The sequence below is a fragment of the Oncorhynchus gorbuscha genome, linkage group LG23, assembly GCF_021184085.1.
Source record: "Oncorhynchus gorbuscha isolate QuinsamMale2020 ecotype Even-year linkage group LG23, OgorEven_v1.0, whole genome shotgun sequence".
NCBI lineage: Eukaryota > Metazoa > Chordata > Actinopteri > Salmoniformes > Salmonidae > Oncorhynchus > Oncorhynchus gorbuscha.
The window spans coordinates 60,465,430-60,536,821 of record NC_060195.1 but is presented as its reverse complement, the minus strand read 5'-3'; the positions used below and the strand labels follow the sequence as shown (position 1 = coordinate 60,536,821).

Below are 71,392 nucleotides of genomic sequence, written 5' to 3'. Positions count from 1 at the left end.
CTGTGTACCATACCAGCGGTGTGTGTCTGTGTACCATACCAGCGGTGTGTGTCTGTGTACCATACCAGCGGTGTGTGTCTGTGTACCATACCAGCGGTGTGTGTCTGTGTACCATACCAGCGGTGTGTGTCTGTGTACCATACCAGCGGTGTGTGTCTGTGTACCATACCAGCGGTGTGTGTCTGTGTACCATACCAGCGGTGTGTGTCTGTGTACCATACCAGCGGTGTGTGTCTGTGTACCATACCAGCGGTGTGTGTCTGTGTACCATACCAGCGGTGTGTGTCTGTGTACCATACCAGCGGTGTGTGTCTGTGTACCATACCAGCGGTGTGTGTCTGTGTACCATACCAGCGGTGTGTGTCTGTGTACCATACCAGCGGTGTGTGTCTGTGTACCATACCAGCGGTGTGTGTCTGTGTACCATACCAGCGGTGTGTGTCTGTGTACCATACCAGCGGTGTGTGTCTGTGTACCATACCAGCGGTGTGTGTCTGTGTACCATACCAGCGGTGTGTGTCTGTGTACCATACCAGCGGTGTGTGTCTGTGTACCATACCAGCGGTGTGTGTCTGTGTACCATACCAGCGGTGTGTGTCTGTGTACCATACCAGCGGTGTGTGTCTGTGTACCATACCAGCGGTGTGTGTCTGTGTACCATACCAGCGGTGTGTGTCTGTGTACCATACCAGCGGTGTGTGTCTGTGTACCATACCAGCGGTGTGTGTCTGTGTACCATACCAGCGGTGTGTGTCTGTGTACCATACCAGCGGTGTGTCTGTGTACCATACCAGCGGTGTGTGTCTGTGTACCATACCAGCGGTGTGTCTGTGTACCATACCAGCGGTGTGTCTGTGTACCATACCAGCGGGGTGTCTGTGTCTGTGTACCATACCAGCGGTGTGTCTGTGTACCATACCAGCGGTGTGTCTGTGTACCATACCAGCGGTGTGTCTGTGTACCATACCAGCGGTGTGTCTGTGTACCATACCAGTGGGGTGTCTGTGTACCATACCAGTGGGGTGTCTGTGTACCATACCAGCTGTGTGCCTCTGTCTGTCTGTCTGTGTACCATACCAGCAGTGTGTCTCTGTCTGTCTGTGTACCATACCAGCGGTGTCTCTGTCTGTCTGTGTACCATACCAGCAGGGTGTCTCTGTCTGTGTACCATACCAGTGGGGTGTCTCTGTCTGTCTGTGTACCATACCAGTGGGGTGTCTCTGTCTGTCTGTGTACCATACCAGTGGTGTGTCTGTGTACCATACCAGCGGTGTGTCTGTCTGTGTACCATACCAGTGGTGTCTCTGTCTGTCTGTGTACCATACCAGCGGTGTGTCTGTGTACCATACCAGCGGTGTGTCTGTGTACCATACCAGCGGTGTGTCTGTGTACCATACCAGCGGTGTCTCTGTCTGTGTACCATACCAGCGGTGTCTCTGTCTGTGTACCATACCAGCGGTGTCTCTGTCTGTGTACCATACCAGCGGTGTCTCTGTCTGTGTACCATACCAGCGGTGTCTCTGTCTGTGTACCATACCAGCGGTGTCTCTGTCTGTGTACCATACCAGCGGTGTCTCTGTCTGTGTACCATACCAGCGGTGTCTCTGTCTGTGTACCCTACCAGTGGTGTCTGTGTACCCTACCAGTGGTGTCTGTCTGTGTACCATACCAGCAATATGTTTTTACATCCAGGTATTTGACATTGTAGTTGTGGGTTTGGGAACCCACCTGCCTCCTCCATATGTTCACATTCACTAACACTCTTCATCCTGCTGTGGTCGTTTTCTCTGTATCAGTCTTAAGGGATATCCAGCACCACTCTGAGATGAATCCCAGGCTGTAATTCCTCTATACAGGACACATAGCTGCTGCTAACCTCTACAATACACCCTGCAGTGGTAAAGCTGGTTTATAACATACAGTGGGGCAAAAAAGTATTTAGTCAGCCACCAATTGTGCAAGTTCTCCCACTTAAAAAGATGAGAGAGGCCTGTAATTTTAATCATAGGTACACTTCAACTATGACAGACAAAATGAGGGAAAAAAATCCAGAAAATCACATTGTAGGATTTTATATGAATTTATTTGCAAATAATGGTGGAAAATAAGTATTTGGTCAATAACAAAAGTTTTTTTCAATACTTTGTTATATACCCTTTTTTTGGCAATAACAGAGGTCAAACGTTTTCTGTAAGTCTTCACAAGGTTTTCACACACTTGCTGGTATTTTGGCCCATTCCTCCATGCAGATCTCCTCTAGAGCAGTGATGTTTTGGGGCTGTTGCTGGGCAACACGGACTTTCAACTCCCTCCAAAGATTTTCTATGGGGTTGAGATCTGGAGACTGGCAAGCCACTCCAGGACCATGAAATGCTTCTTACGAAGCCACTCCTTCGTTGCCCGGTGTGTTTGGGATCATTGTCGTGCTGAAAGACCCATCCACGTTTCATCTTCAATGCCCTTGCTGATAGGTTTTCACTCAAAATGTGTGTCTGTTTGAGGTTGTGGACAGGTGTCTTTTATACTGATAACAACTTCAAACAGGTGCCATTAATACAGGTAACGAGTGGAGGACAGAGGAGCCTCTTAAAGAAGAAGTTACAGGTCTGTGAGAGCCAGAAGTCTTTCTTGTTTGTAGGTGACCAAATACTTATTTTCCACCATAATTTGCAAATAAATTCATTAAAAATCCTACAATGTGATTTGCTGGATTTTTTTCCCCCTCATTTTGTCTGTTATAGTTGAAGTGTACTTATGATGAAAATTACAGGCCTCATCTTCTTAAGTGGGAGAACTTGCACAATTGGTGGCTGACTAAATACTTTTTTGCCCCACTATACATACATACATACATACATACACACATACATACATACATACATACATACATACATACATACATACATACATACATACATACATACATACATACATACATACATACATACATACATACATACATACATACATACATACATACATACATACATACACACATACACACATACACACATACACACATACATACATACATACATACATACATACATACATACATACATACATACATACATACATACATACATACATACATACATACATACATACATACTGTGGCAAAGAAGGGGGTCGAGTGATAAGTGGCAGATATGTGAGAGCAGAGCTAGTAAACGGGCTCTGCCCGATCACTAAAATGGCCACCCCTGTCAGAACTACAGATCACAAAATGGCCGACCGCCAAAACTACAAGTCCCAGAAGCAAGGGAACCCTCAGAAGGTGGAGCCGACTCACAGACAAAGGGTCAAGAGAAACCAGGAAGAGGAAGAGAGAGGGCTGGAAGGAGCTATGAACAATAGAGAAAGAGACTATAGAGATTGGCTGGATTTACCGTGTATGAGCTGGATTGTTTGGACTTACCTGTTGGCGTTTGGACCTGGACCTACCGAGAACCCGATTCGTGTGCAGAACCCTGCTATCCTTGACCTCGCCTAAGGCCTGGGTGGACCAGGACGGAGAAACAAACACACAGGTACTGTCCTGTTCGAAAGAACTCTCATTCTTGGGTGATTTGGTGACAGTTTACCACTTAGTTTGTGACAAACGCTCCTAACCTTGAAGAGGTTTGCCACACGTGGTGGAGGATGCAGGCATGGACTAACATACCACTGGTTAGATAGAAGGAAAAAATAAATAAATGTTCAGTTAGCACTCCAAGGGGAGTCAGGTTTTTTTTTGTTTTGGCTTTGTTTGGTTAGGACAGTTTTCAGGAAAATGAGTATGGAGGGAGCCATACAGGCCCTGTTACAAGCGGCGGCAGCCCAACAAGAGGCAACTAGAGCTCAACAAATAGTTCATCAGGATGCAATGCGAATGTATCAGGACACGTTACAGATCCAGCATCGCACCAACCAGCTGCTCATAGAAGAGCAAGAGAGAAACACCCGGGAGTTAAGAGAAGGCCTAAAGGGGCTAACGGACCAAATTGGGACTCAATTACCAGCTGCAAATACCCAGAGGAGGGCCAATCATTTTCTTCAAAAAATGACAGCGCAGGATGATGTGGAAGCATATCTTACCACCTTCGAAAGGACGGCAGAGAGGGAGAAGTGGCCGAAAGAAGAATGGGCAGGGCTTCTGGCACCATACCTGGCAGGGGACGCTCAAAAAGCGTATTTCGACCTGGAGTTGAAAGAAGCACAGGATTACGATAAACTAAAGGGGGAGATCCTGACTAGACTGGGAGTGACAGATACCGTGAGGGCACACCGCTTCCACCAGTGGTCCTACCGACCGGGACAACCCCCACGAACACAGATGTTCGACTTGATTCACCTGGCACGGAAATGGTTGCGACCAGAGACCCGGTCATCCGCCGAGATTGTCGAGACCATCGTACTCAACCAGTTTCAGCGAGTCTACCCCAAGAAGTGAGACGATGGGTTGGCCAGAACGAGGTATTTTCCGCCGACCATCTCGTGGGCCTGGTTGAACGGTATTGTACGGCAAGAACAGCTGAGCATGCACAGGAGGAAAGATTCCCGTTCCCCAGGCATGGGCGAACCAGCGGACAGGGTAAGGCTGTCCCAACATATAGAGGGGAAGAGAGCAGCGTGTGGCCATGAGGAAAGAATCAGATTCAGGCCAAGACACTAAGGGAAAAAACGGAAACCGGGACTGGGTGTCGAGGGGTCTCCCCCGAACCCCTATTATCTGTTACAATTGTAATCAACCAGGACATATTGCAGCTTATTGCCCTATTAAAGAAGAGCCAATGCAATGTAACTTTCTTGTTTGTAGTGAAAATGAAGATGATATACGGTATGCATGTCCTGTTGTAACCACTGTACTTGAAAGATCAAGAAACAAACATATGTGCAGGGTGAAGATTGAAGGGAAAGAGGTTGAAGCACTGCTGGATTCCGGCAGTATGCTAACCCTGGTTTGCAGGCCTAGTGCCGAATCATAAACTGGATACAAGACAGGATATCAGTGTTACATGCATTCATGGGGATACCCGTCTGTACCCCACGGCCTTAGTGAGCATACAAACAGAGGACGGTCTGCTGGATTATGAGGTCGGCGTGGTCCCAAAGATGCCATATGATGTAATATTGGGTAGAGACTTTCCTAACTGCGAAGTTAGGCCACAAGAATTATTTGAGAATCCAACAACCCTGACCAAGCAGGAAGAAGCATGGGGGCTTCAACCAAAGCCAAGAAAAGAGGTCTCCCAGGGGACAACATCACAGGTGCTAGTAGGGGAGGAGGAGGATGAAGTGACAAACCTCGCTGATGACGAACAGCCCGGTACTAGTGGGGCTGGGGTTGATCTGAATCCAGAGGACGATGATATAGAACCAGCAGACCTGGCAGAGTCCTTGACTAATTTTGGGACGAAAACCAGGATCCAACCCTGCAACAAGCCAGAGCAGATGTGCAGGTCGAAGATGGTACTCCCATAAATGGTGGGATGATGCCTAATAGTTTTCCCCACTTCATCTGAAAAAGGGTTTGGTGTACAGAGTCTCGAAAATAGGGGTTGATGTGGTGGAACAGTTGTTGGTTCCCACTGCACCGGAGGACAGTACTGGATCTAGCTCATGGGCACATTCTGGGTGGACACCTTGGTATCGATAAAACCCGAGACCGGATTGTAAGGAGGTTTTACTGGCCAGGAATTCAAGCTGAAGTGGCTCGGCATTGTGGAGAGTGCCCGGAGTGCCAGTTAACAGCTCCCCGACCAGCTTTTAGAAGCCCGTTAGTGCCACTCCCCATAATCGAAACGCCATTTGAGAGGATAGCGATGGATTTAGTGGGCCCACTACCCAAATCCGCCAGAGGGCACCAATACATTCTGGTCATTCTAGATTATGCCACTCGCTACCCAGAAGCCATTCCCCTTCGGACGATGACTTCCAAAAATATCGCAAAGGAATTAGTGCTCTTGTTCACCAGGGTAGGGGTTCCAAAGAGATCCTTACCGACCAGGGGACCCCCTTTATGTCCCGCCTTATGGCGGACCTTTGTAAACTGTGGCAGGTGAAACAGTTGAGGACATCGGTTTACCATCCTCAGACGGACGGGCTGGTTGAGAGATTCAACCGAACCCTGAAGTCAATGCTCAGGAAGGTAATCGATAAGGATGGGAAAAACTGGGATTGCATGTTGCCGTATCTGATGTTTGCCATTAGAGAGGTTCCTCAAGCCTCGCTGGGGTTTTCTCCCTTTGAGCTGGTATATGGGAGGCATCCCGGGGAATCTTAGACATCGCCCGGGAAACCTGGGAGCACCAATCCACCCCGTATACTAGTGTCATAGAGCACGTCACGGCAATGCAAGACAGGATAGCCACAGTCATGCCCATCGTCAGAGAGCACATGAGACAAACACAAGAACACCAGCGGCACACTTATAACCGGCAGGCTACCCTGAGGAATTTCAACCGGGAGATAAGGTGTTAGTGCTGATCCCCACAGTAGAGTGTAAACTACTAGCCACATGGAAAGGGCCATATGAAGTACTGGAGAGAATAGGAGAAGTCAATTATCGGATCCGACAGCCAGGTCGACGGCCCCAGGAACAGATTTATCACATAAACCTGTTAAAAGCATGGAGAGAGAGAGAAACACTAATGGTCACATACCCTACACACATTCAGGAGACAGCCGAGTAAATATTTCACCCACTCTGTCCCCAGCGCAAGTACAGGAAGTAAAGACCCTGATCCAGAAAAACAGAGATGTGTTTTCAGAGGTACCTGGCCGAACTGAGGTTACGGCTCATGATATCGTTTCCCTACCAGGGAGAAAAGTGAGTATGAGGCCATATCGGGTACCCGAGGCTCGACGGGCCGCGATTAGAGCAGAGACTGAGAAAATGTTGACAGCTGGAGTGGTTGAAGAGTCACATAGTGAGTGGTCTAGCCCAATTGTGATGGTCTCCAAGCCCGATGGGTCATTGCGGTTCTGTAACGACTTTCGGAAGGTAAATGAAATCTCGAAGTTTGATGCCTACCCCATGCCCCGAGTAGATGAACTACTGGAGAAAATTGGTCATGCTCGGTACATTACGACCCTTGATCTGACAAAAGGGTACTGGCAAATTCCTCTGACCCCCAGGGCCAAAGAAAAGACAGCCTTTGCAACACCTGACGGTTTGTTTCAATACACCGTCATGCCATTCGGCTTACACGGGGCCCCAGCAACCTTTCAACGGCTCATGGACAAAGTCCTAAAACCGCACAAGGCATACGCCGCAGCTTATTTAGATGACGTGGGGATCTACAGCCCAGATTGAATCCCACTTACCCCGGGTACAGGCAGTGTTAGATGCCCTTAGAAAGGCAGGGCTCACGGCAAACCCTGCCAAGTGTTATGTGGGGTTAGAGGAAACAGAGTATCTGGGATACACTGTGGGAAGAGGGTTAATCAAACCCCAACATAAGAAGGTGAAGGCAATTAGAGAATGGCGAAACCAGTAAATAAGAAGCAGGTCCGAGCCTTCCTAGGGCTGACCGGTTACTACCGGAAGTTCATCCCAAGTTATGCCACAGTGGCCGCCCCACTTACCGACATGACTAGAGCCAGAGGGCCAAACATGGTCAAATGGGATGAAAGGGCCACCAAAGCATTTAGGACATTACAGGAGGCTCTCTGTTGTAACCCAGTGCTGGTGGTACCAGACTTTGAGAGAGAGTTTGTGTTTCAGACGGATGCCTCAGAGGTCGGCTTGGGAGCAGTGCTATCCCAAGAGGTAGAAGGGTGGAACACCCCATCCTGTTTTTCAGGAAGCTGGAACCACGGGAAACCAACTACTCAGTCGTTGAGAAAGAGGCGCTGGCAGTAAAGTGGGCTCTAGAAAGCCTGAAGTACTACCTGCTGGGGTGCCACTTCACCCTCATCAGTGACCATGCCCCACTCACCTGGATGCATAGGGCTAAAGAGAAGAACGCTCGGGTGATGCGGTGGTTTTAGTCTCCAACCGTTTCATTTTGACTTGAAACACAGAGCAGGGAAGGAAATGGGAAACGTGGATGGGTTATCCCGCATGCACGCATATTTTGCTGCGGTAGCCCGACCTAGGGGGTCGGATCTAGGGGGAGAGATATGTGGCAAAGAAGGGGGTCGAGTGATAAGTGGCAGATATGTGAGAGCAGAGCTAGTAAACGGGCTCTGCCCGATCACTAAAATGGCCACCCCTGTCAGAACTACAGATCACAAAATGGCCGACCGCCAAAACTACAAGTCCCAGAAGCAAGGGGAACCCTCAGAAGGTGGAGCCGACTCACAGATAAAGGGTCAAGAGAAACCAGGAAGAGGAAGAGAGGGTGCTGGAAGGATCTATGAACAATAGAGAAAGAGACTATAGAGATTGGCTGGATTTACCGTGTATGAGCTGGATTGTTTGGACTTACCTGTTGGCGTTTGGACCTGGACCTACCGAGAACCCGATTCGTGTACCGAACCCTGCTATCCTTGACCTCGCCTAAGGCCTGGGTGGACCAGGACGGAGAAACAAACACACAGGTACTGTCCTGTTCGAAAGAACTCTCATTCTTGGGTGATTTGGTGACAGTTTACCACTTAGTTTGTGACAAACGCTCCTAACCTTGAAGAGGTTTGCCACAATACATACACACATACATACATATATACACACATACATATACACATACATACACACATACATACATACATACATACATACATACATACATACATACATACATACATACATACATACATACATACATACATACATACATACATACATACATACATACATACATACATACATACATACATACATACATACATACATACATACATACATACATACAGTGCCTTCAGAAAGTGTTCACATGCCTTGACATTTTCTACCTTTTTTGTTACAATTGAGATTTGTCTTTTCTTTTATCTATACAAAATACTCATGTCAAAGTGGAAGAAAAATCTACGCTTTAAAAAAAAAAGATGAATGAAAAATAAAACATGAACTTGATTACGTAAGTATTCACGCCATTGAGTCAATACCTTTGGCATCGATTACAGCTGTGAGTCTTTCTGGGTAAGTCTCTAAGAGCTTTCCACACCTGGATTGTACAATATTTGCCCATGTTTATTATTTTTGAAACTCTTCAAGCTCTGTCAAGTTGGTTGATGATCATTGCTCGACAGCCATTTTCAAGTCTTGCCATAGATTTTCAAGTAGATTTAAGTCAACTGTAACAAAGCCACTCAGGAACATTCAATGCAACTCCAGTGTATATTTGGCCTTGAGTTTTAGGTTTATTGTCCTGCTGAAAGGTGAATTTGTCTCGGTGTCTGTTGGGAATGCAGACTGAACCAGGTTTTCCGCTAGGACATTGTATGTGTTTAGCTCTATTATGTTTCTTTTTATCCTGAAAAAGACCCCCTAGTCCTTGCTGATGACAAGCATATCCATAACATGATGCAGCCATCACCATGCTTGAAAATATGATGTGGTAATCAGTGAGTGGTGTTTTCTGTTGGATTTGCCCCAAACATAACACTTTGTATTCATTTATTTCATTTCTTTGCTACGTTTCTTGCAGTATTACTTTAGTGCCTTATTGGAAACCGGAAGCATGTTTTGGAATATTTTTTTATTCTGTACAGACTTCCTCCTTTTCACTCTCTCATTTGGGTTAGTATTGTGGAGTAACTACATTGTTGTTGGTCCATCCTCCGTTTTCTCGTCTCACAGCCATTAAACTCAGTAGCTGTTTTAAAATCACCATTTGCCGCATGGTAAAATCCCTGAGCAGTTTCCTTCATCTACAGCAACTGATTTAGGAAGGACGCATGTATCATTGTAGTGACAGGGTGTATTGATACACCATTCAAAGCATAATTAATAACTTCACCATGCTCAAAGGGATATTTTTGTTTTGTAGGGACCTTACAGATAATTGTATGTGTGGTACAGATATGGGGTAAACGTAAAAAAAATCTGTAATTTTGGAAACTTTTATAAAACAAAATTCCAATTTGACATTGTGGGATTTTGTGTGTAGATCAGTGGCACACAATTTAAAATTGTATCCATTTTAAATTCAGGCTGTGACACAACAAAATGTGGAAAAAGGTTCTAAATACTTTGAGGTAACTGTGTGTGTGTGTGTGTGTATACAGTTGAAGTCGGAAGTTTACATACACCTAGGTTGATAGGACATCTAAGGACATCTACTGTGTGCATGACTCAAGTCATTTTTCCAACAATTGTTTACAGACAGATTATTTCACTTATAATTCACTGTATCACAATTCCAGTGGGTCAGAAGTTTACATACACTAAATTGACTGTGCCTTTAAACAGCTTGGAATATTCCCAAAAATTGTCATGGCTTTAGAAGCTTCTGATAAGCTAATGGACATAATTTGAGTCAATTGGAGGTGTACCTGTGGATGTATTTCAAGGCCTACCTTCAAACTCAGTGCCTCTTTGCTTGACATCATGGGAAAATGAAAAGAAATCAGCCAAGACCTCAGAAAAACAATTGTAGACCTCCACAAGTCTGGTTCATCCTTGGAAGCAATTTCCAAATGCCTGAAGGTACCACGTTCATCTGTACAAACAATAGTAAGCAAGTATAAACACCATGGGACCACGCAGCTGTCATACCACTCAGGAAGGAGACGCGTTCTGTCTCCTAGAGATGAACGTACTTTGGTGCAAATCAATCCCAGAACAACAGCAAAGAATCTTGTGACGATGCTGGAGGAAACGTATCGATATCCACAGTAAAACGAGTCCTATATCCTGAAAGGCCGCTCAGCAAGGAAGAAGCCACTGCTCCAAAACCGCCATTAAAAAAAGCGAGACTACGGTTTGCAACTGCACATGTGGACAAAGATTGTGCTTTTTGTAGAAATGTCCTCTAGTCTGATGAAACAAAAAATAGAACTGTTTGGTCATAATGACCATCGTTATGTTTGGAGGAAAAAGGGGGATGCTTTCAAGTTGAAGAACAGCATCCCATCTGTGAAGCACGGGGGTGGCAGTGTCATGTTGTGGGGGTGCTTTGCTGCAGGAGGGACTGGTGCACTTCACAAAATAGATGGCATCATGAGGGAGGGAAATGATGTGGATATATTGAAGCAACATCTCAGGACATCAGTCAGGAAGTTAAAGCTTGGTCGCAAATGGTTCTTCCAAATGGACAATGACCCCAAGCATGCTAAATGGCATATATTATTATTATTATTATTATTACTTCCAAAGTTGTGGCAAAATGGCTTAAGGACAACAAATTCAAGGTATTGGAGTGGCCATCCACAACGTCCTGACCTTAATCCTATAGAAAATGTGTGGGCAGAACTGAAAAAGTGTGTGTGAGCACGGAGGCCTACAAACCTGACTCAGTTACACAAGCTCTGTCAGGAGGAATGGGCCAAAATTCACCCAACTTATTGTGGGAAGCTTGTGGAAGGCTACCCGAAACGTTTGACCCAAGTTAAACAATTGAAAGGCAATGCTACCAAATACCAATCGAGTGCATGTAAACTTCTGATCCAAATATAGATTGTGTGTGTGTGTGTGTGTGTGTGTGTGTGTGTGTGTGTGTGTGTGTGTGTGTGTGTGTGTGTGTGTGTGTGTGTGTGTGTGTGTGTGTGTGTGTGTGTGTGTGTGTGTGTGTGTGTGTATATATATGTATATGTGTATGTATATATATATATACTGCACTGCGATGAGGGAGAGTGTATATATCCATAATGTCCTGTCCCCTGACATTTCCCCTGTCAGCACTAGGTGTGTAAAGTTGCATACCTCCCCCTCCATGTCACTGCTGTCAGGACGTCCCATGTGATGACTATTTCTTTCTCTGTCTCCTCACTCTCTCTCTCCTACTTACTCTTCCATGTGGAACGGTACACAGCAGTAGACCTTTCTCATGGTGTAGTATCAATAGGGGAATAAGGAGGAGGAGAGGTTAGTAGAGAGGACTGTGTCTGTCTACAGAGGGGGACAGTAGCCTCCGTGTGCTTCCTGGTTTCCCCGGGGGGAAATAGGAAGCACGTGGTACTCCCTCCCACTCGGACTCAGTCTGCAACAGTTAAGTTAGCACCCTGCTCTTCTTAACAAGTGACACGAGACACGGGGAGGAGGAGAGGGGAAGGGGTGGAGAGAGCCCTTTGAATTGAATAGCTTTGAGACAGGATGCAGTGTTAAATAAGAGGAGGCGGGTGATAGTGTTTCTAGAGCGAGGGAACTGTAGACTAGTCAGTTGAGCTGTGAGGAATGACCCTGTACTGCTGTAGGCCTGTGAAAAGCTGCTTGCATCTGCCGCTGCTCTCAGTAGGCCGAATGCAGTGACAACGCAGAGGAACTGGGGTCTGACTGTGTCTCAGCAGCGTACTAACAGGGCTTGATTGGATCAGTAGGCTCCAATAAGCTACAGCAGAAAATTATCCCTGGCATTTCTAGATCAAAACCCTAACGGTCAACCTGGACCTGTGTAAAGGCACGTAAACAAAATGGATTTTGTGTAGCTGGCGAATCAGCACTGGTACATTGATCACTTGACGATATGTCTGCATTGCCAATGGCTTAGAGATGGGTTTAGGCCATACTCAGTTGTTACGTAATGAATTGCTGAAGCACAGGAATAGAACGCATATAAAAAGTCTCAACTGGTGAAATACTGCTGTCTTTGAGAGGTAAGACATGGCATGTTGTGCCGGGACATGGCGTCCATGCTGCAGCAGCAATAGGAAGTAGTCTCTCTCTACCGCAGCGCCTCTCTCCCAGCAGCGCTGTGAGGTTCTGTTCTGTGTTTATTTGCAGAGCCTAGGCAGCAGGGATATGGCCCTGTGTTCAGGGGGGCGGGTAATGATAACACGATGGTTCAAAGTAACATTCTCTCACACACACACATTTTTTCAGGACCTTGTCTTTCAAAGATAATTTGTAAAAATCCAAGTAACTTCACAGATCTTCATTTGTAAAGGGTTTAAACACGGTTTTCCATGCTTGTTCAATGAACCATAAACAATTAATGAACATGCACCTGTGGAATGGTCATTAAGACACTAACATCTTACAGACAATTAAGTTATGAATCACAGTTAGGACACTAAAGAGGCTTTTCTACTGACTGAAAAACACCAAAAGAAAGATGCCCAGGTTCCCTGCTCATCTGCGTGAACGTGCCTCAGGCATGCAGCAAGGAGGCATGAGAACTGCAGATATGGCCAGGGCAATAAATTGCTATGTCCGTACTGTGAGATGCCTAAGACGGCGCTACAGGGAGACAGGACGGACCGCTGATCGTCCTCAGTGGCAGACCACGTGTAACAACACCTACACAGGATCGGTACATCCGACCATCACACCTGCGGGACAGATACAGGATGGCAACAACAACTGCCCAGGTTACACCAGGAACACACAATCCCCCCATCAGTGTTCAAACTGTCTGCAATAGGCTGAGAGAGGCTTGACTGAGGGCTTGTAGGCCTGTTGTAAAGCAGGTCCTCACCAGACATCACCGGCAGCAACATCACCTATGGGCACAAACCCACTGTCGCTGGACAAGACAGGACTGGCAAAACGTGCTCTTCACTGACTAGGCACGGTTTTGTATCACCAGGGGTGGTGTTTGGATTTGCGTTTATCGTTGAAGGAATGAGCGTTACACCGAGACCTGTGCTCTGGAGTGGGATCAATTTGATTTGGAGGTGAAGGGTCCGTCATGGTCTGGGGCGTTGTCACAGACTGAGCTTGTTGTCATTGCAGGCAATCTCAACGCTGTGCGTTTACAGGGAAGACATCCTCCTCCCTCATGTGGTACCCTTCCTGCAGGCTCATCCTGACATGACCCTCCAGCATGACAATGCCACCAGCCATACTGCTCGTTCTGTGTGTGATTTCCTGCAAGTCAGGAATGTCCGTGTTCTGCCATGGCCGGCGAGGAGCCTGGATCTCAATCCAATTGCGCACATCTGGGACCTGTTGGATTGGAGGGTGAGGGCTAGGGCCATTCCCCCCCCAGAAATGTCTGGGAACTTGCAGGTGCCTTGGTGGAAGAGTGGGGTAACATCTAACAGCTGGCAACACCAAATACTGACTGTTACTTTTGATTTTGATCCTCCCTTTGTTCAGGGACACATTATTCCATTTCTGTTAGTCACATGTCTGTGGAACTTGTTCAGTTTGTCTCAGTTGTTGAATCTTGTAATATTTATACACATTTTTACACATGTTACGTTTGCTGAAAATAAACGCAGTTGACAGTGAGAGGACGTTTCTTTTTTTGCTGAGTTTGTGTGTGTGTGTGTGTGTGTGTGTGTGTGTGTGTGTGTGTGTGTGTGTGTGTGTGTGTGTGTGTGTGTGTGTGTGTGTGTGTGTGTGTGTGTGTGTGTGTGTGTGTGTGTGTGTGTGTGTGTGTGTGTGTGTGTGTGTGTCACCCCCATCTTCTCCCCTCAGTGTCAGACGTTGCAGCGTCTGGTTTTCCTGTTTTTATCGATTGTGTATATTTTTTTCACGGTTTATTTAACTGAGATATGCATTATTCATTTTATGTTATTGATATTATTTTAAAAAACAACTTCTATGTCCAGGTTCCAAGTAAATCTCAAATTCTCCTTATTCTTTGTCTGTGTGTGTGCGCAGTATTCATCATAGAGAACGAGACTTCTCTGCAGCCCTGCTCATTGGCCATCACCCCCGTCTTCTCCCCTCAGTGTCAGAAGCTATCGATTGTGTATATTTTTTTCAGGTTTATTTAACTGAGATATGCTTATTCATTTTATGTTATTGATATTATTTTTAAAAACAACTTCTATGTCCAGGTTCCAAGTAAATCTCAAATTCTCCTTATTCTTTGTCTGTGTGTGTGCGCAGTATTCAGCGGGCAGCATTGCCCATCATAGAGAACTACTACAGAGACTTCTCTGTCCACAACCCGGCCCTGCTCACCGCCTCGAAATCCCGGGCCGCTAAGCACCTGGCCGGCCTCAAGGTGTATAATGTGGATGGTGAGTTCCCCACAACCCCCGCTACCGGTAAGTGCATGGAGACTCCTTGGGTTTATCTATACATGTTCTCTTATCTGTCCTTTGGGCTTGATGTTTGACTCTCTCCTCTCCTCGGTTTCTCTCTAACACCCAGAGGCCTTTAAAGCCAAACTGAAAGCTTACCTTTTGGACAGTAAGTTCAGTAGTTCTATAGAATAACTCTCTCACTAAAACCCTGCATCTCTGAGCACTGGCTGGACTCACTGATGAACCCGCCTCTCTCTCACTGGAGCTGCACACCAAACCAATCCCCTTGCACACCACTTTAATCGGCATGCCTCATTGGTTTAGAGACACCGCTGTGAAATGATTTAACTCACTTGTGTAGGCCACACCCAAAGCATGTGATGTCACTTTCGACGATGACCTAGTGGCTGCTTATCGCTGCATCTATTTACTAATGTTATACATTTTCACTTTGAGCTGAACATCTGCTTTGACTGTTTCTGATATGGAATAATAATTTTTTAAATTTGTAAAGTCAGCTCTGGGCAAGAGTGAAATCTAATAGGATATCTGGAGAGAGGGAAACTAAATAAATGCGTTTGTTTGAACATGTTTAGTTTTGAAGTGACGATGCATCATGACTACTTCATGAGTACTCACAAGAAATCTCCTGTGTTCCCCAAAAGTGTACCCCACCTCCACCCCCCTTGTTCTCTCGCTCATTGTTTTTTTTCTCTCTCTCGCTCTGGCTCTCTTCCTCTGTCTGGCTCTGGCTCTCTTCCTCTCTTGCTCTCTTCTGGCTCTCTTCCTCCCTCTGGCTCTTGCTCTCTTCCTCACTCTTGCTCTCTTCCTCCCTCTGGCTCTCTTCCTCACTCTTGCTCTCTTCCTCCCTCTGGCTCTTGCTCTCTTCCTCACTCTTGCTCTCTTCCTCCCTCTGGCTCTGGCTCTCTTCCTCTCTCTCGCTCTGGCTCTCTTCCTCACTCTTGCTCTCTTCCTCCTCTGGCTCTGTCTGGCTCTTCCTCTCTCTCTGCTCTGGCTCTCTTCCTCTGTCTGGCTCTTGCTCTCTTCCTCACTCTTGCTCTCTTCCTCCCTCTGGCTCTCTTCCTCCCTCTGGCTCTCTTCCTCACTCTTGCTCTCTTCCTCCCTCTGGCTCTTGCTCTCTTCCTCTCTCTCGCTCTGGCTCTCTTCCTCACTCTTGCTCTCTTCCTCCCTCTGGCTCTGGCTCTCTTCCTCTCTCTCGCTCTGGCTCTCTTCCTCTGTCTGGCTCTTGCTCTCTTCCTCACTCTTGCTCTCTTCCTCCCTCTGGCTCTGGCTCTCTTCCTCACTCTTGCTCTCTTCCTCTCTCTCGCTCTGGCTCTCTTCCTCTGTCTGGCTCTGGCTCTCTTCCTCACTCTTGCTCTCTTCCTCTGTCTGGCTCTTGCTCTCTTCCTCTGTCTGGCTCTTGCTCTCTTCCTCACTCTTGCTCTCTTCCTCTGTCTGGCTCTTGCTCTCTTCCTCACTCTTGCTCTCTTCCTCCCTCTGGCTCTGGCTCTCTTCCTCTCTCTGGCTCTGGCTCTCTTCCTCTGTCTGGCTCTTGCTCTCTTCCTCACTCTTGCTCTCTTCCTCCCTCTGGCTCTCTTCCTCCCTCTGGCTCTCTTCCTCACTCTTGCTCTCTTCCTCCCTCTGGCTCTTGCTCTCTTCCTCACTCTTGCTCTCTTCCTCTGTCTGGCTCTTGCTCTCTTCCTCTCTCTCGCTCTGGCTCTCTTCCTCTGTCTGGCTCTTGCTCTCTTCCTCACTCTTGCTCTCTTCCTCCCTCTGGCTCTCTTCCTCTCTCTCGCTCTGGCTCTCTTCCTCTGTCTGGCTCTTGCTCTCTTCCTCACTCTTGCTCTCTTCCTCCCTCTGGCTCTCTTCCTCCCTCTGGCTCTCTTCCTCACTCTTGCTCTCTTCCTCCCTCTGGCTCTTGCTCTCTTCCTCACTCTTGCTCTCTTCCTCTGTCTGGCTCTTGCTCTCTTCCTCACTCTTGCTCTCTTCCTCCCTCTGGCTCTTGCTCTCTTCCTCACTCTTGCTCTCTTCCTCCCTCTGGCTCTGGCTCTCTTCCTCTCTCTCGCTCTGGCTCTCTTCCTCTGTCTGGCTCTTGCTCTCTTCCTCTCTCTCGCTCTGGCTCTCTTCCTCTGTCTGGCTCTTGCTCTCTTCCTCACTCTTGCTCTCTTCCTCCCTCTGGCTCTTGCTCTCTTCCTCACTCTTGCTCTCTTCCTCCCTCTCTTGCTCTCTTCCTCACTCTTGCTCTCTTCCTCCCTCTGGCTCTTGCTCTCTTCCTCCCTCTATTCTATCTCTGCCTTCCTCCTCTCCATAATCCCTCCAGTAGAGCTCAGAGATGAGACAGCCAGCAGTGTTAAATCAATAGCTATACTGCCCACTCTGTCACTCTCCTCTCGTTCTCCTCATTGAGGAGCTGGTCTCTGGGGAGTGTCATCACAGTAACTGCGGCAGGGACAGTAACATGGGGAAGTCTGGGAGAGAGACTGTCCTCCCTCCATTATCCATGACCAAGGTCCATCACCTAACCACTAAGCATGGTAGAGGCTGTTAGAACACACACTTCAGATGAGTTGGCAGGAGACATGGCTTTGCTGAAATGAGTCATGATACTCATAGACAGCCACCCTGAATTCCCAATGTTTAGCTTTTCAGTACTATATGTTATACTGAAATGCACATGTACAGACCCCCAGGGCTCTCTCCTTTATATCAAGCAAGAGGTGTTCTTTTGATCACCAGGTGATTCTTCTTCATGGTATTAACCCCCCAACAAAAACTCTCTCTTTCAGGTTGGTAAGTTGACAGGTTCGTGACCTGACTGGCTGTGCAAACATGGCTGCCGTTTCTCAGACTGGAGAAATAGGGCCTGGATATGTAATGGAATTCCCCCGTCCTGAACCCCCAGCCTACCCTACATGAATACTGCAGCAGCTCCCTCTCTTAGCCCCTATTAACATGAGCCGTCGCTCTCTTGCATATTAACACTCTCATAATGACATGCGCCTGACATTCAACTTTTGAAGTTGGCCTGGGAAGTTTATTAAGACGGACACTCGGCACCGCCCAAAGACACAGAGAGGCAGAGTAGCAGAGAACCCGGAATAACTGAATGTTAAACAGTGGATGCGGGGGTGTGGTGGTTTGAACTTGGAACATGCTTTTTCAGCGATACAGATTTTTGTTGATGACTACAGTGTTCCGTCCTTTATGATTTTAGGTTTTTACTACTATTCAAAGATGCAAAGAAGTGTTTTTTAAATATATATATTTTTTAGAAGTGTCTATATGTCTGTCTTACGCTGAGTATAGGGCATGTTTGTTAGTGTGTGAGATACCTTGACACTCTGACTTTGCAAGATTCTGTATCAATGAAAATAATGAACACCTGTATTAAGTTAACATCCCTCTGTTGTCTGCCTCCCTAGGCCCTGGGAACAACGCAGCGACCGGATTGGCCCACTCCCAGTCTCGGGCTATGATTGCCGCCGCCGCCCGCCGCCGAGACACCAATCACAACGAGCTGTACTACGAGGAGGCGGAGCACGAGAGGCGCGTCCGTAAACGCAAGGCCCGGTGAGAGACAGGTTTGGGGGGTTTTTTCCGTCTTATTTGACAAATGAATGGAAGGACATATGGGGATTGTTTTTGTACTTATTGTGTAGGAAAGGAGCCGTTTGGATACGGATACTAAAGTACGTCTCCTCTCTTTGGTTTGATATTAGATTACATTTACATTTGAATCACTAAACAGACACTCTTATCCAGAGCAACTTGTAATTCGTGCATTCATCTTAAGATAGCTGGTGGAGAGACAGTTGTAGTAAGAAGGTTTACCCTAAATAAAGTACCAGTAAAAAGGTTGGACACACCTACTCATTCAATGGGTTTTTCTTTATTTGTACTATTTTCTACATTGTATAATAGTAGTGAAGACATCTAAACTATGAAATAACACACATGGAATAAAAATAAAATAAAAAATAAATAAATAAATAAACAAATAAACATTTATTCTAGATTCTTCAAAGTAGCAACCTATGCCTTGATGACAGCTTTGCACATTCTTGGCATTCTCTCAACCAGCTTCAGCTGGAATGCTTTTTGAACAGTCTTGAAGGAGTTCCCACATATGCTGAGCACTTGTTGATTTTCCTTCACTCTGCGGTCCAACTCATCCCAAACCATCTCAATTAGGTTGAGGTCAGGTGATTGTGGAGTCCAGGTCATCTGATGCAGCACTCTATCACTCTCCTTGATCAAATAGTCCTTACACAGCCTGGAGGTGTGTTGGGTCATTGTCCTGTTGAAAACAAATTATAGTCCCACTAAGCGCTAACCAGATGGGATTGCATATCGCTGCAGAATTCTGTGGTAGCCATGCTGGTTAAGTGTGCCTTGAATTCTAAATAAATCACAGACAGTGTCACCAGCAAAGCACCATCACAACACCACATCCATGCTTTATGGTCGGAACCACACATGCGGAGTTCACCTACACTGCGTTTCACAAAGACACAGAGGTTTGAACCAAAAATCTCAAATTTGGACTCATCAGACCAAAGGACAGATTTCCACCGGTCTAATATCTATTGCTTGTGTTTCTTGACCCAAGCAAGTCTCGTCTTCTTATTGGTGTCCTTTAGTAGTGGTCTCTTTGCAGCAATTTGACCACGAAGGCCTGTTCACGCAGTCTCCTCTGAATAGTGGATGTTGAGAAGCATCTGTTACTTGAACTCTGTGAAGCATTTATTTGGGCTGCAATTTCTGAGACTTGTAACTTTATAATGAACTTATCCTCTGCAGCAGAGGTAACTCTGGGTCTTCCTTTCCTGTGGCGGTCCTCATGAGAGCCAGTTTTATTGTAGTGCTTGATGGTTTTTGCGACTGCATGTGATGAAACTTTCAAAGTTCTTGACATTTTCCAGATTGACTGACCTTCATGTCTGAAAGAAATGATGGACTGTCGTTTCTCTTTGCTTATTGGAGTCGTTCTTGTCATAATATGGACTCGGTCTTTTACCAAATAGGGCTGTCTTCTATATACCACCCCTACCTTGTCACAACACAACTGATTGGATCAAACACATTAAGAAGGAAAGAAATTCCACAAATTAACTTCCAACAAGGAAACACCTGTTAATTGAAATGCATTCCAGGTACCTCATGAAGCTGGTTGAGAGAATGCCAAGAGTGTGCAAAGCTGTCAATAAGGCGACGGGTTGCTACTTTGAAGAATCTAAAATATATTTTGATTTGTTTAACACTTTTTTGGTTACTACATGATTCCATGTGTTATTTCATAGTTTTGATGTCTTTACTATTATTCTACAATGTTGAAAATAGTCTAAATAAATAAAAACCCTTGAATGAGTAGGTGTGTCCAAACTTTAGACTGGTACTGTAGTTATCAGCTAATTCAGTGCTGGTAGGAAAAGACATGTGCAGGTATTTTTTAAATTTCTATATTATTTTTGATTTATTACTACTATGCCATGTAAAGCCCTTTTAGATGTTTCCAAAGCCACGGTAGTAGAAGTAAACACTCCATATGTGCTAAACACTCCATATGTGCTGAACAACCACATTGTGCTGAACAACCACATTGTGCTGAACAACCACATTGTGCTGAACAACCACATTGTGCTGAACAACCACATTGTGCTGAACAACCACATTGTGCCCTCCTAGACTGGTGGTGGCGGTAGAGGAGGCCTTCACACACATCAAGCGCATGCAGGAGGAGGAGCAGAAGAAAGCCCCCGGGGACGTGATGGACCCCCGCGAGGCCGCCCAGGCCATCTTCCCATCCATGGCCCGCTCCCTGCAGAAGTACCTCCGCACCACCAGGCAGCAGCACTGCCACAGCATGGAGAGCATCCAGCAGCACCTGGCCTTCTGCATCACCAACAACATGACGCCCAAGGTGACCAAGTGTTCTCATCAGTGGAGGCTGGTAGGAGGAGAAATCGGAGGACGAGCGGATTGTAGTGGCTGGAATGGAATAGTTTGGTATTCCATTCCAGCCATTACAATGAGCCCATCCACCAACTTAAGGTGACATCACCCACTGGTTTTGACCAACTCCTTTGAGTGGCACCTTAATTGTACAGTAGTAACAAATAATGATGTTATCAAGAAAGTGCTAACTCCTCTCCTCATAGGCCTTCCTGGAGAGTTACCTGAACCCCGGGCCCACCCTGCAGTACGGCCGCGAACGCTGGCTGGCCCGGCAGTGGACTCTGGTCAGCGAGGCGTCGGTCACCAGCGGCCTCAAGGAGGGCGCCATCTTCCTCCTCAAGTGCATAGACTTCAGCCTGGTGGTGACTACGAAAAGGATCCCCTACATCCAGCTTTCAGAGGAGTTCATCGACCCCAAGTCGCACAAGTTTGTCCTGCGGCTACAGTCAGAGACCTCTGTGTAGAACTGGATAACTGTTTTTACCACCACGCACCTTTTTTTTGTTTTCAAAATGGTTTTATTTTAGGTTTGCGGTTTTATTTGAGGATTTTTTTATATATTATATATGAATATATGTTACACACACGTTGGAAAATATTGTCCTTTTTATCTATGTTTTATCTGGTTTGAGTTAATATAAAAAAAGATCTATACACCGGTGATGAATTTGACTTGTCTTGCATGCACACACATACAGAAGATTGAACTGAACTCTGTGGAGATGGCTCTATAGATGAACACTGTGTGCAGCACACAACTGCAGATGTGTCAATGTCTATGAACACCGTTGTTCCACCTCTGAAAGACTGATGCAGAGCTCAAGATGAGGAATTGTTTTAATTCCATGGCTCAAGACGGGGACATCTCACCGAGGAGTCAAATGACACTACTGTTACTATGGACATTGCTTCATTCCCCCCTCAGCTAAACCACTACAGATGGTGAACTGACACTATTTAACTTCTGGACAAAATGTATCTTTTAACACAAACCGTCTCAGGCCTGTCTGCTGTTCTGAAACTATAGCTACTTAATTTACTTTTTTTGCGTTACCTGCACATGTTCTCTACATCTGTATATTGATTATGTATAAACACATTGTGATATAATGTTGTTTAAGTCTGTGTACTGGGTCAATCTCCATCCCATTTCCTTATATCCCGATCTGTGGATGTACAGAGTAAGACATGAATATCAGTAGCATTCGTTGTTAATCAAAACCCTTGTTTTAGCTGTTTTATAGGTGATTGTTAAATAGATATTCAAATTCAATGCCAATTTATATGATTAACCCCAAGGCTGAAGACCTTAAATCTCCAAGGGATCTTGCTAAAATATTTTTAGGCCTGCCAAGTGTGTACTGTAGTACGGCTTATGCGTACCTCAGCACGTTCCCAGGTGCAATGTCGCAATACAACAGCATGTTTTACTGCAGTACATCTTGTCCACAAGCCAGCTCTCTCTCTCTCTGTAACGAAAGGTTATTCTGTACTATGTTATGTTATAAGTACTGCTGTCAACATGGGGGCTCAGAATGGTCCATCCATATCCCAAATGAACAGATACCAATATACACTCATGGCTGGTTTGTAAAGCAGAGCTCTTCAAATGTTTAAAACCCATAGTCGCCCATATTAGGAATCCCCTAGGATCCTGATTGCTGATGAAACTCAATATTTCCAGCTTCTGTAATGGATTTTGGAGATGTGCTGCTGTCTCGTTCCACTTTTCAATTTTAAATGGGACGTTCACACCTCCCAGCTTAGTCGTATTTTGATAATGAGTACATTTAGGACTTTATATTTGCTGAAATTTGACAGCTACTTTTTTTTATAAAGCAACACGTTCATGCCCCGCATATATCTCTTCTCAGGGTTCAGGCTTTTACATCTAATCACACTTACTTTGCATGATCGAGCACTCCGGGAGAGAAGATACACAGATACAACTAATGTATGACACTGATTTGGACCACAGCCTCAATCTGCCTGTGTACCTTGTACACGGTACGCAGAACTCTATTGTGCAGCTATTACCATTTAAGGTCTAAGCGGTTAATTAAGCTAATCGCCTCTTGAGATGGTGAGTACGGTACTAGGGGGTGAAGAGGAGCCTCCCTTGTAACTCACCCGTCTGGTTAGTCTTCTATTACAATGTCATCAAGCGAGATGTCATGTTGAGCTGTGAATCTGGGGACCTGATAGCTTTGAGTCTGTTCCTTATTTAAAAGGATGAACATAAAAATCACTCATGACATCAGAATCCTATATTCTCCCCAAGTGAATGTGGGTGGCAGATTGAGATCCATCCAGGATGAGTTGTTTCAGAGGTGATCAGGATCCTATCTACGTAAAACCTCATAAATCCCCATGTAGAATGGACTTCTGGCTTGTAGAGGTCCTCCACGGTATTACAGCTCTGCGTGTCATTCCTAAATAAATAAATAAAAACTGCCCGTCAGCGCCACCTAGCAGACAAACCAGAAGATGTCAGACTTTGGTCTGGCAAGAGGTTACTGTTGATGGGTGCCGACACATTTTCACACATTCACAAACAAACGCATGATACCCGTGTCCAGTTATAGACAAACCATTTTTAACGATTAGCATGTGGCTCATAAAAGCCACTTGGAAATGCAACTCTCTTTGTTTTCTCGTCATGAAAACAAACATATTTTTATACTTATAGCACGGAGTCTTTTGTACCCATAATTGATGGACTTTGTATGAACCCCAACTCCTGTGACTGTGCCTCTTGTCTTTACACTGTATGTATTTATGTAGCTAAGCGTGTGCATATGCCATTCCCTTATCACATGCTCAGCCTTCCCTGTATTGACTGCAGGTTGACGTTTATTGGGATTAGTCTTGCCTTGGAGGCAGAACTGAGCGATTTCCACTAGATGTGCCAGCGGAAAAGTCCAAATTTGCAGTATGGCAAAAATTCATGAAAACAAAAATGTGCTTTTTGCTCTTAATTAAAGGTTAGTGTTCGCGGTGTGGTTACGAGCAGGACTTTGTGGCTGTGCCAGGTTGTGACCACTGTAGAGCCGCCTCCAGTACACGAGTCTTCCCAATAAATGCTAACCTGCGTATTGACCTCTGTCATGTTTTGCTGGCCTGGTCACAGATCTGTTTGTGCTGTTACTGCCAGGTTCTGCTAACCTGGCAGTAACTGATCTGCGACCAGGCTAAAGGTTAGCCAGGTTGCACCCATACTGTAGAACTCTGCTTGTTACTGACCTGACATCGCATTGTAACCAATGTGTCAATTTCACTATACAACAGGCATTTGTGTAAAATAAACATTTGTATGAACATTCGTTAACTGGCTCTAAGAAAGACATTTTCAAGCATTCCATTGAAATGATATTTTTTGAGGACCATACAACTGTATCCTAAGCATATCTGTGGTCCTGTGGTGGTTATAGGTAACACATTGAGTGCCATTGGTACTAAGAAATCACTTGCATTGACTGTCACCCAGGCATAGAAAGTGAAATGACCATGACTTGTTGCCTCTTCTGTGAAGGCTCAATGAGGAGCTGTCAGTGTGTGTAATTGTCTAGACTCGAGTTCCACTACTTTATAAATGAATACAGTGCAGCCAGACTAACCACAAGTACCACATCGTGTTGTTATGACCTATTAACATGTCAAAACCCAATTTTAAACATTCTGCTCTGTCATCGCCTATTAACAGTTTGATCCTGCTATATGAGCCAAATGTCAGCTTTTTGGCTTATTTTGGGGCTGGCTGGTTGTTGTCATGGTGCCCATAGTAATTGGCTTGCTGTCAGGCTCTCAGTGGGGCGCCACACAGCCTTGTGGGTAAATGAATGTGTGCAGCGGCGACGCACGCAACCTCATCTCCCGAAAACTAGCTGCGGGCCCACCTGTCACTACTCATCTATCACCGGTTTAATCCTCGTTTCTCCTTCGCTCTCCAGAAGAGCCACAGAAAGACATTGTTAGAATGTGGAGAGGAAATGAGAATCATTTGCATCTAAATGGAATGTTTTTTTTTCTCATACTTTCCCTCGTTTGGTTTTGTAATGACTTGGTGATGTGTGCTGGCCTGGCTGTGTGCAGACCGACTGAAGCAGAGGGGAGAGATCAGTGGTGTTTTGTTCTCACAGCCTGCTCTGAGTCGGGCCTTTTGGGCTTTGGGCTCTGCTGAACGAGATCAGTTCTGGGTAGGGCAGATCTATAGTACTACCCTGTGCTCACAGAGTCTGACAAAGCTCTCCTGACCAAGGAGCTTGACTCTGAAACACATCAGGAATACGTACCGAAAGGTCCAATGCATCTGTTATTATCACAATATCAAATCATTTCTGGGTAACAATTAAGTACCTTACTTTGATTGTTTGTTTTCAATTTAAATGGTCTGAAAGAAACAAAAATAGCTTCTTAGCAAAGGGCAATTTCTCAAGCAATAATTTAGCTGGGACTGTCTGGGAATAGTCTGAGAGGGGAGGGGAAAACGGAAAATGTGCTGTTATTGACAGAGGTTGGAAACTCTTATTGGTCTCTTAAATGAGAATTTTGCTTTTTCACAACCAAATCTGTTTTTTTTTTAAATGTAAATTCCATGTTATCGAAGGGTCCAGACACTTTTTTGCGATTTCACTTGTTTTTGAGAAACGTACACCAAGCAGCGATTCACTTCCTCATTGCGCTATGGGGCTCTGAAAAAACCTGAACAAATATTTGGGTGTTTTTGGAGCATTTGTTGCAGGTTTTTTTAGAGGCCCCACACTGCACAACGAAGATGAGGAAGTGAATCGTTGCTTGGGGTAAGTTTCTGAAAATACTAGTGAAATCATCCAAAACATTCTGGAACATTACAATTACATGAATTGAGATTTGGTTGTTAAAAGGCCAACTTCTTCTTTAACTATATAATTTAGCGCATCCCACCAAAACAGACTGAAATTTCAATGTCTTTTCAAGTAGCGCTTACACTAAAATAGCATCATTTTCACAATTTCATGGTATTATTCCAACCTCAACGTGTGGAAATATATAATAAAGACAGGAAATCACGTTTTTTTAATGCACTGGGCTTTTAAATGTGCACTAATAGTGGCAGGTGCATATACAGTGCCTTTGGAAAGTATTCAGACCCCTTGACTTTTTCCACATCTTGTTACATTACAGCCTTATTCTAAAATTGATTAAATTGTGAGAAAGCAAGAACAGGTTAAGACATTTTTGCTAATTTCTTAAAAATAAAAAAAAACTTGTCACATTTACATAAGTATTCAAACCTTTTACTCAGTACTTGGCTTAAGCACCTTTGGCAGCAATTACAGCCTCAAGTCTTTTTGGGTATGACGCTACAAGCTTGGCACGCCTGTATTTGTGGAGTTTTTCCCATTCTCTGCAGATCCTCTCAAGCTCTGTCAGGTTGGGTGGGGAGTGTTGCTGCACAGCTATTTTCAGGTCTCTCTAGAGATGTTTGATCGGGTTCAAGTCTGGGCTCTGACTGGGCCACTCAAGGACATTCAGAGACTTGTCCCGAAGCCACTCCTGCATTGCCTTGGCTGTGTGCTTAGGGTCACTGTCCTGTTGGAAGGTGAACCTTTTCCCCAAATCTGAGGTCCTGAGCGCTCTGGAGCAGGTTTTCATCAAGGATCTCTGTACTTTGCTCCGTTCATCTTTGCCTCGATCCTGACTAGTCTCCCAGTCCCTGCCGCTGAAAAACATCCCCACAGCATGATGCTACCACCACCATGCTTCACCGTAGGGATGTTGCCAGGTTTCCTCCAGACGTGATGCTTGGCGTTCTCCCATCTCCACAGAGGAACTCTGTCAAAGTGACCATCAGGTTCTTGGTTACCTCCCTGACCAAGGCCCTTCTCCCATGTTTGCTCAGTTTGGCCGAGTGGCCAGCTCTAGGAAGATTCTTGGCGGTTCCAAACATCTTCCATTTAAGAATGATGGAGGACACTGTGTTCTTGGGGACCTTCAATGCTGCATAAATGTGTTGGTACCCTTTCCCAGAACTGTGCCTTGACACAATCCTGTCTCAGAGCTCTGCGGACAATTTCTTCGACCTCATGGCTTGGTTTTTGCTCTGACATGCACTGTCAACAGGGGTGTGCTTTTCCAAATCATGTCCAATCAATTGAATTTGCCCCAGGTGGACTCCAATCAAGTTGTAGAAACATCTCAAGGATGATCAATAGAAATAGGATGCACCTGAGCTCAATTTCGAATCTCATAGCAAATGGGCTGAATACTAATGTAAATAAGCTATTTCTTATGCAGGTGCTTCTACACCTGCAGGTGCTTTCTGTTTGGGGTTTTAGGCTGAGTTTCTGTGCAGCACTTTGTGACATCAGCTGATTTAAGAAGGGCTTTATAAATACATTTGAATGAAATTTGCTAAAATATCTAAAAACTGCACTGCATCTAAGGCACTGCATCTAAGGCACTGCATCAGTGCAAGAGGCATCACTATAGTCCCTGGTTCAAATCCAGGCTGTGTCACATCTGGTTGTGATTTGGAGTCCCATAGGGTGGTGCACAATTGGCCCAGTGTCGTCCGGGTTTGACTGGGGTATGTCGTCATTGTAAATAAGAAATTGTTTTTAACTGACTTGCCTGGTTAAATAAATGTTTTTAAAATAAATAAATACTAAGGTCAGATCTCACACTGCCAGCCAGAGTCCTGACCAGCATCCTCTCTGGCTATACACTTCTCTCTATAAATTATTCAAACCATTCTGAATAATGCAACATCGTTAGTCCTTCAAATGCAGGGTGGGAAGCACAGGCAGCACACCCTGCAACCGCACGCAATTTTAACATCACACACACACACACACACACACACACACACACACACACACACACACACACACACACACACACACACACACACACACACACACACACACACACACACACACACACACACACACACACACACACACACTCTGGGTGAATCTGTGTTACTGGGTATAAATGAATAATGAGAGATTCACTTAAAATCACCTCCCTCCAGCTACTCATATGCTGTGGTATGCAGACGGTATGTTTGGATTATGGCAAAATACATAAACATGCCATGCTATGGCTGAAGGGATGTGGTGGAGGAGCTAAGAGGCTGTATCCTTAGGCGATAGGACAGATCACTGCATGTTCTCACTGCCCCATGGGAACCGGGGAGTGAAAACACTTAAGACCAGTATGAGTGTGTGAATTATGGTTGTGGCCCCCAGTGAGGGTCTCCAGGGCCTTCAGTTTTATTGATACCCGTGTCATGACAAAACGTGATGATGTTCAACATGAATAATGGCTGAAGTAAACGCAAAGAGCGGCTGGCATGTAGTTCATTGGTTGGGTTATTCAGTGTCCGGCACAAGCTCCATGGAAGACTGGGACTAAGGAAGGATTTGGTCGAGAAGGGATACAGCTTTTATTAAAATTGACTTTTTGTAGCTGGTATAGGAGAACTTACACAGCAGGTTAGGAGAATTAATGTAGCAGGTTAGAAGAATAAGGTTAATGTTAGGAAAGTTTTTATTTTATTTAAAAATTTTAATGTTAGCTATAATCCCTTCTAGACATGACCCTAAGAAAGAGGATAAGAGTAGGTAATGAATGAGGCCCAGGATAGAGATTACCTCTATCTGCTCAACAATGTGGCCATAAAACCTGTTTTTTTTGTGGGGAACTTAGAGGGAGGTTATTGCAGGTGCAAATCAAAGAAAAAGAGACGATTGATTGAGGGGGAGAGTTAAGGAGCCTCTGTAATGATAGAGGTCTGAAGCTCTCTCTCTCTCTCTCTCTCTCTCTCTCTCTCTCTCTCTCTCTCTCTCTTTCTCTCTTTCTCTCTCTTTCTCTCTTTATCTCTCTTTCTCTCTTTATCTCTCTTTCTCTCTCTCTCACACACACACACACACACACACACACACACACACACACACACACACACACACACACACACACACACACACACACACACACACACACACACACACACACACACACACACACACACACACACACACACACACACACACACACACACACTACCCAGTTGTCAAACTTGAGTAAAAGTAAAGATGCCTTAATAGAAAATGACTTAAGTAAAAGTGAAAATCACCCAGTAAAAGTCTAAAAGTATTTGTTTTTAAATAATATAATAACAATTTTAAATTCCTTATATTAAGCAAACCAAACGGCACCATTTTCTTATTTTTTGAATTTACGGATAGCCAGGGGCACATTCCAACACTCAGACATCCTTTACAAATGAAACGTGTGTTTTGTGAGTCCGCCAGATCAGAGACAGTAGGGATGACCAGGGATGTTCTTTTGATAAGTGCCTGAATTGGACCATTTTCTTCTCCTGCTAAGCATTCAAAATGTTATGAGTACTTTTGGGTGTCATGGAAAACGTAAAAAGTACATTATTCTGTTTAGGAATGAAGTGAAGTAAAAGTTGTCAAAAATATAAATAGTGAAGTAAAGTACATATACCTCAAAAAACAACTTAAGTAGTACTTTAAAGTATTTTTACTTAAGCATTTTCCACCACTGCACGTACACACCAGTGGAGGCTGGTGGGAGGAGCTATAAGAGGATGGACTCATTTTTATGGCTGGAATGGAATAAATGGAACGGAGTCAAACGTGGTTTCTGTATGTTTGATACCATTTCATTAATTCCATTCCAGCAATTACAATGAGTCCGTCCTCTTATAGCTCCTCCCACCAGCCTCCACTGGTACACACACATCACACGCATACAAACACCCAAAACCTTTAGGTTACATTACATTTATTCATACAGTATCACATAGTTATACAATCAAGTATTTATGGAATCAAGACAACACAACCTGGTCTCATAAGAACCTTTACCTTTACAATCCTCCGCCATAAAGAAGCTTTAGCTTTTATTTAGAAAATGTAAAAAGTAATTATATGATGTACTGATGTTGCAGGTTATTTCACAGTCTAATTGAGTATTTACTTGCTATGGTCTGAGAAATTGCATGGTAACAATTGGTTCTTTTAGTGCTTCTAGTACAAAGAACTGAACACTACAGATAACTACCTGGTATCAAGCAGTAAAGGCTATACGTGCACTTATTTAAATACGTCCCAAAGAAACCAAGCGTTTACTATTAGATCATTCTCATGCAACTATCATTTCACCCTACAATTTCCATGAAAATACAAGATAAAATACCAGACTGTTCAATAAAACATAACCCATGAAATCTCTGCTGGACTGCAGGTTAGCCACTGTCATCCTGGTCATCATAGTCTCCATGGTCCTCGTGATCGTCACCATGGTGCCTATCCTCCCTGTCAACGCCGTCATAATCATAATCATCCTTCACATCATCGTCATCCTCAGTGTTGACCTTCCCAGACAGCACGTCTTCTATCCAGTCCTCCAGTTCCTCAGCTGTGGGCAAGTCTTCATCGTTGGACATGTCCAGCCAGACACTGTCCGCCTGCCACAGGGTGAGTCGAAGTTGAACCACAATCATCCAATTGAATTTTGTCTTCGGCTCAAGAGGTCATACAGATTGTATTGTAACGAGATGTCCACAGATATTATCTTACCATTGCGTTGAACCAACAGGTGGAACACAACTTAAGTTAAAGGAGAGCTTAACTTACGTCTGTCACGTTCACAACTCCAATCTGAGGCTTAAACAGGTTCACCTTGAAGGTCTTCTCCCAGTATGTGGTCAGCTGGATCGGGGAGACAGACACAAACCAGTGGTGCAGTTTATGAAGCTGAACAATCACACCAGGTGAAATAGGTCATCATATACAGTACGATGGTGTGTGTGTGGGGTCAGAGGTCATACCAGTGGGAAGTCGTCAGGGTCAATCCACACTATACTGAGCTCAGGGTTGTTGGTGTTGTCTCTGGCCACGTCTTTCAGGATCTCCAGGAACTCATAACCATCTGGAGAAATCACAGATGGACAGCTTAGAGGTATGTGCACGCACTCATTTGTGTGTCTATCCATGTACTGTGTTAAATATGGGATCCGCATTATGGAAACAGCGCCACTGTCCGCCCCCAGCACCTTTGTTATTGCTTTTGTTTCGTGGACAAAATGGAGGAGAGGTGTGTCGAGAACATTGGAGTACATGTTCTTCTGTTCTGTTTCGTGTGGGGGCGTGTCTGTTGTTTTCAGGAACTTCTTTGTTGTTGTCACATCCCAAACGGACGTTGCAGTTTCACCATTTAAGGATTCCGTCTTTAAAAATGAGAAAATAAAGATCAACGAACCAGGGTCTTCCTCCTCAGCAAAGGCTACGATGTGGATCCCATCCAAGTCATCCTCCTGGGAAAGAGACGTTGAATTTGTAAAGGGAACACATATAACACCACCGGTATAATTCCCTTTTCTCAGGGAGAGGTACAGTAACACTGTAGGTAACTCACCCACGTCTCAAACATGTCCTCTGCACGCAACTTTCTCAGAGTCGCCCTGCGGAAGACAGACCGCAGCCACACAACTTTTCAAGAATATCCAACAGTAAACTGGGTCATCCATACGAGATCAGGACTAATAACAGGGACGATATGAAAAATGACTGGATTCTAATGATCTGCACCAACGGGAGAAGTTAGAACCACAGAACTCAAGGGTCACACACACCACATTGAATGATCTCCCGTTCATCCATCGATCGTTCAGTGAAGTCTGACTGACAACGTTTTCACGCGATTCTACATGTAAAATCGGTTTGCACAGGGTTCACTCTCGGCATGCATACTTGAAATGAACTATTTTTTCCGGGTTACCTTTTGTGTTGGTGTACAAACTCCACTATCTCCATCTCTGAGAGTTGCCTGCCAGGGAGGATGGCTGGTTCCTCCATGAAGGGCTCGTAGAAGTTCACCTCGTTCATCTTCAGAGAAAGGTGCTTCGCCGTCTGCATCACAACCCACATACTTAGCCATCACTGATGTTGTGGCGAAACGGACCTCGGTACTGTCTACACGCACACAGGTTTGACTCGATTCAGGTTGGTGGACTGTACTGTACTTACAGCTTTGTCGAATGTGGCGAAGAACTTGATGTAGGGCTGAAACCGCTCTGAGGCCTCCTGGAACGCCTTGTAGTCTGATAGAATGGAAGAAGAGGAAGAGAGAGAGAGAAAGAAACAGATTACAGTTTGGCAGGATTGCATTCAAAACTCATCTTCCTTCAGAAAACTATGTGATCAGGAAAACAAGGGTTGACATTCAATTTCAATTTCCCAGCGTAATCTCTCTCCCTCCTCCTCCTCCTCCTCAGTAACAGAACCATTTTACATCCAGCTTCTGAGGCGCCAGGCTATCCTCTCAATAAGCCCCAAGGTCACGGCCGTAGGACCTACAATCTTCTCTCCGAAATAGGATTTTTCCTAATAGAAGCTGCATCATGCCTCTGTCAAATATATGAGATTTTATCTTCCCTTCTCTCGTGTCTGGGCTTCTTCTTTGGAGCAGCACTGTCTATAATTGCTCTCGACCTATTAGACAGAGAACTAGAAGCTATTAAAAGCCTCTCAGGAGGCAAGAAGGAGTGTAGATCAGCCCAGAGCAAAGTGTCTTTTTTAGCATCTGGCTTAACGGCTATTTGCCTCGATGAGGTCCTATGTGGAGTAGTGAGCTTCTGGGGAGTAAAAGGCCAGGAACAACAGTTGTTCACACAATTCACTTGTTTGACTCGTGTGAACAGGCCATCCCATAATGCATGCTTAGGCATACACAGACTCACATGAGTCCTCTCCCTTGAAGTAACCAATGAGGCGTATGTCTTCCTCCATCCTCTCAAAGGCCCTCAGTTCCATAGGGTTACTGATGAGCTCCACTGGGTCCTCCAACACCTAGGGGGCAGAGGAGCACAACAGCATGGCCATTCATTAACACAGTGGGAGAGAGTGGGCTGTGATGAGTGAGTTGCCTTTAATAACAGAAAAGTCGCCACTTGTATTAGGCAAAAAGCATTGTTTGTACCGTACACGAGCAATACAAGTTTATTCCTTGCATTCATCTTTTATTAATTCATCATGTTTGCTCTCTACTCCCTTCAAACTCTACACCAACAGCTATATTTACCAGTTACAACATTCCTTCAAACACTAACTCTGTTTTTTCCCTCAGGAAAGACAAGGGGGAGAGGACTTACAGTCTTCTCCCGCTGAGTCTTGCATTACATTGCAGCATTTACATATCATCTAACAAGGCAGAGGCTGTTCATTTTGTATAACATGATGAGCTAAGAAGTCTTCTCCCACTGTGGTTATATCCCTCTTACAGTGGAGGAAGAGACACGTCCCTCTTCCCTCTCTCTTCCGCCTTCCTCTTACCTCTCTCTCCCATGTCCCAGCTCCCTCTTCCCTACCTCCCTCTTCCCTCTCTCTCCTCCCTCCCTCTTCCCTCTCTCCTACCTCCCTCTTCCCTCTCTCTCCTCCCTCCCTCTTCCCTCTCTCCCACCTCCCTCTTCCCTCTCTCTCCTCCCTCCCTCTTCCTTCTCTCTCCTCCCTCCCTCTTCCTTCTCTCTCCTACCTCCCTCTTCCCTCTCTCTCCTCCCTCCCTCTTCCCTCTCTCTCCTACCTCCCTCTTCCCTCTCTCTCCCTCCCTCCCTCTTCCCTCTCTCTCCTCCCTCCCTCTTCCCTCTCTCTCCTCCCTCCCTCTTCCCTCTCTCCTCCCTCCCTCTTCCCTCTCTCCTACCTCCCTCTTCCCTCTCTCTCCTCCCTCCCTCTTCCCTCTCTCTCCTACCTCCCTCTTCCCTCTCTCTCCTCCCTCCCTCTTCCCTCTCTCTCCTACCTCCCTCTTCCCTCTCTCCTACCGCCCTCTTCCCTCTCTCTCCTACCTCCCTCTTCCCTCCCCTTGATCCTCTCCTCCCAGGAATCCCTCTTCCCTCTCTCTCCCTACCTCCCTCTTCCTCTCTTCTCCAACTCCCTCCCTCTTCCCTTGTTTCCATCCAGGTTTGTCTCCATACCTCCCTCTTCCCTCCCCTTTCCAGATCCTACTCACATCCAGCAGGAATTCCACCTCAGGGTGTCTGCTGAGAATTCCCCGTCAAACTCGATCACACGGTCGTCCTTGAAGATGTACAGACTGCCCTCCTCCTCCAAACCTGAGAGCCCAGAGGAAAGGAGGATTCAGGAAGCATTGGTGACTGAGTGCCAACTGGAAAACAGGCCTTGACAAATACTTATTTTTTAGAGCTTATGGCATTTTGATATTTTTGATGTAAAGGAATAGTTCAGAAGCCTTGTTTCCATATTCGTGTTTTGTGACCAGGTTTGTCTGACCATGTGACCTGACCAGGAAACACACTGGGACCTACAGTATATATGACAAATTACGACGTACCCAGTTTCTTGGCAACTTTGGCGTCCTTCTGGGAGTCGACCATCCCAAAGCCAATGTCCTTGTCCTCCAGGACCTGTGCAGTCAGCTGCGGATTTACCAAAACACAACATTTGTCATCAGCCAACTTGGTATTTCAACAATGTAGCAACAATGTGTTGTTTGGGGTGTTGTAGGCACTTATTTCCTTAGTATCCACCTCAATTATTAGAAAAATGCAGCATTGTATTAGTCCACTGTGGGAAATAGAAATATATAACCTGCTTTCAAACTCAACTTCCTCTCTCCCTGATGCTTGGAATTTGGGCTAGCAACAGCAGCCAGTGCCGTCTTTGTCTACACAGCTTTGATCACCAAGGTCATAGAGGAGAGCACCCTGTGGACTGACTGTGGGAGAAACTCCTTTGTAAGTGTCAGCACTGTTTACTGTTCAGAGAACACTTCCTCAGAGAGGAACAAAGGCCTCCAAACTCCAACTGCACTGCAGAGGGCTAAAGTGGAGTTTGACTGAGGTTTTGTTGTGACTGGGGTGGGTACTTCTAACTTTCTGAAAAACAGATGTTTGCAAATAGTTAGGCTACTGTTTAGTATGCATCTATACTGTCACAAGAAGCAATGGAGCCTCTTTCATTAGCTAGTTCATAGTATTCTGAGCCAATGGAGTAGTTACAGTGCATTCGGAAAGTATTCAGTCCCCTTGTCTTTGTCCACATTTTGTTAGGTTACAGCTTTATTCTAAAACGGATTAAATCGTTTTTTCCCCTCAACAATCTACACACAATGTCCCCATAATGGCAAAGTAAAAACAGGTTTAGACATTTTTGCAAATGTATTAAAAAAACAACTGAATTATCACATTTACATAAGTATTCAGACCCTTTACTCAGTACTTTGTTGAAGCACCTTCAGCCTTGAGTCTTCTTGGGTATGAAGCAAAAGCTTGGCACACCTGTATTTGGGGAGTTTTTCCCATTCTTCTCTGCAGATCCTCTCAAGCTTTGTCAGGTTGGATGAGGAGTGTCGCTGCACAACTATTTTCAAGTATCTCCAGAGATGTTAGATTAGGTTCAAGATCGGGCTCTGGCTGGGCCACTTAAGGACATTTAGAGACCAAGCCATTCCTGCGTTGTCTTGGCTGTTTGCTTAGGATCATTGTTACATTACATTTACATTTACATTACATTTAAGTCATTTAGCAGACGCTCTTATCCAGAGCGACTTACAAATTGGTGCATTCACCTTATGACATCCAGTGGAACAGTCACTTTACAATAGTGCATCTAAATCTTAAAGGGGGGGGGGTGAGAAGGATTACTTATCCTATCCTAGGTATTCCTTAAAGAGGTGGGGGTTCAGGTGTCTCCGGAAGGTGGTGATTGACTCCGCTGTCCTGGCGTCGTGAGGGAGTTTGTTCCACCATTGGGGGGCTGTTTTGACTGGGCTGACCTGTTGGAAGGTGAACCTTCGCCCCCAGTCTGAGGTCCTGAGCGCTCTGGAGCAGGTTTTCATCAAGGATCTCTGTATTTTGCTCCGTTCATCTTTCTCTCGATCCTGACTAGTCTCCCAGTCTCTGCCTCTGAAAAACACCCCCACAGCATGATGCTGCCACCACCACGCTTCACCGTACGGATGGTGACAGATTTCCGCCAGATGTTACGCTTGGCATTCAGACCAAAGAATTCATTCTTGGTTTCATCAGACCAGAGAATCTCTCTCCGCTGTGTTCTTGAGGACCTTCAATGCTGCTGTTTTTGGTACCCTTCCCAAGATTTGTGCCTCGAAAAGAATACTGTCTTGGTTTTTGCTCTGACATGCACTGTCAACTGTGGGACCAAATATGGGACCTTGTGTGCCTTTCCAAATCATGTCCAATCAATTGAATTTTCCACAGATGGACTCCAACCAAGTTGTAGAAACATCTCAAGGACGACCAATTGAAACAGGATGCACCTGAGCTCAAGTTCGAGTCTCATAGCAAAGGGTCTGAAAACTTATGTAAATAAGGTGTTTCTGTTTTATATTTTTAATAAATTAGCAAAAATTTCTAAAAACCTGTTATCACATTGTCACTATGGGGTATTGTGTGTAGATCAATTTTTTTTCATTTAATCCATTTTAGAATAAGGCTGTAATGTAACGAAAGTGGAAAAACTCCAGGGGTCTGAATAATTTCCGAATGCACTGTATAAATTATAATTATAAGCTGACCTAGAAACAGTCCTGGGAATATACATAATCATCACGTTCTGATGGTATGATATTGCTCTGTTCTACAAGAGAAACCAGGTAATGCTCTCTCTGAAACTACCCATCAACCTTTGACAAATGACAGCAATATAACCTGTAGAGTTCACTCTTTAGGTCAGGGGTGTCAAACTCATTCCACGGAGGGCCGAGTGTCTAAGGGTTTTCGTTTTTTCCTTTCAATTAAGACCTAGACAACCAGGTGAGGGGAGTTCCTTACTAATTAGTGACCTTAATTCATCAATCGGGTACAAGGGTGGAGCGAAAACTCGCAGACACTCGGCCCTCCGTGGAATGACTTTGACACGTTTATCAAGTATGGAAAAGGGAAATAAGATATTATTCTAGTTTTAGTCTGTTCTTTCTCATGACATGTTGTACCCGATAAGGTTCAGTGTCAGAGGCAGAAAGGTATGTGTGGTTGAGGTGCTATTTGGCTTAAACATTTGGCTTTGACTGATCTCTGACATCAAATCTTTGTGTTACGAAAGCTTCTCAAATGGTGATATATCTGCTGTCCAGGCGCAGAACTTATTTCTCTTGTCCACACCGTGTCCAGAAATCCTCATTTAAAATGTCCTGGTGGCGCATAAAGATGTCAACTCTATTTATGATGTCACCGGAGTTGAAGTGACAGACGGTTAACTTCAGCGAGGGAAGCCATGTAAATCAACCAGCTTGAATGTGATGGAAAGACGATGCTGACCTTGGGAACAAACAGGTGCTTTTACAAAGACGTATCTAAGGAACTAGGATGTGTAATATATCTGCCGTGTCAATTATCGAATGAAATGTATAAATTCACTGTGGTTACCATTAAGCCTTAAAGCTCTACATGTCCCCATCCTCATCTGTTAAAATGACCTTTTGTCTGTGCTCTACACATTTTGTCTTGGGGTCGAATAATAATTCCATAATCCTATTCACAACCTTATTGACCTTGCTTACCAGGAAACATCTACTATCCAGGATCCTTGGAATGTCTGTACCCTAAACCCTAACCTTAACCATAACCATTACCATAACCATAACCCTTCCCTAACCCGAACCCTAATCTTAACCCTTACCTTAACCATTTTAAATGATAACTTCAATGGGGGGGTAGGGACATCCCAAGGATCCCTGATAGCACTGACCCTCAGACAAGGAATGTTGGCACCTGTTGGCTGACCTATAGCATCTGAACATCCCTGCACTACCTTCCCCCCTCTCTCCTCCACTCTCACCTCATCTCCTCTTCCCCCTCTCCCCCCTCTTACCTCCAGCACAAGCTCAGTCATCTGAAGCTGCTTCTGTCTGCCTTTGTGAGCCGGCTGCGGTTCATGGTAGAGTAGGCACAGCATGTCAAACCTCTTCAGAGCCTTCTTGTAGTTGCGTTCGTTGATGTGCAGAACGCGGTCCTTCCCGTCAAAGCTGGGGAACTCCAGTCCCTGCTCTGCAGTGCACAGAGAGGTCAGGTACAGACAGGGCAACAGAGACAGCCAGAAGAGCTGCATCTTTCTTAGAGGGAAATGTCCACTAATGGACAATGAGTAGGAACTGGAAGAAGCAGCAGAAACTATGCAGAACTATAACCCTTGAGACTTCAATGGATAGTAGCCAGTACTAGCCACCAATTTGCACCAGTAAAAGAAACAGAAAAATAAAGTTTTGAAAATAACAAGCAAGAGTAGAATTGTTGTTCGCCCTAAAGTCTCCAGCTCTGGTTGTATTATTTCACTCTCTCTTTCTCTTTCTCTCTCCCTTCCTCACTCTCTCTAGTTCTCTTTCTGCCTCTCTCTCTCTCTCTCTCTCTCTCCTTCTTCGTTCTCTCTCTTTCCTTCTCTCTCTCTCTCTCTTTCTCTTTCTTGACTGCCTCACACTGTAGTTAAAAAAATAAGTCCCCAAAAGTGAATCCAGGGAGCTTTGGCAGAGTGGAAAGCTCACAATAAAATAGCAAGTGACCCCCTCTCTATTGCACTTTTGGGGCCTTTTTACGAGGCCAGTTGTTTCTGGGATTAAAATAACTGTTGGGCTGCGGAAAATAGGACGGATAGATAGATAGGAGAACCCCATGGGGGTTTCCACTGTCTCTCTATCAGCGCCTGACATGATGAAACATCTCTCTAGCTGTCGGGGGAATGGCCAAGGAGTTGGGATGTGGGGCAGAGGAGAGAAGTGGATCTGGAGTGAGAGGGTTCACCATTATTTTTGGAAGGAGTGTGTTTTCAGTAATGTGAAGTGCTGTTACAGCATGCATGTTATCCTTATACAGTAGGGTGTTTATAGAATAATAGGTATAAAGCCTGATCTACAATGTGAAGGAAATGTAATCATTGCCCTCACACTAGCCACTGTTTGTGCTAAGGAAGCCACAGTATGTTTAGCTAACATTCCGATCCTTGTACTTCTTGTCATATGCCAAATGGAAAGGAATGGACTAACAGTGTGTTTCCATGGTGCAGATGAGCATAATGAATACTGATTTGTTCATTGTGTAATGTAGCTCCAAGGCTGGGTAGAGAGGGACAAAATAACACTTACAATGCCATTGAAGACACGAGAGAAAAGTTTACAAACGTAATATGTCTGTGTCCTATATTTGTCAGGGGGACTAACAGCATTGAACGAGGGTGTGTGCATAACTGTGATTGAATGCGTTTTGTGTTTGATCAAATTCAAATCTAATGAGCAGCAGATTGAGGCCTCTTTCCATTGAAACAAAAAGAAGCAATGTACAGAACCAACCTGGACTAAGTTAGCTTGCAAGTAGAACCAACTGGTTGTATGTAACATAGGAAAAATAAATCTGTTTTTCCGCCATGTAGTATGATATGTTAAATTTCTTATGGTATGTATTCATTTGTGGATGTCCACCATCCATTTCATATGATATGTTCCGAATTGCAATTCATACAATATGTTACGAATGTGCAAAACGTATGACATGTTACGAATCCCAATTTGTTGTAAGCTAGGTGGCTAATGCTAATGTTAGCCATGTGGCTAGGCTTAGGGTTAGGGTTAGGCATTAAGGTTAGGAGTTAAGGTTAGGAGTAAGGTTAGGGTTAGGAGTTAGGTTAAAGGGTTATAGTTAGGGTTAGCTAACATGATAAATTGTTGCAAAGTAGCTAAAAAGTAGTAAGTATTTGCAAAGTTGCTAATTAGCTAAAATGCTAAAGTTATCCGTGATGAGATTAGGCAAACAATTTAACAACCAGGAAATGGAGAAGCGGTTTCTGCATAGTGCTTCTTTAAAGATGCACTATGCAGAAATCGCTCTGCCATTACTTGATTGCTAAAATTATAATTGTTTGCCTAATTTCAGTTTATGTAACATAGTCATTGTTTAGAGAATCATTGTACCATCTACATCGCTGTGAAATATATGTTCCATAACCAAAAATATTGTATTTACAGCTGTTTGAAACTGGTGTACAAAACCAAAAGTAAAAGATGCAAAAACTAAACTAAAGATTTGGTCAGTTCTCCCAAGAAATTACATATTGTAGCTTTAAGTAACCTGTTTAATGTAACTATACCAAACATAACATATCATACTAATTTGGGGGTCTCGGATTTACGTTTACTATGTTACATCTCGTCTATCAGACCAGGCTGACAGAACACACACAAAATGCGCAAACGGTCCCAATATTACGGTAAAGATACCTGTAATTACGGTAATGGTTTTCAGACCAAACTAGAGGCTGACCAAGCATCAGTCATCGCTAACTGTCTAAGCGAAGAAAATGAAGCTGCCGTGGTTCTTGATCCCTCTTCTAACTTTACAGTTTTGTGGAGTTGATTTCAGCGTGGCCGGATCAGGTAACAATAAAGATATGGAATATGTAAAATTTTGCAGGTCTGTGCTGGACAAATTGCATGACCGAATTATTCTCAGGAGTTCCCATTAATTTTAGCTAGCTAGCCCAGTTAACGTTAGCTAACAAACTAAGTTAGCTTGCGAGTAGAACCAACTGGTTGCATGCGAAATATATTTTTGGGGCAGAAATCTTAATACAATATTGGATACAGAGTTTTCCCAAGGCACCCCTTTAAAGAGGGAATTTTATTTAACTGTGGCTCAAGTTGTTACTTTAGTTAAGGTTAGTTAATGTAATGCAACAGGTCTGTCAGAGTTGTAGTACCGTTAGGGTCGGATTATCTGACATTTAACCTTTCCAAGCCTGGTCTCATAGATTAGATGTAACATAGTAAATGTAAATCTGACATACTAAATTAGTAAAAATACAGTATGTTACGTTTGGTATGGTTACATAAGACAGAAGGTCACTTAAAGTAAAAAGGAAAGGAGTGTGGTAGTTGCGTGTTCTAATCTATTCATGGTCAATTTTAGATAATTATTTAGCAACTTTGCAACTACGTTTTTAGCTACTTTGTAACTACTTAAAATGTTAGCTGACGCTAACTCTTAACCGTAACTCTAACCTCTAGCTGAAGTTAACCACCTAGCTAATGTTAGCTACCTAGGTAATGTTAGCAACAACTAATTGGAATACGTAACATATCATATGAATTGCAATTCGTAACATATCATACGAAATGGAGTGTCTCAGATTTATGTACAGAAAAATAGTAAATACTCTGAGACCAGGTTTCCTTTCCTGACCTCAGTCTCTTCTAAATACTAGTGTGCAGCTTGCTTATCCCATATGTACAACCCAATGCAGTGTAAGTATCCTTTGCCACGGGCTTTCAGTGTGTAAGCAATCATGCACACTGATCTGTATTTCAGTAGTCCAGGAAGTGCATGCTCTTTGCCTAACAAGCTCTGTTTTATTAGGTAATGGTGGCAGGTGGCAGATATACCTTGAAAAGATCACCAAAGCCACGGAACTTTACAAGCCTTGCAGCCCATACAACTGCAGTTGCCATCTCAGGTAATACATGCAGGAGAACCGATGTTGCTCCCTATGAGAACAGTATTGGTATACAAAAGGGTTTCAGCTTTTTAACAAAAAGCCGTTGGTTGCCTTTTTAGAGCAAATCCTTCATTCTCTCTCCATTGTCCTCAATCCATCCAGTGTCTTGAATGATGACCTACGACCCTTCAGAGAGGGAGTGTCTGAGGAGCTCATGGCGGACACGCTTCGTCGTGGTGTGGGCACCCATTACCAAATTATTAATGGTAAACTGTATCGGGAACAGAACTGTATGTTTCCAGCCAGGTGAGGAAACAAAACATTACAATTAGTCTGTGAAACACATTTGAGTTTGTGTGTGCAAGTGTTTCTCATCAAGCTTAGAAATCAGACCCTGGTTTTGTATGATAAATGTGGTCCATTAATTAGTGGTCGATCATTTAGTAACATTTGTTATCTTTAGGCCTATATCAGTAGCGAGCTAGTTAATATGATAATCATCATGTCTCAGCTATCTGTCTCTCTGATTGGTTTAGGTGTAGTGGGGTGGAGCACTTCATCCTGCAGGTGATTGACAAGTTGCCAGACGTGGAGATGGTGGTGAACGTGCGGGACTACCCTCAGGTGCCAGGCTGGGTGCAGCCTATCCTGCCTGTCCTGTCTTTCAGTAAGGTCAGCTCTGCAACCATGCATGTCCTCATCACACGCACACAAAAGTGTTGCTTGTTTATGTTATTTTAGACATGTTTTTACTTTTGTAAATGTATTTATATTTGTTGGAAGTAGTGAAAGAGTTGTCCAATGTGATGGCATTTGTGTGTGTAAAATGAAAGTGTTGTGTGCATTTAGACTGCTGACTACCAGGACATCATGTATCCTGCCTGGACGTTTTGGGAGGGGGGCCCGGCGGTATGGCCCATATATCCCACTGGACTAGGACGATGGGACCTTATGAGGGATGACCTTAAAAAGTAGGTTTGACCTCCTTGTGGTGAAAGGAAACATTTGTATTTTATTTATACTACATGATCATTTTCCATGTTACTCACAATCACTCTGTTTGTGTTAGATCGGCAGCACAGTGGCCCTGGAAGAGGAAAGAGTCCAGAGGATTCTTCAGAGGATCCAGGACGAGTCCTGAGAGGGACCCCCTTGTCCTTCTGTCCAGAGAGGCTCCAGACCTGGTGGATGCTGAGTACACAAAGAACCAGGCCTGGAAGTCTGAGAAGGTCCGTCTGGAACTACCAATGCAAATGTCTGTGTGACAGTGGCTTGAATGCCTTGAGAGCAGTGCTATGTTTTTCAACTGCAATATCAACAACTGTTCAATAGCCTCTTCTTTTTTTTTATTTTTTAGGACACGCTAGGGAGACCACCAGCTCAGGAGATTCCCCTGGTGGAGCACTGTCAATACAAGTAAGAACAAGATATTATGGTGGAATTGCATTGCGCTTGGTATTGTTTACAATGTTTTACATCAAGTGCATAGATGTGGCTTCACTCTGACACTTTCCAGGTCAGCCTGGATAAAATTAGACTAATTTTTTAAAAAGTTTTTAGCTTCAGAGATTTTTAGATTGACTGAGAGAACATGGACCTTGTTTTCATGAGTTGAGAGGGAAACTTCCATTACCTGTTTCAAAGGTCTGTTAATGAACCCTGGTTATTTATTCTTAAACCTTCAGCTATGGAATAAAACACTACAGGTGTGCATTGTCAGCATCCGTTACGTTTGCAGGGCTCCAAATCATAAACTCACCATTGTGGCCACACCTGTTGCAGACTACCAAGGATAGGGTAACTTTTTCCTTACCCTGTACACACAGTGTGATTTCCACCACAATTCCTACCTCATCGTCTGACCTCTAACCCCTCAGGTACCTGTTCAACTTCCGCGGCGTGGCGGCCAGCTTCCGCCTCAAGCACCTGTTCCTGTGTGGCTCTCTGGTCTTCCATGTAGGGGAGGAGTGGCTGGAGTTCTTCTATCCCCAGCTGCTGCCCTGGGTACACTACATCCCTGTCAAACAGGACCTCTCTGACCTCAGGTGACCTGTCTGGCTTGGCTGTGTATCATAACTGTTCAACTGTTAACCTGCTCCATGGTTAGTAAAGTGGAATATGTGGTTTGTCTAATGTCTGAATGTTATGTTATATCTATAGTGATGTCCCCCTTTTCTGTCTTTCCAGGGAACTGCTACAGTTTGTGAAAGAAAACGATGACATCGCTCAAGAGATTGCCGTTAGGTAACAAGCTGGGTTGTGAACTAGAAAAAATGGCTTTAGACTGGTTACATTACCTGTCTGATTTCTCACAGCTTGTACAGTATCATGCTAAATAATCAGACTATTGATATTGTTGACTTATGTTAGTTGACCAACCTCTGCCTCCAGGGGACAGCGGTTCATCCTGGACCACCTGAGGATGGAGGATGTGTCGTGTTACTGGGAGAGACTCCTCACTGAGTTCGGTGGGCTGCTCAAGTACAAACTCCAGAGGAAGACTAACTACAATCAGGTCATCCACAAGCATGGGAGGACAGAACTGTGACCGAGCCATGGGGGGGGGGGTCACTGTATGGACTATATGAACTATATGAAGGCAGCTCCAGTCAATAGATAGCGGCAGATCACACTGCTAATTAATGTCCCTAATGCTGGTCTTAGAATTAGGAATTGCTGTTCTTCACATTTATGCTGTGGTCTCCCCATAGATTCTTCATAGGGTTAGATGTAATGGAGTACCCTTTTAAAGTATTGTGTTAGAAGATTTAGGAGATGAAGAAAGCAGCTATTTGGGATTTATATTACCATTGGGATTAGCACACAGAAAGAGTAGGATACTGTATATATTAGTTCTCACACAGTTTACAGTTTGTATTTAGCAGACCTGGGTTCAAATACTGTTTAGGGTATTATAATTACTTTCAAATATATTTGGAAGTAATTATTTAGATAATTGTTTTTTGAAAAGACAAGTATTGGAATGTATTTGGAAATACACTTGGAAATTATTTGAAAATACTCTAATACAATCTCATGCATTTAGCCCAGGCATTCAATTTTTTGATGTTGAAATTAGTATTTGAAAGGGAAAGGGGATATATAGTCTGTTTTACAACTGAATGCATTCAACTGAAATGTGTTTAATGCATTTAACCCAACCTCTCTGAAAATACAGTACTTTCAAATAATTCCAATAAAAGTAGTTGATTCGGGCCACATTTTTGGAAAATACTTTATTTTCTCTGTATTTACGTAACAAATGATCAAATACACATGTATTTGAACCCAGGCCTGGTATTTAGTCATTCCATGCTCAAAATATCGGCGACTTTATCCTCGAAAGGAACTTAGGGTAGAGGATTTATAAAGAGCTTGATAGCGTTTGCTATTAGGCAAAATCATTTCTCTCAGTTCATGCTGAAATTGTGTGAAAAATCAATGAAATTGGTGGATTCTGGGAAATTACACCTAAAAGGCCATTTTCCATCTGCTTTCCCTTACTGCCCTCTAGTGTGTGACCGAAGCCCTGTATGCTGCTCAGGAGTTGATACTTACATCTTCCATTTTATTTCCAGTGGTCCATTCAACTACAAACACAACCAAAACACTCCTCACCTCAGTGTTGCCTCTGTTTAAGAAGAACAATACACTACCATTGCCATATACTGTAGAGATATGATGTAGCTTGAAACACTACATATTAAGCATTAAATAACTACACTCAACACCAAGTGCCAATAGAACGTGATTCATTAATGTAGAATGACATGTCAAACCTACTGTCACTACACTACTTTACTTGGACCTGCCTTGGAAAAGATGAGTATGAGCCACAATGGTACTGAAATGTTGAATATGTTCAAGTATTCCCATTGTAGAATGTATGTGTTAGTTCTCTGATTCTACAGCTGTGGCATACATGTATGTATGGTACTTTGCACTGTGTATTGTCTTGACCAAAGAGTACGAGGTGCAATGCCAAACTTTGTTCAGCTTGTGTTCAAAACATATGATGTGATCTTCATGCTTAGTCAGAGTATTGTATGCACAGAGATTGTACTATCATGGGCAGGTTGATACACCTGCAGAATTGGTGGAATAGTTTTGGTTTATCTGTTGGGCTTTAATTATTAGTAATTGATGCTATTTTTTTGGCATGAAACAATGACTATGATATGATGCAATAACAGCCTTTTTTCAATGTTTTGTTTCCTTACATTTTACATGTTTATATCGAATGTATCATTTTTAACTCCGTAATAAACCTTTCAATTCTCAAGTAAATTCACATGGTCTCCAATGAATGTGTATGTTTGGTCCTCCACCTGAAGGGGGTGCTCTCCAGCCAAACAGGTTTAATTTACTAGCTAGCAGTTCAGGGGTGTACCGGTGGAAATCAGAAGCAGGTAGGAAAGACAAGCTACAAGGACATTTCAGAATAAATTGGTAAATACTCAGTAAACAACTTAACCGTTCAAACGTAGTCTGCGATATAACTATGCTTAGCTACGTTAGACAAATAATAGGCTGTGCTTCATAAAGCACGGAACTGCTGAATAAATTCGCGTTCACAGCTAACGTTAGCTAGCATGATGAATCCCCTTAGCTCTTTGCGTCTTCGCATGGAACAAGATGCTTTGAGTACGTGAAGTTATGGTAAAGACGTGTACCGTCTTTGGTAACCGTGTCACCTCACCTGCTCCACTTGAATGCAAACGTAACATAGCTATTGTCGTTCATACGATAGCTACGTAAGTGGTCATCTTTACCTTGGGTGTTGTTGACCTATATGTCATAACAGCTGATTGTAGCTAGCCTGATCATTTCCAGCCGGTGTAGACCGTATTTATCAATGTTCCAGCAATGTTAAAGTTAATGTACAGTAGGTATTCTATTGTACACACTAATGACTATAATGTCAGATGCGCTATTAAAACAGCTGTTGCACTGTTTGTGTTTTGTCCATTTTCTCTCGATTCCTCTGCCCAAGGGGCATTTATTTAGCAGAAGGATTAGCTGTAACATCCTAGCTCCTGGCCATGTGTTCTCAGATCCAGCTCCCATTGCTGGTGAAGCGTTCATGATGCATCCTCCTGAACGGCCTGGTGCGTCCCCAGCCCCATGTCAGCAGGCAGCCTCTGCCCCCCAGGGCACCCTCTGCACCAGACCACTGGGAGGTCTCCTCCAGCTAGCCATGCCCTCCCTGGGCCGCCTCCTCCCCAGGGTCCATGCAGCTGACAGTGTGGCGCCTGCCCCGGTACAGATCCCCTCCCCCCTGCCCAGCCTCGTGGGCAAGCCAGAGTTCCCAGACACTGGATGGGACCGCATCAAGGATCTCTTCGACAGGGAGTAAGTTATGACCATGACACCTCTCTTCTATTGTCTGTGGCTTAGCTGAGTAAACCCATCACCATCAGGGAGCACTCCCCATTGCCTACCTGTGCAGCAGATGAGTTTTCTAGCCTGCACTTAGTTTAGAAGGTTCCAGTTAGTTTAGAAGGTTCCAGACTTCTAGTGTAGCATTGCCATCACTTGCCTTACAGGGCTTCATACATTGGCTGCTCTGTTTGATTTTAAAGCTTGTTTATACACCCCTTCCCTGTGCTCCCAGTGAAATGCAGAAGTATCCTGAGGAGCTCTCCAGCGTGGTGAAGAGTACCTTAGCTGCCGCCTTGGCCGGCATGATCTACGGAGGGCTGCCCGCCGCCCGGCACGCCAGGGAGAGGTACATCCAGCTCCACCAGGCTGAGATATACCACAGCCGGGTGGAAGCTGTGGTGAGTGTCTGCGGTTGTGAATTAACAGCAGGCCATTACATACAGTGGGGAGAACAAGTATTTGATAAACTGGCTGTGTGTTTCGGGTTGTTGTCATGCTGGAAGACCCAGCCACGACCCATCTTCAATGCACTTACTGAAGGAAGAAGGTTGTTGGCCAAGATCTTGCAATACATGGCTCCATCCATCCTCCCCTCAATACGGTGCAGTCGTCCTGTCCCCTTTGCAGAGAATGATGTTTCCACCTCCATGCTTCACGGTTGGGATGGTGTTCTTGGGGTTGTACTCATCCTTCTTCTTCCTCCTAACACGGCGAGTGGAGTTTAGACCAAAAAGCTCTATTTTTGTCTCATCAGACCACATGATCTTCTCCCATTCCTCCTCTGGATCATCCAGATGGTCATTGGCAAACTTCAGTCGAGCCTGGACATGCGCCGTCTTGAGCAGGGGGACCTTGCGTGCGCTGCAGGATTTTAATCCATGACGGCGTAGTGTTTTACTAATGGTTTTCTTTGAGACTGTGGTCTCAGCTCTCTTCCGGTCATTGACCTGGTCCTGCCGTGTAGTTCTGGGCAGATCCCTCACCTTCCTCATGATCATTGAGGCCACACGAGGTGAGATCTTGCATGGAGCCCCAGACCGAGGGTGATAGACCGTCATCTTCAACTTCTTCCATTTTCTAATAATTGTGCCAACAGTTGTTCCCTTCTCATCAAGCTGCTTGCCTATTGTCCTGTAGCCCATCCCAGCCTTGTGCAGGTCTACAATTTTATTCCTGATGTCCTTACACATCTCTGGTCTTGGCCATTGTGGAGAGGTTGGAGTCTGTTTGATTGAGTATGTGGACAGGTGTCTTTTATACAGGTAACGAGTTCAAACAGGTGCAGTTAATACAGGTAATGAGTGGAGAACAGGAGGGCTTCTTAAAGAAAAAATAACAGGTCTGTGAGAGCTGGAATTCTTACTGGTTGGTAGGTGATCAAATACTTATGTCATGCAATAAAATGCAAATTAATTACTTAAAAATCATACAATGTGATTTTCTGGATTTTTGTTTTAGATTCCGTCTCACAGTTGAAGTGAACCTATAATAAAAATGACAGACCTCTATATGCTTTGTAAGTAGGAAAACCTGAAAAATCGGCAGTGTATCAAATACTTGTTCTCCCCACTGTACATGCAATACGATGTCAGTGCTTTTGTATACATTTTCCCAAGTGCAGCAAAAGCACATTGTCTGTCAATAAATAAATAAATGTTTGTCTTGTGTTGATGGAGGCTTTGTGTTGTCGTTGTTCTCCCCCAGCGTTCTGCCCATAACGCAGCCATCCGGGGCTTTGTGAGGTATGGCTGGAGGTGGAGCTGGAGAGTGGCAGCCTTTGTCACATTATTCAAGTAAACAATGTCTACATGACTATTCAGTATGGGACTCTTTCCTTTGTGGCCACTATATTAGTTTGTTCTCCTGTGTTGAGTGATATTAGTTGATTATCTCGCTCTCTCTCTGTGTGTGTGTGTGTGTTCTGTCAGCACTGTGAGCACAGGCCTGTCTGTGTACAGAGATAAGTATACCCTCAGCCACTACGCAGCAGCAGGAGGTGAGTTACTTCAACACCCAAATGGAGAGGATACCTCTGTATTATACACACCCACACTTATTCAACTACTTCACAGTAATCATTTGTAAGACATACAGTGCCTAAGGAAAGTATTCAGACCCCTTGACTTTTTCCACATTTTAAGTTACAGCCTTATTCTAAAGAGTATTACTTTTTTTTTCTACACACAATAACCTATAATGACAAAGGGAAAACAGAAATATCACATTTGCATAAGTATTCAGACCCTTTACTCAGTACTTTGTTGAAGCACTTTTGGCAGCAATTACAGCCTTGAGTCTTCTTGGGTATGATGCTACAAACCTCGCACACCTGTATTTGGGGAGTTTCTCCCATTTTTCTCTGCAGATCCTCTCAAGCTCTGTCAGGTTGGATGGGGAGCGTCACTGCACAGCTATTTTCAGGTCTCTCCAGAGATGTTTGATCGGGTTCAAGTCCAGGCCACTCAGACATTGAGACTTGTCCCAAAGCCACTCCTGCGTTGTCTTGGCTGTGTGTTTAGGGTTGTTGTCCTGTTAGAAGTTGAATCTTTGCCCCAGTCCGAGGTCCTGAGCGTTCTGAAGCAGGTTTTCATCAAGGATCTCTCTGTACTTTGCTCCATTCATCTTTGCCTCGTTCCTGACTTGTCTCCCAGTCCCTGCCGCTGAAAAACATCCCCACAGCATGATGCTCGCAAACTCCAAATGGGCTGTCATGTGCCTTTAACTGAGGAGTGGCTTCCATCTGGCCACTCTACCATAAAGGCCTGAATGCTGCAGAGATGGTTGTCCTTCTGGAAGGTTCTCCCATCTCCACAGAGGAACTATGGAGCTCTGTCAAAGTGACCATTGGGTTCTTGATCACCTCCCTGACCAAGGCGCTTCTCCCCCGATTGCTCAGTTTGGCCAGGCGGCCAGCTCTCGGAAGAGTCTTGGTGGTTCCAAACTTCTTCCATTTAAGAATGATGGAGGCCAATGCTGAAGAAATTTTTTGGTACCCTTCCCCAGATCTGTGCCTCGACACAATCCTGTCTTGGGGCTCTACGGACATTTTTTTTGACCTCATGGCTGGGTTTTTGCACGGTCAACTGTGGGACCTTATATAGACAGGCGTGTGCCTTTCCAAATCACAATCCTGTCTCTGAGCTCTACGGAATTAAAATTGATTGAATATATTTTTTTTGTCCCCCATTTTAGAAATTTCAGCTAATTTGTTGAAAATGAAAAACATCTAATTTACATACATATTCACACCCCGTTGCTATGACACTTCAAATTGATCATCCTTGAGATGTTATTACAACTTGATTGGAGTCCACCTGTGGCCAATTCAATTGTTTGGACATGATTTAGAAAGAAACACACCTGTCTATATAAGGTCCCACAGTTGACCGTGCTTGTCAGAGCAGAATCTATACCATGAAGTCCAAGGAACTGTCTGTAGATCTCCGAGAGAGAATTGTGATCAGGCCTATATCTGGGGAAGGGTATAAAACCATTTCTAGAGTGTTGAAAATGTCCAAGAGCACAGTGGTCTCCATTGGGAAATCTGGGTTTTATGGGAGAGTGGCCAGACAGAAGGCATTCCTGAGAAAAAGTCAGATGAAAGCATGCTTGGAGTTGGCAGAAGGCCATGTGAAAGACTCTGAGCATAAGGCAAAAGATTATGTGGTCTGATGAGACAGAAAATTAACTCTTTGACCTGAATGCAAAACATTTATATCTGGAGAAAACCAGGCACAGCTCATCACCCATCCAGGGACTTGGGAGACTGGTAAGGCTAGAGGGAACAATGAATGGAGACATACCTGCAAATCCTGCTTCAATGCAAACAACCTTAGACTGGGGCAAAGATTTACGTTCCAACAGGACAATGACCCCACGCATACAGCCAAAGCAACGCTAGAATGGCTTCAGAACAAGACTGAAAGTCCTTGAGTGGCCCAGACTTGAATCCCATTGAAAATCTGTGGAAATACACCGCTGCAAGGAAGAATGGGAGAAAATTCCCAAATTCAGATGTACAAAGCTGATACAGACATACCCAACGCGACTCATAGCTGTAATCGCCACCAATGGTGCTTCTACAAAGTATTGGCTTAAGGGTGTAAATACTTATGTAAATGAGTCATTTCAGTATTTAATTTAATTTTCTCATTTCTAAAAACATATTTTCACTTTGTCATTATGGGGCATTGTGTGTAGATGGGTGAGAGATTTTATTTTATTTGGAATTCAGGCTGTAACGCAACAAAATGTTGAATAAGTCAAGGGGTATGAATACTTTGAGGGCACAGTAATTGTGATTATTGTAAATGTGTGTGTGTGACATTCCTGCCTGTGTGGGTTTGAGCAGCTGTGACTGGAGGCCTATTCAGGCTGAACCTGGGTCTCGGGGGACTGGTGGCAGGCACGGCCATAGGAGCAACCATGGGGTGAGATATGAGGGTTTTAAGTGGCAAAATAACGGGCTAGTTTTGAACAAAGTGGTTAGTGTTGACAGTGGGGAAGAGGTATGAGGAGTAGTTTGAGGGAGCCAGATAGTCTGGGCGTGCCCTGCAGTATGGTACAATATGAACTATGAAGCCTTAAGGATGTCAGAAGTATGTCTCTGGCTGCCAGCTGCGCCCCCTCCCTGCAACCCCTCTGCTTCCCAGCTGCACCCTTTCCTCCTCTCCCAACCCTCCAGCCCCCCTCCCTCCCCCTAGCCATGCGTTGGGTGCCAGAGGGACTCATGTGCGTTGCAGAGGGCTGTGTTTTGGGCAGTAGAGCAGGGACAGAGGCCAAGGCAGCAGCTGCCCATCTATTTTTACCACCCCATTGTTACGCCATCTTTTCATCTCCATCCAGCTCCCTCTATCGCTGCTGCACTAGTCCCTTCTGTCCTCTTCACCTGTCTTCTCCCTCCTTTTCCTCTCCTGTCTGTCTTCCCCTTTCCAAGTCTGTCACATAGTCTTTGATTTGTATGTATATCTAATGTGTCAGTGAAGGTTTTTAGAGTAGTAATGGACTGGGTGTATGTGATCCAACATTCAAGCCATGTTGCTGTGTCTCCAGAGCGAAGCGGAGCGCTGTCCATGTCTGCCTCATTGCCCAGCCACCTGGACCGTGTGTTTGATGTGTGCAAACAGCCCCGGGTGCACCCACAGCCTCAGCCAGGTGCAGGGGAGTGGGGAGGGAGAAATGAAAGCAGGCAGCTAATCAGATAACACATCACGCTCCAAATGTCTGCCCCTACCTCCCTCATAGTCCTGACACATGGACGAGGTGATGGGGGCGGGGCGGGCCGGGTTACTAAGTGAGTGACAGCCACCACAGCTCTTCATGCTAAGCTATGTTTAGGGGGGTTGGAATGAGAGCTGTAGTCGATAACGGGAACCTGGATAGATGAAACCCTGATTGATATTCAGGAGTGAAACAATTAAATGCTCAGAGAGGCAGCAACATGGCGTCCAGCTCTGAAGTTGGCCAAACTCTCTGTATTGTATAACAGTCTGAGGGTTATTGAGAGTACATGACGGCCACAGTGACATAATTTAATGTGACGCAGAACATTGACATGTTGGAATGAAGGTGATGTCAGCTCGGCTCATGTCATCTCTTGTCAGGGTGCCGGCAGGAGCTCTGATCATTGCCATGCAGGGATTGGCGGGAGAAACGGTCCGAGAGAGGAGGAGGAGGGAGCGCAGAGAGCTGTATGAACTAAAACTGGCAGAATGGTACATTCCATGGGCATCAAAACACACACACTTTTGATTTTTACTCCTAGTATTCACTCACTTTTTCCTACACCCTCAAGGAGTGCCCGATTGCAGTTGACGGATGACCTGATTGGTGATTTGAGCAGCAGTGGGCAGATCCAGGATGTAGACCAGGACATACAGAAGATCCAGGAGCTGCTCAGTTTACCACGGAACGAGGGCGTGGCCCAGGACTCTGACAGCCATTGACAGCAGCTGAAATACTCTAACTGATACCAATCATAGCCATCCTCACAGACAGACAATGGTGGGTGAGACTTTTCTCACCTCTGAGGACATACTGTTTTCTTTTGATGTCGACTACTCTATTCTATGTTCTGTTTAATACAAAAGAGGACCTACTTATTTGCTCAACAAAATATGTATTGATGCTGAATTATGATTTATACTGTAAATGTGATTACTTTGTCTGGAACTTTTAAATGATTTCCAACATATTTAATATAAATGGCAATAATGACACAGTATCTTCAAGTCTGAAATTCACTGAATTAGTCATGACGTGTGCAAAGTACATTTTATTTTATTTTTATTTCACCTTTATTTAACCAGGTAGGCAAGTTGAGAACAAGTTCTCATTTACAATTGCGACCTGGCCAAGATAAAGCAAAGCAGTTCGACAGATACAACGACACAGAGTTACACATGGAGTAAAACAAACAGTCAATAATACAGTATAAACAAGTCTATATACAATGTGAGCAAATGAGGTGAGAAGGGAGGTAAAGGCAAAAAAGGCCATGGTGGCAAAGTAAATACAATATAGCAAGTAAAACACTGGAATGGTAGTTTTGCAATGGAAGAATGTGCAAAGTAGACATAAAAATAATGGGGTGCAAAGGAGCAAAATAAATAAATAAATTAAATACAGTTGGGAAAGAGGTAGTTGTTTGGGCTAAATTATAGGTGGGCTATGTACAGGTGCAGTAATCTGTAAGATGCTCTGACAGCTGGTGCTTAAAGCTAGTGAGGGAGATAAGTGTTTCCAGTTTCAGAGATTTTTGCAGTTCGTTCCAGTCACTGGCAGCAGAGAACTGGAAGGAGAGGCAGCCAAAGAAAGAATTGGTTTTGGGGGTGACCAGAGAGATATACCTGCTGGAGCGTGTGCTACAGGTGGGAGATGCTATGGTGACCAGCGAGCTGAGATAAAGGGGGACTTTACCTAGCAGGGTCTTGTAGATGACATGGAGCCAGTGGGTTTGGCGACGAGTATGAAGCGAGGGCCAGCCAACGAGAGCGTACAGGTCGCAATGGTGGGTAGTATATGGGGCTTTGGTGACAAAACGGATTGCACTGTGATAGACTGCATCCAATTTGTTGAGTAGGGTATTGGAGGCTATTTTGTAAATGACATCGCCAAAGTCAAGGATTGGTAGGATGGTCAGTTTTACAAGGGTATGTTTGGCAGCATGAGTGAAGGATGCTTTGTTGCGAAATAGGAAGCCAATTCTAGATTTAACTTTGGATTGGAGATGTTTGATATGGGTCTGGAAGGAGAGTTTACAGTCTAACCAGACACCTAAATATTTGTAGTTGTCCACGTATTCTAAGTCAGAGCCGTCCAGAGTAGTGATGTTGGACAGGCGGGTAGGTGCAGGTAGCGATCGGTTGAAGAGCATGGATTTAGTTTTACTTGTATTTAAGAGCAATTGGAGGCCACGGAAGGAGAGTTGTATGGCATTGAAGCTTGCCTGGAGGGTTGTTAACACAGTGTCCAAAGAAGGGCCGGAAGTATACAGAATGGTGTCGTCTGCGTAGAGGTGGATCAGGGACTCACCAGCAGCAAGGCTGAGGCTGAGAGCCAGTGGGTTTGAAGAACTCTGAGGAAAAGCACTACATTTTAGTCATTTAGCAGACGCTCTTACCCAGAGCAACTTACAGGAGCAATTAGGGTTGTGTCTTGATCAAGCGCACATCAGATTTTTCACTTTGTCAACTCGCGATTCAAACTAGTGACCTTTCGGTTACTGTCCCAATGCTCTGAACCGCTAGGCTGCCTGCTGCCCAGTGTGTAGGTTAAGACACAGTCACATTGCCATTATGTTCAGATAATTGATCAAGCAACCGACTGCTAGGCAATTCCATGGTAATGATGCTGAGACTTTGATTTTTCACTTTAAAATGTATGCCAAACAAAAACCAATGATTGTAAAGTTAAACCATAAAACTCTATGCACAAGGACGACTTATTATTATTATTATTATTATTATTATTTTAACAATTTCCATTTAACATTTTACAAAAACATTTATTTGAAGAACAGTGCAAATGCAAAGTTTGGTAACAGAAGGACGGTTTGTGCTGTTTGTGCCGTCATTCTGTTTCCAAACTTTGCATCTGCACTGTTCAAGTAAATGTGTTTTTGTAAAAAAAAAGATAAACATTTAGAATTGAAAAATCGGAGTCTCAGCATTCTGTTACCATGGAATTGACCTGCTTTGTTCTTTCTTAATGACAGTGGGGCGTGTCTAGAAACATGAAAATTGAATTACAATCTGTGTGTGTTTCCATGTCTGTTTGTAGGCCTGTAATGTTGGCCCCTGGGCTTGTCAGCAGCAACTAGGTCAAACAGCCTCTGCCCCTGCTGTAAACAAGATGTGGCACACTAACAGCTGGGGCTCGGAACGCGACTCAGATTGACAACAAATAGCCAGGAGATTGGAAAGAGAGACAAGTCGTTAGTTAACAACACAGCTAACATTCTAATTCTACTTTAAAGGTTTGGTCAGTGATGATCGGTTACAGCCATGTGGTTTAGTGTGTCATTAAGTTATGATTGTGTAATTCAATTCAGTAATCATCTGAATGAATTACATTTCATGTCCTATCAGAGGGAGTCTGCTCAGATCAACAAGTGACGTAAGTGTTATTATGCAAATTAGTATTTGTTCAAATGTAATGCAATAGTGTCTCCTTTTGTTCCAGGGAGCTATTACTAAAGAAATGCATTCCTCTTCACCTCCCAGCTGAAGGCTAGCCTACATTTTAAAATGTAAATAATTTGATTAGAATGGTATTAGGAATGTATGAAATTTATTTTCAGGGCAATGGGCGGCATGTTTTAGACAAAACAATGACAGGCTTTTAAAACATACAGTTGAAGTCGGAAGTTTACATACACTTAGGTTGGAGTCATTAAAACTGTTTTTTCAACCACTCCACAAATTTCTTGTCAACATACTATAGTTTTGGCAAGTCGGTTAGGACATCTACTTTGTGCATGACACAAGTAATTTTTCCAACAATTGTTTACAGAGAGATTATTTAACTTACAATTCACTGTATCACAATTCCAGTGGGTCAAAAGTTTACATACACTAAGTTGACTGTGCCTTTAAACAGCTTTGAAAATTCATGAAAATTATGTCATGGCTTTAGAAGCTTCTGATAGGATAATTTACATAATTTGAGTCAATTGGAGGTGTACCTGTGGATGAATTTGAAGGCCTACCTTCAAACTCAGTGCCTCTTTGCTTGACATCATGGGAAAATGAAAAGAAATCAGCCAAGACCGCAGAAAAACAATTGTAGAAATAACACAAACAGGTTATGGACAACATACCTTAGTCCGTTGGGCTTTAGTTGTCTGTTCCCCTCTTTTCCTATTCGACCCAGATGTAACTGGAGGTTGAACCACACTTTCTGGACCAGACCGCTTGGTGTACCGGGATTCAGAGCCTGGGAGTTTTGGAGCTGGGCCATGTCCTTATCGGTGAAGGGGAGGGTGGCTGTTTGTGACATATTTTCCTTGCGTTCTTAGCTGTTTGATGTTGCCCTGAAATACATGATTCGAGACACTAGTTGCGACCGATGGGTGGGTCATTTAAAACCGGTTGAGCCCACTACGGAGTGCCAGGTAGCTACTTAGGCTACACTGCTCCCCCTTCCCAATTCGTACATTTCCATAAAACTGTCGGAGAAGGATGTTAAACTTTTCCTTCGTGACACTTTAAGTGAACAACGTTCTTCTCTGCTAGCCAGCCCCCGAAGCAACGCACAGCCCAGTTTGTGTTCTTAAATTGTGTTTTTTTTTCCCCGTTGAGGCTTTTCTCTAGTCTAGGTCATTCAATGCAGTATCCTCCAAATCTGCAGGCATTGGTATTATTGCCATCTCTTTTTTTCCCATTCATCCATAGTAGTGCCGTCGAAATGATCAAAATACATGTTCCACTCATCCGTTTTAGTTTTCGCAACAAAGTTCGATTTAGCCAGTCAACTGAAAAAAGGTTTGTATGTTGCTATGACAACCAACTAAATTTGCTATCAGTGTTCTGACACATTCATTTTATATGGGAAGGTAGAGATCGCAATTAAATATTTAAACAATATTTAAAAGGTCGGAGAGCAAATATACAAATCTCTGCTGTTGAAAACCAAATGCTAATCTAAAAGAAATGAGATAATGTCTAGATGTTTTTTTTTATATAGTGGAGATCAAATGTATACATTTCCTGGCAGGGTTGATGAGACAGGTGGTTGAGCAGTGAGATAGGACAGAGTAAATAGGCATTTCAACGTCATCGATTTTGCGGGTGGTAATTTGTGAAATAGACACAGGCTGGAAAGCAGTTTTAACCAATCAGCATTCAGGATTAGAACCACCCGTTGTATAATTACATTTACTCCACACCCTAACTGTACCCACTTAACCTGTCATTATAAAATGCGGTATGACGTGACATACTGTCTATTACTTAACCCCACAGAGGTGGAGGAATGACGTGAAAGCTTAGCTACCCATTACTCTAATCTGAGAACCAAGGTTACATCCAAAACGTTCTCTTTCGTAACATGTCACCAAACAACCTATGGGAGAGGCCCACCATTTTACTTAGTCTAGATGAGTCCCTGGGACATCCTCCTATACACCACAGGGTGCAGCAAAAATATAATTACCCAACAGGGTAACACAGAATTTCAACTGTGATATACAACCGTATACACAAGCAAGCTGAAAGCTAGAACTTAAAACATGAGGCTTTTCAACTGGGTGCAATAGCACCAAGAGGGGAAGGTCACTGTTTAGGACATCCATCTCACTGATGGTTGATAAGTATGTATGTATGTACAAGGTTCACGGTACGCTTACTTTTCTGGGTTGAGCGAGTGTGCCGTGTCCAGATTTTACAGCCCTCACGGATGGTGTGGACATAACATTGAGTGTGATGTACCTTATGAAAGTCATGGGTGTTGCCCTACATGCAAAAGCACAGATAGAGTCCAGAGAGAACCCTCTGAAAAGGATGGGTAGAAAGTGGATATAATTTTCCAACACACTTGGCTTAAACAATAGCCAATAGAAAGGCAGTCTTGACTGAGAGCTTACATACACTATATATACAAAAGTATGTGGACACCCCTTCAGATTAGTGGTTTAGGCTATTTCAGCCACCCGTTGCTGATGGGTGTATCAAATCGAGCACAAAGCCATGCAATCTCCATAGACAAACATTGGCATTAGAATGGTCTTACTGAAGCACTCAGTGACTTTCAACGTGGCATCATCTTAAGATGCCACTTTTCCAACAAGTCAGTTCACACATTTCTACCCTGCTAGAGCTGCCCCTGTCAACTGTAAGTGCTGTTATTGTGAAGTGGAAATGTCTAGAAGCAACAATGGCTCAGCTGCAAAATGGTAGGCCTCACAAACTGACAGAACAGGACCGCCGAGTGCTGAAGTGTGTAAAAATCAGTTTCATGAAATGGGTTTCCATGGCCGAGCAGCCGCACACAAGCCTGAGATCACCATGCTCAATGCCAAACTTCGGCTGAAGTGGTGTAAAGCTCACCACTATTGGACACTGGAGCAGTGGAAACACAGTCTCTGGAGTGATGAATCACCCTTCACGATCTGGAAGTCTGACGGATGCATTTAGGCTTGGCGGATCCAAGGAGAACGCTACCTGCCCCAATGCATAGTGCCAACTGTAAAGTTTGGTGTTGGCGGAATAATGATCTGGGGCTGTTTTTCATGGTTCGGGCTAGGCCCCTTAGTTCCAGTGAAGGGAAATCCTAACGTTACAGCCTACAAAGACATTCTAAGCAATCCTGTGCATCCATCTTTGTGGCAACAGTTGGGGAAGGCCCTTTCCTGTTTCTGCTTGACAATGCCCCAGTGCACAAAGCGAGATCCATACAGAAATTGTTTGTCAAGATCGGTTTGGAAGAACTTCACTGCCCTGCACAAAACCCTGACCTTAACCCCATTGAACACCTTTGGGATCAATTGGGACACCGACTGTGAGCCAGGCCTAATCGTCCAACATCAGTGCCAGACCTCACTAATGCTCGTGGCTGAATGGAAGCAAGTCCCTGCAGTAATGTTCCAGCATCTAGTGGAAAGTCTTCCCAGATCAGTAGAGGATATTATAGCAGCAAAGGGGGAAGCAACTCCATATTAATGCCCATGATTTTGGAATGAGATGTTCAACCAGCAGGTGTCCACATACTTTTGGTCATGTAGTGTAGCTCAAGTGAAGATAGGTACTCAAATTGTGGGCTCATTTGTGATCGTAGGACAACATCTAATGCCCTTGAGGGTATTGAAGGAGCATCGGACTGCCCATGATGCACCCGCAATCTGGCCATGACCCATACAGATGGCTGCAATATACACTTTTAATGTATACTGAACAAAAATTTAAACACAACATGCAACAATTTCAACGATTTTACTAAGTTCATATGAGGAAATCAGTCAAGTAAAATACATCAATTAGGCCCTAATCTATGGATTTCACATGACTGGCCAGGAGTGCAGCCATGGGTGGGCCTGGGAGGGCAAAGGCCTACCCACAGGGAAGCCAGGCCCAGCCAATCAGAATGAGTTTTTCCCCACAAAAGGGATTTATTACAGACATAAATACTCCTCAGTTTCAACAAGCTGGATGTAGAGTTCCTGGCTGGCATGGTTGCATGTGGTCTGCGGTTGTAAGGACGATTCGACAAACTTCAAAGTTCTCTAAAACAACGTTGGAGGTGGTTTATGGTAGATAAATTAAAATAAAGCTCTGGTGGACATTCCTACAGTCAGCATGCCAGTTGCATGCTCCCTCAACATTTGAGACATATGTGGCATTGTGTTGTGTGACAAAACTGCACATTTAAGAGTGAAATGTTATTGTCCCCAGTACATGGTACACCTGTGCAATGATCATGCTGTTTTTTTAACCTTTACTTAACTAGGCAAGTCAGTTAAGAACAAATTATTATTTTCAATGACGGCCTAGGAACAGTGGGTTTAACTGCCTGTTCAGGGGGAGAACAACAGATTTGTACCTTGTCAGCTCAGGGATTTGAACTTGCAACCTTCCGGTTGCCCAACACTCTAACCATTAGGCTACCCTGCCGCCCCCGTCAGGTGGGTGGATTATCTTGGCAAAGGAGAAATGCTCAATAACAGGGATGCAAAAGAATTTGTGCACAAAATGTGAGATAAATAAGCTTTTTGTGCGTATGGAACATTCCTGGCACCTTTTATTTCTGCTCGTGAAACATGGGATCAACGCTTCAGTATAGATGGGGACTTCCCTACAGACATAAGCTACTGGAGAAAGTCAAATTACAGAAAAGATTCCACTTGTAGGTATACAGCGTAGAGGATGCCCTGGCTGCCTGAATTGTATCAATTACCAAGGAGGGCAACTCTGCAGCTACAAGGCAGTCACTTCCAGGGGCCACACCCACAACTTCAGTATGCTGGGTTAGAGTGCCAAAGCTTGCCGTTCGCTTGTGACAGGAGGTCCTTTCGAAGAGGGAAATCTCATGGTTGGGAGGTTGTCAGCTGTGCAAGGTCTGAAAACCAGGGATGCTGTGGCCAATGTGGATCAACTAGTAGAACTGACGTGTTCTCGAGGCTGCTCCCTCAGGTCTTGAGGAAGATCAAAGGAATTGGTGGCAATGCATACAGCATCCCACCATATCCTCCAGTCATAAGGATAAGGGCCTCCACTAGAGAGAAGGTATGCTGCCTGATTCTCCACCACCGGCAGGTGTATTGCTCTGAGGGATGTAAGGTGTCTGTTTGCCCAAAGCAGTAGCTCCCTTGCTATCTGCTGCAGTGCCATAGACCTCAGTCCACCTTGGTGGTTGATGTGTGCAACCACTGTTAAGTCCGTATCAGTACATGTTTTCCTATAGTACTGGGAGGAAGTGCCGGAGTACAAGGTGAACCGCATTGAGCTCCAGTACGTAGATGTGAGCTGTTGTCCATGGTACTGACCATACACCCAGGACTAGTTCAAGGCTGCTCCTCATCCCTGTGTTCAAAGTCACCTGGTTGTAAACTGTGCCTAGGAGAACTCCATTGGGAGTTTGAAGTGCTAGACGCCACCATTGCATTGCTCTTCAGCAACTCATTGAAATGGTCAGCTTGTTGTGTTTGTCTCTTCTGAGACATAGATAGTGTCTGTTGTACCAGCGCTGTATTGGCCACATGTGGAGCAAGCCCAACTGTGCAACATGGACTGCAGCCGCCAGGAGGCCTAGGAGCCTCTGGCTCTCTAATGCTGTCACCTGTTTTCGCAGTTTGAATGTTGAAAGGCAATTTGGCAACGACACCACTCTTTCTGGAAAGAGTGTTGCTCACATGATTTGAGTGTACAGTGTCAAGCCCAGGAAGTACAACATGGACTGAGTGGGGACCAGATAACTTGGAAAAAAGTTAATTGTTAGTTCCAAGTTAATTGTTAGTTCCAACTCGGAGAGGTGATGTGAGACCATGGATGTGTGTGCCAAAGCTTGGCTTTGTGACCCTGCACATATTATCCAATCGTCTAAGTAGTTCAGGACCCTGACTCCTGCTTGGCGAAAAGGGGCTAGCACTGCGCTTATGCACTTTGTGAGAATGCGAGGGGCGAGTGAAAGGCCAAAGGGTAGAATGAAAAAACTGAAAACACATTTCGAAGGCAAATCTCAGGTATTTTCTGTGTGCAGGTAGAATGGGGATATGAAGGTATGTGTCCTTCAGGTCCACTTTGGTGAACCAATCACCTGGTTTTACTGACTGAAGGATGGTTTTGATTGGCAGCATTTTGAAGGGAAATGCTGAAAGATGATGACTCAGACACCTTAGGTCCAGGATCTGCCCTTTTTTTGCCACCAGAAAATAGATTTGAGTAGAACCCGCAGTTTTGTTGCTCTGATTTGACCTCTTCGATTGCATGCTTTTCCAGGAGGAAATGCATTTCTGAGCAGAGTGTTTACTTTTCAGCAGGGTTGCGAGCTGTTGTTTTCAAGACACTCCTGAAGTGTAGGGTCACTGACAAAATTGTAGTGTATAACCTTGTGTTAAGAGTGCATAACACCAATTTGTTGGGTGTTGACTCTTTTCAGCTGGAAAAGTGGTGCTCAAGGAAATGGTGTTGTGCTAGGAAATCGGTCCCACCAAGGACTAGGCTCAGTGTGCTGTGGTGCACCTCTGCTTCTTGGGCGATGCTGCGCTCCACCTCGTCTGTAGGGCTGAGAGTGTCTGTTCCTCCACTCCTGAGCAGGTACAGCATGAGTCTGAGCCTGGTTTCTTGGCATCCCAGTTGGAGCCCTGGGATTGGAGTAATGGTTTTCTGTCAGGCGCATTCTAGGCTTTGGAATGAGGCGCTGAAGCTCCATTTTGCTTCCTTGTCTTCTTCAGACACTTGGGGTTGGGCCGCTGCTGGGCATGTAACAAAAAGTCACATCAGTGGAGGCTGCTGAGGGGAAGATGGCTCATAATGGCTGGAACAGAGCAAATGGAATGGCATCAAACCATATGTTTGATGTATTTGAAACATTACCCTTTTCCGCTCCAACCATTACCACGAACACGTCCTCCCCAATTCAGGTGGCGCCAACCTTCTGTGAGTTACATGACCTACAGCATGGTCAAGGAAGTTAACGTTTCTGTCATTTTCGAATAACTAAACAAATTACTGGTGAATTCGATTGGATACGGTAGACTCCTCCTACTTTTTATTTACACATGTTGGCGTGGTGTCATTGCACAATGGAACAACTGAAGAAAGAAGTTAAATGTAATCCATCAGCAACAGCCAATTTCTTTTCACGAATGTTTTTCTGGTAAGTATACAACTTTGTTTACAGTTAACACTCTGTAGCTCGATCCTTTGAAAGTAGCCTGGCTATTATGGGCGCCTTCGTAAATTCGCTTTGGCTGTCGTTTGAGTGTACCAGAGCTCAAAATAACGAACGCCCAACACCGGTTAACTATGGCAGGTGTCATTAAACGCCAAAAAAGCGTGATTAAATTGTTGCCAGCAGCACAGTTAGTCACCAATGACCTGGGTAACATAAAAACAGCCTAACTAGCTCTGCTAGGGCGAGTAAAATGGCCAGACGTCTCCTCTCATTTGAAGTAGCTGTAATGTAGTGAACGTTATGCCACATTCCAGTCCGTGTATGCTCCATGTTTTACAGTTGCCAGACAGTAGTGATATGTCATGTGAACTATGTAATGCCAGCATACTTCGGAGTAAAGTTAAACTGAAGTATACGAACGCCCCGACATATAAACAACTGTGGATGTTACAATTGGCGACGAGTGAAACGCACAAGAGACGAATGCAATTTACAAGGCGAACTACGTGCCTATGTGAGTAAACGAAGATCGCAAAAACAGACTAGCCAACGTTGGAATCAGCTAGCTAACATCGTACATGGTTACAATACCATGATGTACACACGGAACCCAGCTCAATCGGCTCGAGGTGGAAACAATTTTCTAGTGGCATTAGACGGCGCGGATAACACACAGAAAAGGGCATTTACTGTTACGCTATGCAGGGTCAGATGTGTACGATATATTTGAGACACTACAAGATACCGGAGCAGCTGATGACTATAATACAGCTGTAGCCAAGCTCAGTGCATAAATCTGTCCAAAAATCAACACAGAATATGAAACCTACGTTTTCAGACAAGCAAGACCAAATTAAAACGCTATGTACTACTCCCTTCACAGAACAGTGCAAACTGTCTCTAACCAGAATAGAAAGAGTGGGAAGCCCCGATGTACAACTGATCAAGAGGACAAGTACATTAGAGTGTCTAGTTTGCGAAACAGACGCCTCACAAGTCCTCCACTGGCAGAGTCGCCTCTTCACTGTTGAATTAGAGACGGGTGTTTTGCGGGTACTATTTAATGAAGCTGACGTACAATAATCCCTTTCAGAGTTTTGGCAGTTTCATCTCAACACAAAAATAACGTACACCAAATGGCCTTTGAGGAGTGCTACTCGAACAAACATAACACCGTTTTCTAAATATACTAATTCAGGGAAAACGGAAAGAGGTATTCTGCTCGTTTTTCAAGTTGTCTCAATTACTCCTCAATTGAGTTTACGTCACATTTGATAGCTAATGTAATGGATTATTTAGCCAGCGCAAGTCTAGACATCAATAGCTGTATTATGTCTACAACGGTTAATACGTTTCAGTCAGGTGTATCTCTATAGCATGGGCATATCTCTGGGTTTGATGTGGACATCCCCATGCACACACTTTGTCAAAATCATGAATTCAGGTATTGTGTGTGTGTGTTCTCTGGGCTTTGTCTGCAATCATAACCAGGTGTGTGTGTGTGTATATCTCACACACACAGTGCCCTACATTAATTTCATTTATGCTCTTAGTCTTTCATTCAAAATATCACAAAAACCTAACCTTTTAATTAAAGTTAATAAATGAATTATGTTTTTCTCACGTTTGACACAATTATTGGCAGCCCTACATTCAATACTTTGTGCAACCTCCTTTGCCAAGAATACCAGCCGAGTCTTCTCCTATAATGTGTAATGAAGTTGGAGAACAAATTGCAAGGGATCTGAGATCATTCCTCCATACAGAATCTCTCCAGATCCTTCAGATTCCGAGGTCCACCCTTGTGGGCTCTTCTCTTCAGCTCATCCCACAGGTGTTCTATTGGGTTTAGGTCAGGGGACTGGGATGGCCATGGCAGAACCTTGATTCTGTGGTCAGTGAACCATTGTTGTGTTGATTTTGAGGTGTGCTTTGGATCGTTGTCCTGCTGGAAGATTTGACCACGGCCCAGTTTAAGCTTTCTAGCTGAGGCAGTCAGGTACTTAATGGAGTCCATGATAACATGTATTAGAGGTCAACCGATTAATCGGCATGGCCAATTAATTAGGGCCGCATTCCACGAGGAAGCTGCGTGGCAGGCTGACCACCTGTTAGGCTGACCACCTGTTATGCGAGTGCAGCAAGGAGCCAAGGTAAGTTGCTAGATAACGTTAAACTTATCTTATAAAAACAATCCATCTTCACTAGAGGTCGACCGATTAATCGGAATGGGCGATTAATTAGGACCGATTTCAAATTTTCATAACGCTCGGAAATCGGTATTTTTGGACACCGATTTGTCCGTTTTTATTTTTTTTACACCTTTATTTCATCTTTATTTAACTAGACAAGTCAGTTAAGATCGCATTCTTATTTTCAATGACTGTCTAGGAACGGTGGGTTAACTGCCTCGTTCAGGGGAAGAACGACAGATTTTCACCTTGTCAGCTCGGGGGATCCAATCTTGCAAGTTTACAGTTAACTAGTCCAATGCTATAACCACCTGCCTCTCGTTGCACTCCACAAGGAGACTGCGTGTTACGCGAATGCAGTAAGCCAAGTTAAGTTGCTAGCTAGCATTAAACTTCTTATAACAATCAATCATAATCACTAGTTAACTACACATGGTTGATGATATTACTAGTTTATTTTGCGTGTCCTGTGCAATAATAATAATCTGACTGAGAATACAAGTATCTAACGGAGCAGTGGTAGGCAGCCTCAGGCTCATAAGCATTCATTCAAACAGCACTTTCGTGAGTTTTGACAGCAGCTCTTCGTTGTGTCAAGCATTGCGCTGTTTATGACTTCAAGCCTATCAACTCCCGAGATGAGGCTGGTGTAACCGAAGTGAAATGGCTAGCTAGTTAGCGCACACTAATAGTGTTTCAAACGCCACTCGCTCTGAGACTTGGAGTGGTTGTTCCCCTTTCTCTGCATGGTTAACGCTGCTTCGAGGGTGGCTGTTGTTGTTGTGTTCCTGGTTCGAGTCCAGAGAGGAGTGAGGAGAGGGACGGAAGCTATACTGTTACACTGGCAATACTAAAGTCCCTATAAGAACATCCAATAGCAAAAGGTTAATGAAATACAAATGGTATAGAGGGAAATAGTCATATAATTCCTATAATAACTACAACCTAAAACTACTTAACTGGGAATATTGAAGACTCATGTTAAAAGGAACAACCAGCTTTCATATGTTCTCATGTTCTGAGTAAGGAACTTAAACGTTAGCTTTCTTACATGGCACATATTGCACTTTTACTTCTCCAACACACTTTGTTTTTGCATTATTTAAACCAAATTGAACATCATTATTTACTTGATGCTAAATTTATTTTATTGATGTATTATATTAAGTTAAAATAAGTGTTCATTCAGTATTGTTGTAATTGTCATTCTAAAAAATATATATATATATTTTTTAATCGTCCGATTAATCGATATCGGTATCGGCGTTGAAAAATCATAATCGGTCGACCTCTAATCTTCACATAATCACTAGTTAGCTACACATGGTTGATGATATTACTAGGTTAATTAGCTTGTCCTGCGATGCATATAATCAGTGCGGTGCCTGTTCATTTATCATCGAATCACAGCCTACTTTGCCAAACGGGTGATGATGTAACAAAAGCGCATTCGCGAAAAAAGAACAATTGTGATTTTTCAACACTGATACCGATCTTTCTTTTTTTCTTTTTTTGTTGTTGAATTTTTACCCCTTTTTTCTCCCCGATTTCGTGGTATCCAATTGTTGTAGTAGTTACTATCTTGTCTCATCGCTACAACTCCCGTACGGACTCGGGAGAGACGAAGGTTGAAAGTCATGCGTCCTCCGATCCACAACTCAACCAGCCGTACTGCTTCTTAACACAGCACTCATCCAACCCGGAAGCCAGCCGCACCAATGTGTCGGAGGGTACACCGTGCACCTGGCAACCTTGGTTAGCGCGCACTGCGCCCGGCCCGCCACAGGAGTCGCTGGTGCGTGATGAGACAAGGACATCCCTACCGACCAAGCCCTCCCTAACCCGGTGCGTCGCCCCACAGACCTCCCGGTCGCGGCCGGTTACGACAGAGCCTGGGGGCGCGAACCCAGGGATACCGATCTTTCCGTCTACGCCAAACCCACCTCTGGTGATTGTTTCCTACTTTTTTATTTTTTTCTTATCTAACCATTGAAAGTTCCAGTAACATTTGGCAGTTTGTAGGCGCTTGAGTTTGTTTGATGACTTCAAAGGCTTTTTTATTGCAACCCTCCCAAACAACTTGTGGCGTCTTATTGTAGTTTTGAGAATTTCTGACCTCAAGACCCAACTAACGTCTGCAATTCTCCAGCTGTGATCCGTGGAGATTTCTTTGGCCTCAAACCATCCTCCTCGCTGTGCGTGGGGTCAATATAGACACATGTCCTCTTCCAGGCTGATTGTTTAACATCTCCAGTTGATTTAAACTTATTAATTATTGCCCTGATAGTGGAAATTGGCATTTTCAACCGTTGAGCTATTTTTCTTATAGCCATTTCCTGATTTGTGCAGCTCAACAGCCTTTTGTTGCCCATCATTACTGTATTCTCGGGTCTTTCCCATAGTGATGGAGGACTATGGGACTTGGCCTAATCACTCAGGTGAACTTAAAAACGTAAAATATGAATGGGAATTTTCTAAAGTTAGAACTGAAGAACTTCTAGGGGTGCCAATAATTGTGCAACATGTTCCGGAGAAAAATGTTTATTTAATTTACTTCAACATTTTTTCTCAATCACTTTACTTAAATTGAAGGTTTGATTTTTGTGAATATTTTGAATGAAAGACTAAGAGGATAAATAGCAAAGCCATTTTTTTTCATTGCCCCGTTTTGCTCATATTTACCAAGGATGCCAATATTAGTGGAGGGCATTGTACCAGGAGTAATGAAACACAGAATAATAATAGATGTTTGGTGAATGAATTATGACCACTGGAGTCTGCCACTGAACATTAAAAAATATATATATAATATTTACATTTCTCATCAGTCAATCAGGGTTAATAGGAATTTAAAGTCATTTGACGTGATTTAAATGAATCGGGTCATTAACCTTTTATTTAACTAGGCAGGTCAGTTAAGAACAAAGTCTTATTTTACAATGACGTCCTACCCTCCCCTAACCCGGGTAATGAACATATATATGGCCTTTGAAATGAACACGGGAGAAGTTAAACGTAGGCCAAGTCTGGCATAAACTTATTCCCATACTTTACAATAACTCTGTTGCAGTGGTCTCCATATAGGCTATTCCCTCCATCGCCACACTTCCGCCCGGTTGAAGCTCTCGTGATCTCCATGCCTCTTCGGGAAGAGCACCCCTCAGCCTCAGAAGATGACCTTCTGGAGGTATGCAGTCAGTCATTATACCCTAATGTAGCTCTATTTGCCTACTAACCAAATAAAGTGCAGAGATGCGTGCAACTCGTCATTCCAACATATTTGAACATTTACTTCAGTCAGTCATTATGTCATCCATTTAGTCATTTGCCATTCATTCGGTGATCTGTCCGTTGCAATAGGAACGAAATCAAAGAGAATAGAACAGTCTTATCCATATGTTTATAGAAATCCATGTGTATTCAAATGATCCAAAGTTCTTTAGCCTATCTAATAAGTAAATGCTTAATTTAGGCCTATACAAATAAAAAAAATACGTGTTCAACTTGTAGGCATTGCAATTCAGGCTATAATTTTGGGTACTGGTATCTTACGGAATAATTTGAGTACTCTTTGTGTTTTGTAACAGTTTTTATTATAGGGCTCCTTTTAAAAAGAGACCCTAACTCACAGGCCTCTAAATGTAGCCTCTAAATAAAATGTAAACTAAATAGTTGAAGACCACGTGCAGTGGCTGATAGGGAAAACAGATCTGGCAATAAGAATTGGCTATAGATAGTCTTGACCATTTGGGACCCCTTGACTATTTCGCTCAGGACAGGTTATAGCCAAGACTTAATATGTTGTTTTGTCTCATTTATTGATATTGATATAGCCTCTACGGGATGGGGTTGTGCAACGCAAATGGCTATAACAAGCCTACATACAGAGTGGAATTCACTAATACAACAGTCAAAATGGCTAATATATAAGACCTACAGTCCGTGCTCCCAAATACTGGAACAAGTGCAGCTATAAAAATAAATGTAGGCAATTATTTGGCCATTTAAATAACACACAACAGCATGGCATATTTAGGTAACGGAATAGGCCTACCCTAAATCATATTTACTTTCTATTTTGAAGTTCAGGTGGATATTCTAGACAAGGCTCTTCTGTGTCTTTGTCATTCTCACTCAAGTCATTTGCTGAAGGACCAAGCCTATACTATGTCATCTACTGGTGTAACATTGTTATTGAATGCACTTCTAAAACGAGCTCTAGACTTTTTTTTATTGAAATGAAACCAGAATCAAAGCAACTAACGTCTGGGCTAGAGTTGCTTGATTGACTAGTTAACTTCGACTAGCTACGTTTGGTTCATGTCCTTTGAAGGTGCCACATTACAGACAAAAGTTTGTACGCATAAAAAAGATCTGTAACCAAGTAAAGGGAGATGTAAAAATGGAATGTTAATTCATAGTTGTAACATAGGGATTGTAACATAGGGATTGTAACAGGGATTGTACGTTTACAGATCTATTTTAACGTTTGTGTTTCCCGCATGGCTTTTTTTACGATCCTAACAATTAACATGTGGATTTTCTTACTATCCTAACGATAGTAAGAACGTTAAACCTTTTGTTAAAACCGTTAACCGTACGTTAAACCTTTTGGCAGGTATCTGGCTCCATAGGTGTGTTCCACAATGAGTGCAAGAGGAGTGGGACTCACCTTCCACTGAGTTGCATTATTTTCCAGAGAACAAATAGAGCCCCGAGTTGAATGCTCTGCACCAGAGTTTACTCAGGCAAAAAGCAAGTTTAGAATGTAAATGAAGGTATCACAGCGTCTGTACTGTATATATGTTTATATTAATAATATGTTGTCGCTTGGTGTCTTTCCTATATAACTTATTTAGTTTATATATTTAATATCTTATGGTGTTCTTGTCTATTACTGTTCTGTACTTTGTCATGTATTTGTACATTTTATGTGGATCCCAGGAAGAGTAGCTGTGGCATGTGCAGTAGCTAAACTTCTATACCATTGCTATAATTTAACACATTTGCCGCTAGAAATATGTTCTGTTGCAGGTAGAAATGTGTTCAACATCCACTTAAGTAGATAGCTATAGTAGTTGCCTTGGTAACCAAACAAACAGACCTGCTAGTTCAGTTAACCCAAACCATCATATATACAAAAGTATGTGGACACCCCTTCAAATGAGTGGATTTGGCTATTTCAGCCACACCCGTTGCTGACAGGTATATAAAATCAAGCACACAGCCATGCTGTCTCCATAGACAAACATTGGAGAGCTCAGTGACTTTCAACATGGCACTGTCATAGGATGCCACCTTTCCAACAAGTCAGTTCGTCAATGTGGTAGGCCACACAAGCTCTCAGAACGGAACCACCGAGTGCTGAAGTGCGTAACGTCCAAACTGGAAGCAAGGTCAGCACAAGTCAATGATTACCATGCGAAAGGCCAAGTTGTGTATTTGACTATCATTAAATGTGACGACTGTATATTATCAAATCAATTCTCTGTGATTTAATTACGCGATGCCACTTTAATTAACTAGGAATTTGGGGCACCACGGACAAATGTTTATAGTGTATTCATTTCCCTACTATAACTCTTCAGATTTTTTTCACATCTTATCAAAAGTCTCTTATTAAGGAATTTTACTTCATCAGTCTCATTACTGAATGTCGCAACCCTTGGATATCTGCACGAATCCTAGCATAGAATCATGAATCAGCAAATTGGCTTAATTATTTATTTACTAACTTAATTAATCACAGAATTACAAACACACACACAATAGGTAATATATTGGTTACTACATGATACAAAGAAAGTCCCTAGCGGACAACCGATATGACTGCTTGGTAGACAAAGGGGTGGGGCAGTTCAAGAGCGGGAAACACAGAGTGGGTTCACGACATACCTAGAAATTGATAATACTTTGAACATGAACACCTGCTCATTGGAAAAGAAATAGCAATTTACATATTTACGAGTGTCTACCTTTGTTGTCCCTCTGTGATTTTCTGGTCCATCTGCTCGATAGTCGGTCGACATGGCGCCTCTGGTTTGTCCTCCTGAGATCAAAGTCATAGGTTGTTAGAATGGATACTTCAAAGTACCGTTCAGAAATGATCTTAGAACGAATGCGTTTACCAGACTAAAGTATTTAAACAGCTACAGTCTGAATAATTGTTCTTTTGTTTGTAGATTTCTTAGCCATTTCAAGGTGGGGATGATATCCATGTTTCCTGTCTTGTCCTTTGGTAGAGTTGTAGTTCTTATCCGTTTCAGCATGAGGCGTCAGCTCCATGTTTTCTAGTCTTCTTAACTGTTCGAGATGTCCGGCTTACTGTGGGTCTCTTTGGCACAGTTGCCAATCATTTCAACATGTAGCTACCGCTTCATGTTTTCCTGATCTAATGTACATTTTGTCAAGTGGTTTTATACTCTGTGGAAGAAGGGGGCGTTCCATGACGCCGAAATAAATGTCTGTACTCACGGGGACGTGTCCACTGACGAGTTAAACTTTATTTTAAAAACCCACACTCTCATTTAGAGGGCTGAAACATCACATTTCATCTTTTCACAA

At 43.9% G+C, this 71,392-nt stretch overlaps 3 protein-coding genes, 1 long non-coding RNA gene and 1 pseudogene across 14 annotated transcripts in view; 4 read left to right on the top strand and 1 right to left on the bottom strand.

Annotated features, from left to right (window-relative positions):
- LOC124010892 (vang-like protein 1) overlaps positions 1-22,081 on the top strand; it is a 51,447-nt gene extending 29,366 nt beyond the window's left edge. For 5 of the 7 annotated variants that reach the window (XM_046323654.1, XM_046323660.1, XM_046323656.1 and 2 more), the window contains 5 exons: positions 14,867-15,027; positions 15,134-15,172; positions 18,429-18,576; positions 20,692-20,926; positions 21,165-22,081. In XM_046323654.1, coding sequence (XP_046179610.1) covers positions 14,867-15,027; positions 15,134-15,172; positions 18,429-18,576; positions 20,692-20,926; positions 21,165-21,425 — 844 coding nt within the window. In that variant the 3' untranslated portion in view covers positions 21,426-22,081. The remainder of the gene's footprint in view (positions 1-14,866; positions 15,028-15,133; positions 15,173-18,428; positions 18,577-20,691; positions 20,927-21,164) is intronic. The other 2 variants (XM_046323659.1, XM_046323657.1) reach the window with 2 other exon arrangements.
- Positions 22,082-29,680: 7,599 nt separating this feature from the next.
- LOC124010603 lies at positions 29,681-38,476 on the bottom strand (annotated as a pseudogene).
- A 1,746-nt stretch (positions 38,477-40,222) lies between these two features.
- Positions 40,223-45,713, top strand: poglut1 (protein O-glucosyltransferase 1). The gene is made up of 10 exons (XM_046323256.1): positions 40,223-40,368; positions 41,348-41,444; positions 41,589-41,732; positions 41,963-42,098; positions 42,276-42,397; positions 42,496-42,655; positions 42,784-42,842; positions 43,304-43,471; positions 43,614-43,670; positions 43,818-45,713. Exons 1-10 carry the CDS (start codon positions 40,293-40,295, stop codon positions 43,972-43,974), a joined length of 1,176 nt encoding a protein of 391 aa, XP_046179212.1. The 5' UTR covers positions 40,223-40,292; the 3' UTR covers positions 43,975-45,713.
- Positions 45,714-45,782: 69 nt separating this feature from the next.
- Positions 45,783-53,031, top strand: LOC124010600 (complex I assembly factor TIMMDC1, mitochondrial-like). 5 transcript variants are annotated; one of them, XM_046323252.1, is made up of 8 exons: positions 45,783-45,875; positions 46,481-46,778; positions 47,041-47,206; positions 48,513-48,601; positions 48,737-48,804; positions 51,160-51,238; positions 52,412-52,522; positions 52,603-53,031. In XM_046323252.1, exons 2-8 carry the CDS (start codon positions 46,510-46,512, stop codon positions 52,751-52,753), a joined length of 933 nt encoding a protein of 310 aa, XP_046179208.1. In that variant the 5' UTR covers positions 45,783-45,875; positions 46,481-46,509; the 3' UTR covers positions 52,754-53,031. The 5 variants fall into 5 exon arrangements, with proteins under 5 accessions (XP_046179208.1, XP_046179210.1, XP_046179211.1 ...); XM_046323254.1 differs by having other exon boundaries at positions 45,786-45,835; XM_046323255.1 differs by having other exon boundaries at positions 45,818-45,875; positions 46,437-46,778; positions 48,513-48,550.
- Positions 53,032-62,454: 9,423 nt separating this feature from the next.
- Positions 62,455-70,086, top strand: LOC124011667. The gene is made up of 3 exons (XR_006834608.1): positions 62,455-62,618; positions 67,899-68,015; positions 69,447-70,086. It is a non-coding gene; the product is annotated as an uncharacterized LOC124011667 (long non-coding RNA).
- The last annotated feature ends 1,306 nt before the right edge of the window (positions 70,087-71,392 follow it).

What these genes read in the sequence shown, in the direction of transcription:
- poglut1 (XM_046323256.1), top strand. Translation starts at nt 40,293, where the DNA reads ATGAAGCTGCCGTGGTTCTTGATCCCTCTTCTAACTTTACAGTTTTGT. An exon ending in TTTCAGCGTGGCCGGATCAG is followed by an intron (nt 40,369 to 41,347) that starts GTAACAATAAAG and finishes CTGTTTTATTAG; the next exon opens with GTAATGGTGGCAGGTGGCAG. An exon ending in AACTGCAGTTGCCATCTCAG is followed by an intron (nt 41,445 to 41,588) that starts GTAATACATGCA and finishes CAATCCATCCAG; the next exon opens with TGTCTTGAATGATGACCTAC.
- LOC124010600 (XM_046323252.1), top strand. Translation starts at nt 46,510, where the DNA reads ATGATGCATCCTCCTGAACGGCCTGGTGCGTCCCCAGCCCCATGTCAG. An exon ending in AAGGATCTCTTCGACAGGGA is followed by an intron (nt 46,779 to 47,040) that starts GTAAGTTATGAC and finishes CTGTGCTCCCAG; the next exon opens with TGAAATGCAGAAGTATCCTG. An exon ending in GAACTAAAACTGGCAGAATG is followed by an intron (nt 52,523 to 52,602) that starts GTACATTCCATG and finishes TACACCCTCAAG; the next exon opens with GAGTGCCCGATTGCAGTTGA.